Source organism: Equus quagga, chromosome 22 (assembly GCF_021613505.1).
Source record: "Equus quagga isolate Etosha38 chromosome 22, UCLA_HA_Equagga_1.0, whole genome shotgun sequence".
Taxonomy (NCBI): Eukaryota; Metazoa; Chordata; class Mammalia; order Perissodactyla; family Equidae; genus Equus; species Equus quagga.
The window spans coordinates 33,954,352-34,026,440 of NC_060288.1; positions in this window are offsets into that span (position 1 = coordinate 33,954,352).

Here is a 72,089-nt window from a genome sequence, read left to right on the forward strand (position 1 = left end):
ACACTGCTTCATTTTGTTTATGAATTCTACTGAGAATATAATTTTTAAAAGAGTGAAAGATCTCTCATTGAGTATAAGGGCTATTTGGATGGCTTTTGTAGCATACATAGACTAAAAGAATCTAAGTAGTGTGTACTAGAAAAAAGAGTTCAGGTTTGATCTTATATTTCTGGGCTTGAATTTCAGCTATGATCCATTCTAGCTTTGAAGACATCATTTAGAGTCTATTTTTTCCCAATTTAAACATAAACCAAGTGTAATGTTATGATTTATAAGATACATATATATATATATATATTTGGTCATTCAGAGACCAAAATAGATTTATCATACATATTTGGCTTTCATCCACAGTTGTTGGTCACAGTTCTCAAAACCCTTGCAATTTCCTGATCAATAAGAACAATGGGAGCATCTTTTGTCACATATTTGGTCTCTTTTTCCTCAGTTCATGAGACTATTTCCGAGCCATAAAGATAAACGGGTGTCTCATTCTTCATAACAAGCCCCTTTCCATCACAACTGGGTTTATGTTAATGGGGTGACTTCTGGAAAGCACCTGAGGATGGGGGCTTGTTGCCAGGGGAACCAACTCTGATTTCTTTGGGAGGGAGAGGGGCTGGAGGGTGAATCAATTCCCAGTAGCCAATGAGTTAATCAACCATGCCTATGTGTGCTCTCCATGCAAACCCAAAGGAGGGGGTTTGGAGAGCTTGCAGGCTGGGGAATCAGAGCACTCCTATGTGCCACCATGCTGGGCCCCAAACTCCATGAGGACATGAGCTCCTTTGCTCAGGAACTTGCCCTAGTTATCTCTTCATCTAGCTGTTGATTCGTATCCTTTAATATCCTTTGTAATAAAACTGTAATCTAGTGAGTAAATGGGTGCCCTGTGTTATATGAGCTGTTCTAGCAAATCAGTCTAACCCAAGGAAGGGGTCATGGGAACCTCTGATTTATAGCAAGTTGGTCAGAAGCACAGGTGACAACTTAGGCTTGCAATTGGTGCCTGAAGTGGAGGGTTCTCTTGTGAGACTGAGCCTTTTTCACCTGTGAAATCCGATGCTATCTCAGGATGGATAGTGTCAGGATTGAGGTGAATTGAGGAGCATTCTTGGACACCTTGCTGGTGTCCGACCATTGCTTGTTGGTGTGGGGAAGTCTCCACACAGATTGCACTTGGGTCCAGGAATCCAAAAGACCAAGGGTTTCAGCTATCTACTTTCATGACACTGATCTTGACTCTTTCACCATACACCTGGACTTATTCAATTTGTGAAATATATATTTAGAACTGCCTCTGTGGTTAAAACCATTTATTCTTCCTTCATGATTCAAACTTTATCCCATTTTTTTCATATCTTAAACCCTTAGACACCATGCTTTGTTCCTATTAGTAGTCCCCTGCCTTCACTTGCCTCCACATTCAGCTGTCACGCTCTATGATGCCTGTGTTGGCATCCTCTCCTGCCAGCATCCTTCTCTTTCCTACTCATTGTCCTCTCATACCAGGGACATCACAGAGAAATTCCAGCCTCAGTTGAAGCTAACTTCCCACTTTTTCTCCACCTACACTCGAGCTTTTCAATAGACAATATTTTCTTGCCTACGCTACCACTAAAACCTTAAAGTCATCAATCTCCACTGAGCACTGAAAAGTTACCAGGTAATCCTATTATGCTTCCTTTGTCAACTCTCCCTTTATTCTCCACAACTGTACTTAAAACACTCTACTCTCCTGAAAACCCTGAACCCCATGCCTTCCCATCAATCTCAAGAGATATTGTAAATCAGAGAAAAATTAAAATCTGCATATTTTATGCTCTTTAAAATTCCTATCAAACCTGAAATCATTCAGGATTCTATGTTTAAATTTCCCTTTTTCATTCTGAGAGTTCTGCCTCCTGCGTTTTGAAACCATGTCCCAGAGTTTAGAGCATAAACCATTAATTCTGGTTTAAATCATTCTTGTACACATTGTGACGGTTACTCAAGAATTTTGGAACAGATTGCAGAGCATGATACATAATGGACAGCTATCCCTACTTCTTCCTGGAGGTTCAGTGAGGTGTGTAACACCTGAAGGAATGTTCACGGTAGAGGTGGAACAAGAATTCAGATGACGCTTCCACATGATTGATATTCTCATTAGATCATGTGGCCTCACAAAACCCCCAAGTCTTTGCATTGAAGAAAAAAATCTTTAAAAAGAGAAATTTAGACTCAATAGCAGTTAATGGAGAGCTGTTGGGTTACTAAAATAAAGTGAAGGATTCTAGTTTCATCCGAGGCATGTCATGTAGATAATATCAGATAATAAGGTTCTTGAAAATGAATGAGGTCATACTTGCTTTTGAATAAACAAATAGCAACAGTCAAATTTATGCCTATAAATATAGCCATGCTGCCCATAGCAGTCCTCTTTTCTTTTTCTTTTTAATCTTTATCATGTCTCCCTTAAACGTGGAAACTAGACGTATATCTAGAATTAATATTATTGATTATCTGGGCAAGGAGTAATGCATAGGCCACCAAGGGAGATGTGGAGGCTTCAAATGGGTCTCTAGATCTCCAAATACTTGCTTTATAAAAGCTTTTATTTTCTTTATATATTGGATTTCTATAAATGGGCTATATGGATATTTTTAAGTGCTTTATCTAAACAACTTCATTTTGTGCATCATGGAAATGATGTGTAAAGAGGCAACTTAACCTAGGTCACACAATTGATTTATTACATCTCTACTTCTTCAAAGAGGAGGATTCCAGGGGGATCACAGAAATACCTCTGAGATATAATGAAATGTAAAATAGGGAAGGTGATTGAGGGAAACAAAAAATAGGGACAGGGAACACAAAAGTGTATTTAATAGATATTTTAGAGGCTAGGAATCCACTCCTTGTTTCCCAGTGTCTCCTTTCCCATGTTTCCTTTCCAGAACATGATCCTACAGTTCTCACCAAGTGTTTGGAGATCTGAGACCACAGAGAAATGAACCAGATGCAGTCTATAGTTTCCTTCTTGAGAACTGAAACTCAGATTCCATTTAATTTCAGGAGTGGGATTATAAGATTATGTTTACGTTGGAGTTATGGTTATCTTTGGGGGAGAATCTTTGGGTTATCTGTTATTTATTTTATATATTGGACTTTTCAGTAAGAGCATTTTTTAAAAGAGCTACGTGGTTAAATTTTTTTAAAACTACTTATCAAAAACTAATATTTAGGGCATTATGAAACTAAAGATGAGAAGTAACCTAACCTAAGTCAAGTAGTTGATTTATGAAGTTCTATCTTACTTAAAAATGGGAACAAGCAAGAAAATCTAGATAATGTACTAAATACATGCACAGAAATGAGAAATCTTTTGGTCTTAGAGATAAATGGCAGGAACGATTGGCTTGGCTCCTAATGGCTCTCAATGACAAATTCCAACCAAATATTTCTGCCCTTAATTTTCTTAAGGTGCCTAGATTCTCTATAATAAATTCTTCTTAAGCTGAACTGAAGATTCTAATTGGTTATGTGGCAAAAATTATAACAAAACCTCTATGCAATCTTTGTGTTGTGAAGCCTAAATTGTTGTTAGGGGTTGGATAGAAGGGAATCTTATAAGGCCAAAGATAAAAAGGAAATGGAATCAATTACGTTGTCCTTATGAAAAAAATGTTCAGAATAAACACAACTGTCATTTATCATTATAGTAGAGAAGGATATCCCCTGGGTCTTCATTGAATAGGCCTTGTGTAATATGGTGAACATTATCCTCAGGAACATCCTTATAACGATAAACACAACCGTGAGTTTCGTAGTGTTATGTTTATTAAATTTCCTAATATAAACCAATCACAAACTCCCAAAGGGAAAGTTAATAAAGGCAATTCAGTGTGGGTGGTCCAGGCCTACATCCTTGATACAACTAATAATGATGTTGTGAAAAACAGGGTCATCTAATTCTTAGTTTATTGCTTTTTTTCTCCTTACATCTTCAGTGAGGGGAAGCTATAGGCATATATCCTCAGCTTCATATATATGTGTATGAGAGAGAGACAAAGACAGAGACAGATTGACTTCCCTGTGATAGTCACATGGTAATGATATGTTCTGTATTGGTAAATCAAATCACCCACACATTGATGACTCCACCTGATATATGGGAAGAAAAGTCAGTCTTTCTGCATGATCTAAAGTGCATTGACAATCATAAGGTAGTTCTATTTTTAACTTTTTGAGGAATCTCCATACTCTTTTCCATAATGGCTGTACCAATTTACATTCCCACCCACTGTGCACAAAGGTCCCCTTTCCCTCCGCATCCTCACCAACACTTGTTATTCTTGTCTTTGTGATAATGACCATCATAACAAGCAAGAGGTGATATCTCATTGTGATTTTGACTTGCATTTCCCTGATGATTAGTAACTTGATGAGTAGTGATTAATGATTGGTGATGTTGAGCAGCTTTTCATATACTCGTTGGCCATCTGTATGTCTTCTTTGAAGAAAAGTCTACGCAAATCCTTTGCTCAAGTTTTAATAGGGTTATTTGATTTTTTTACTCTTGAGTTGCAGTTTCTTCTACATTTTGTAAATTAACCCCTTATCAGATATATATTTTGCAAATATTTTCTCCTGTTCTGAAGTTTGTCTTTTCACTCTGTTGATTGTTTTCCTTGCTGGGCAGAAGCTTTTAGGTTTGATATAATCCTCTTGTCTGTTTGGTTTTATTTTTGCTTGTGCTTTTGGTGGCATATCCAGGAAACAATTGCCTAGACCAATGTCATGAAAATCCTCCTCTACATTTTCTTTCAGGAGTTTTACAGTTCAGGTCTAACATTTAGATCTCTAATCCATTTTGATTCGATGTTTGTGCATGATGTAAGATAAGGGTCCACTTTTATTATTTTGAATATGAATATCCAGTTTTATAGTAACGCCACTTCTGGGTATATATATCCAATATAATTGAAGTCAGGATCTCAAAGAGGTATCTGGGCTCCCATGTTCATTGAAAGATTATTGATAATAGTCAAGACATGAAAAAAATTAAATGTCCATCAATGGAAGAGTGGATAAGGAAAATATAGTATAGATACATGGAGATCTAGAGACAGATAGATAGATATGAATATTATTCAGTCTTAGAAGGCAATCCTGCCATATGCGACAACATGGATGAGCCTGGAAGACGTTATGCTAAGTGAAATATGTCAGTAGCAGAAGAACAAACACTGCATGATTCCACTTACATGAAGTATCTAAAATAGTCACACTCAAAGAAACAGAGACTAGAATGGTGATTGCCCAGGGTTGGGAGAAGAGAAAAAGAGAAGTTGCTGTTCAATGCGTATAAATTCTCAGTTATAGAAGATGAATAAGTTCTAGAGATCTGTTGTACAACATGGCTCCTATAGTTAACAATATTGTATTGTGCACTTAAAAATTTGTTGAGATAGTAGATCATGTTAAGTGTTCTTACCTCAATTTAAAAAATAAATACATTGCCAAATGGAGATGAATCTATTAATTAGGGATATGGAAATTTTCAGAACTCTGAAAGCCATCGTGATGTATATTTCTCTGATTTCTTGATTACTTCCTACTTCTTTACATTCCTTGATGAACAGTGAATGCACCTAAGCTACAGGTTCCAATCTGAGGATGCATTTGTTCTGAAAAATCATACTTTGGCTTATTAGTTTTACTTAAAAATTTTAAATTAAATAATAAGTCTCGATGAACTTTGAGGAAGTGCTACCACAGCACACGTTTTGTACATTAAAGCTGCTAATAAAGCCAACCATTTTCTGGGACAACTATGATATCTGGGATTACAAGAAGCACTTATCTCTCTTCACCAGCTTCCTCTTCACTCCACAACTCTCCCCCCATAGTTTTCTCTATAACTAGTACAGCTCTGGTTGCATAGGGGTAAATGACATCTGTGGTGTTGATTCCATTATATTTCATAAGATATAAAATCACAAAGAGAAAGATCATCTCAATTTATTCCTTAATTTTAAAGGTAAGGAAATATGGACCCAGCAAGGTAAAATCACTTACCTAAAGCCACGTAACAAGTAGATGACAGAGCGAAGAACAGACCCAGAGATGCCCATCTGTAGACTCATTCTCAGATGTTCCCAATGTAGATGGCATCAGTCCCCAGGTGTTCACTCCATTCTCTGAGAATGAAATGAAAATCTGATCCCCTCATAAGCTACACTGACCTTCAGTCACCATTTTCAATTCTCTATTTTTCTTTGTTTCTATTTCTCTTCACTAGTTTTTCTCAGGCTTCCATGTCTGTAGTGATTTGATAAACTATAATCAAGTAGTGTTAACTTATTTACACTGGCTTGCCTAGATTCAGCCTACCTCTCTCCTGTTTCCCATGAGACAGCCTCTCTTTAATCATGTTCTGTGATGAGGTCCAAGATGTTTGGTTTCATCTAACTTTAGTTAGAAAGTTCTTCATAATGAATTTAAATAGTTCTCATGTTCACATGTTCATCATAATTCTATGGCTTTCTATGCTATAGAGCTCATATGAAGACTCTTACATCCAAGGGACTTTCTCCTGTTTGCTGTCAGGGCTCGATTTCCTTTTGCGTTTGCTCTTGATGCTTGCAGCGTCTGCCCATATTCTGATAGATTCCTGAGACAGACATGCATCCAGCACCTACTCTGTGTCCCACATATGTAGGTAAAACAAACACAATAGTGGAAAAACATGAGGCCCATTCCTTTGTTAATCTTTTAATATAGGAAAAGGGGCAAATATTAAACAGAAAACTCTGCAAAACATTAATTAAAATTGTTATTAATTATAAAGGAATACAAGAACTGTAGAAGGTAAACCAGGGAGGCCTAGTCTAGAGAACATTCCAGACTTTTCTCCATCCTGCCCTTCTCCCGGTTTCATTCAATTAAGAGCCAAGGAGATACTTCTAACCTTGTTCACCTCTCAATGATACCCGTATCTAGTCATTGATCTAATTTTTCTGTATCTATGTTACCACGAGTTTCCTAGAATATAACACATTGTTTCACACTATGATACTCTGAACAGCAGGGAGTAAGGCTTGTTTATCATATTAACCCTCGTACATGGTATAGTCCCCCTTACGTCTCTTATTTTAGAATCATTTTTTGTGTTTAACATTGGATTTAGCATTAAAAAATTAGTGTTATTATAAAATAAATCAAACACACTAATTATGTTTAAAGCTACTGTATCATGTGAAAATATGAAAGTAAACGTAGTAATCAAAATCTTAGAGGAAGAAAAAAAGTCAAATTGGATATATATCCATAGCTTTCACTATTACATGTATTTCTCTCTCTCCTTGTGTATTTATATACACATAAATATATATATGTAGTCTTAAACTATAAGTTTAAGACGTATGGATTTATGTATATAGGAGAGTCATGAATATATGTCATACAATATACAATTCATAAATCTGGTGTTTTGGCATCCAGCAGATTATCCTATTATCTCATGGTAGTCTCTCTGTTAAGAATCAGAAACACTTCTAATCAAGTGCAACACCTATAGTCTCTTTTCCAAGCCCACTTTCCCAGTCCTGTCTATCAGCGGTTGATCTGAAAGCAACTATAACATCTCACGGTGTCACAGCTCACTGCTGTAGGCTGGGAAGAGCTCTTAGTTCCCTGATTCCATTTTTGTTACTGTTCAAAGCCTTTCCCAGACAACGGGGAGTCCTAGAAGTCTAATGCACCTGAACACAGAAGTTCAGAAGGATCAGCTGTCTTTTTTCTTTGGGGGCCAATGGAAACTGATATCCAGGGACAACAGTGGGTTTCAAAGTAGGGAAAGCAGTGTGAATGAAACATTGAAAGCACAGAATCTAGACTCCCCCATTCTCCTGCATGTGAGGGAGGAGGGAGCCAATCCAGAGCCCACCTTTCCCTCAAACCATGGAAAGTGTACCTAAAGCGTAGTTCAGGCGGGCAGACGAGAGAGTGTGGAGGAAGCTTGAGGTGCTTAACTCGGACAACCCAGCCTGCTCCCTTAGTGACTGTTATTCAGAGCACAGAGCCCAGTTGGGATGGCTCTCCCAATGTTATGTCATCTGCAACTTCAGTTCAAAGTAATATTTTTAAAGTGCTTGGACTGATGGTGTAACCCATCTGAGAAACCTTACTTTAGGTTGTCTTTTTTCCATTTTCAAATAGTATTGTATATGGCCCACATTATCCAGAAAACCTGATTTTAAATACCAGAAGTCAATTTGAAATTAAAAAAACACTACAAGGAAAAAAGTTGACAGAGAGGAAGTTATCAAAAAGACAGCAGGAAAACTCATAGATAGAGCCGGCCTGGTGGGGCAGCAGTTAAGGGCTCATGTTCTGTTTGGCGGCCCAAGATTCGCCGGTTGGGATCCCAGATGCAGACATGGCACTGCCTTTTAAGCCATGCTGCGGCAGTCGTCCCGCATATAAAGTGGAGGAAGATGGGCATGAACGGACGTTAGCTCAGGGCCAGCCTTCCTCAGCAAAAAGAGGAGGATTGGTGGCAGATGTTAGCTCAGTGCTAATCTCCCTCAAAAAAAAAAACAAAAAACCTCATAGAAATGAAGATCTGTAAAAGACATCTTTAGAAAGACAGCAACCAGAACAACTTCATGTCTGCAGGAAATGGGCCTGGGGCCTCTCAGAAGATCAGGCTCCTCTTCCCTTCTCTTCATGTGTGTCTCTGCTTCATTCTTTCAACCGAAGGTAGTTTATCGAGGATGCTACCTGAAAGGTCCAGGTTCATAAGCTTCAAGTCTAAATGACATTCCCAGTTCCAGGCAAAGAAGCTGATAAACCAGAGTTGGATCCTATGCCCATTCTGAGGCAAATCATTGTAGCAGAGGAGCGAAATATTCTGAAGGGCAGGACTCAAGGGAAGCGGTCTGTGAAAAAGTCATCTCCCTCCTGGAGAGTACTGCTCTGAGAAGAGGTGTCTCTGAGGCCCCATTATAACTTGGTATTCTCCATCTCACTGTTTGCCTGTAGTTCAGTATGTCCCATTTTTTTCCCCACAGAGATCAAATACGTTACCTTTGTAGAGGACTTGAGTATTTATTCACACAATAGATGTCTTATTTTAAGACAGATAAGCTGAACAATCAAACAGCACAAAAGGGTTAACTGAAAAGTCTCTTGAGGTCTCTACAAAGCCACAATTTGTAATCATGTTTTATTATTCTAATCACATTAATAGTATCTCAGGAAGAGTGGAGAATAATTAAGGTAATTGTGTACATCCTTATCTTACCCATGACTTTCATCGGATGTGCTTCTAATGTTTACCTGTCAAGAGTTTTAGCTTCAGGGTGGAACACAGACACATGTACATATACACGCTATCATGTCATAACAACAATCAAATATTCATTTTAAGGAGTTTCATCAGATGATGAATTTTAACAAACGCGTTTTGTCTCCTGGGGAGATTATTTTTATTCTTTTATATCTTCTTGTAAATTATTTTAACAGATTTCAAATCTTATATTGATTTTATTCTACTGCATATTTTCCTGTCTCATTTAAACTATTTGCCTTATTAATCACAAGTAACACTGGTGTAGAAATTCAGTATACGTGTGGTCTCTGATTTTGTATCAAAGTTACGGCACTGAATACAAAAAATGTATTGCCTGCTTCTCTAATCTATGTTCTGAAAGAGATTAAAAAGCACTGGCATTGTCTCTTCTTTAAAAGTCTGCTCAAATCACCTGAGAAACCGTCAGGAACTAATTCTTCGATTGTTTTTGTGTATGAGAGGGAATGTAGATTTTTTTTAAATTGTCTCAATTTGTTACAGTAATATTACTTCAGACTTTAATAGCTCCTCAGGAACATAAAATATTAATTTATGTGTTTTGAAAAATCATCAGTTTCATCCACATTTTCAACTTCATGAGCATAAACTGGAAAAAAATCATAAACTTTTATTTTTTTAATACTTTTATTTGTTAACTTATTTCCTTCTAATTTTATATGTGTATATATTCCTCCCTCTTTTTTTGACTAGGTTAACTCATGAGTCTAGCTCATATTTTATTAGATTTTGAAGGATTTGTATGACTTAAGTAATGCTTTTATTTGTAAACTGGTGTGTTAAAACTCACATCATAAACTAACTAGATGGAGAAATGCCAATTTGTCAAGATAAAAATCTTTAGAAGATTAGTGCTCAATCCACAATTGGTCTATTAAAGCCTCACACAACTGCCTTATGGGAAGCACATTCACACGTATACACATACTCATACTCACTCATTCCATAATACTACCTTTTCCTTGCTTGTCTTTGTAAACTGACGTGAAATTTTACTTGAACATCTGTTACAGGGAGCAAGTGCTTCTGGAACACCGTTGGCTTTGCAAACCATCTAATAAAGTGGTGTTTAGTTCTGTTTTGTTTTTACTCATGTGTATAACCTTAGTTACGACTACAGGAAAGAGGACATTTTTTATAAGCAACTCCTACATCTTATTTGGAGCTTATTGTAATAGTATCAATACAAAACCGGCACACCCCCTTGCAAAAAAGGATGAGGCAGACAGATGTGACAAATGTGAAGTAAAAGAAATCACTGAGGAAAGGGAGCGTGTGCTTTGCAGGGAGGGAGGTCATTTGAGTTAGTGAGATGAAGACATTGCATGAGTAATAAGAGTTGGAGGATTTAGAAATGACTAGAAAACATCTACACTGGCCAGCATCTGTCCTGACTTCAACAACTATGTTTACTCGCAACAATTAGATAGCTTATGTTTGGTCAACTAGACATAACGTACTACCGACACCACAGTGAGCAAATAAGATGATTGAAACCATGTCCATAAAAATTATCCGAAAATCATACAAAAATATATAAGCAAGGGTTTGTATAGAACCTGTAACTAAGCTAACCTAAGACTATAGTTAGCCCTCTTTTCTTTGTTTCCCTTTTCTTCCTTTGCTTTCTTCTTTGAGATCATTTGCATAGCTTTATTTTTTAATTTTATCTCCTTTGTTGGCTTATGAGGAGTAAGCTCTTGTTTTGCTATTTTAGTGGATGTTTGGGAATTTATAGACTACATCTTTAAAACATCACAGCTGCCTTCAAGTTATATCATGCTGTGTCGGTCATAGAATCAGAAGTTCACAACAGTAAAATCCCACTTCTCTCCTGATATCTGTGCCCCTGTTGTCATACAATTTATGTTTATACATATTACAAACCCCACACTTCATTGTCACTCTTTTTCTTTAAACATTTAATTCTCTTTTAAAGAGCTTTAAATAATACCAAAGCATCTCATATATTTAATCACAAGGCCGTCCTTTCAGAGATATGTATTTCTTCGTGTAGATCCACATTTCCATTTGGCATCCCTTTTCTTCTGCTTGTACGATATTCTTTAATGTGTCTATTTGTGGAGATCTGCTCCTGGCCAATGCTTACAGCTTTTCTTTGTCTAAAACATCTTTATTTGACCTTCATTTGAAAATCATTTTTGTTGGAATAGTGTTCTAGACTGGAAGATAATGTGAATTTTAACTTATGCAATATGGGATGCTTTTATATTCTTTAACTATTCTTGTGCTTTGTTGTGAAAATGATGTCATGCTGCTTGGAAACAGTTTCATTCTGTTAGAACCTGCTTTTAAGATGTGCTGGGCAAAGATGAGTCTAGGACTAATTATATCTTGTTACTGAGGCAAAACCTTTTGAGTGCTGGTCTCAAAGTAGAATTCTGAAGTTTCCAATTTGGCTGGTAGGAGTGGTCACTATTCCTGGCCCTGTCTGAGTCCCGGGCAGTGTCACCTGGGATCCTTCTGGGTGGTTCTTTCCTTTGCCTCGAGCAGCTTCTTCACTCACATGCACTGATGGGTACACAGCTAAATACTCAAGAGAACCCTCTGCAAGTCTGTGCAGCTCCCTCCCCACTGGTCCTGAGTGCTGAGACCTGGGGCTGCCTCGATGATCTCAGCTCAGGGAGTTGGACAGGCACCACCTGGGTATCCCGCCCCTTCGCTGTGGACTACAGACTTTCTCAGGGCAGTAAACTAGAGCAAGCCTGGGACTCACCTTGTTTGTTTCCTGTCCTCTCAGGGATTATGGTCCTTTGTTACCTCAGTTACAGTGTTGTGAAAGTTATTTCATATATCTTGTCTGCATTTTTGGTTATTTCAGGTGGAAGGTCATAAAAATACGTCTCAGTGCAGATCAAAATTAACCAAACTCATAGTTATTAACAGTAAAATAATGCTAATTCATGATCAGAGCTTCTATTGGCCATGGACCAATACATTCAAATCTCTTGTTATATTTAAGCAGTGTTGTAAGGTGAAATCAGAAGCTCATTTGCTGATCATAGATTGAGAAGAAATACAACCAGATTTGAAAAATACAGGCTAGTGGCATGACACCGAGATAGCTGGATGTACCCGTCTCCCACGACAATTCTCCACTGCCCATCAACAGGCATTGAGTCAACAGTAGGCACTGACACCTGCCTCTGGGCAGTGTTTGGGTGGAGACTGATGGCTTGTCATTATGAAACTCTGCTTTATCTATGCCTCCAGGACTAACAAAGACCCCTCCTGATAAACCCTTGTTATAAAGTTTTCTTACTTCGATGTTTGTATATTCTTTTTCAAATTGCCTTCATGTCCTATTGGCCGGGATCTCATTAAGTAATTTACATATTCTTTAATTTTCTATATTAACCTTATTTTAACATACAGGAACAATTTAATTTACTTAATTTTCAAATTCTTGTTACACTTCTCAGTGAGGTCCCAAGTGTTGGCAAGCGTTCTTAAACTTGCCCACCCATCTGTGATTTCCCACCAAAGTTATTGACTACACAAACATTATATTTCTCCCTCCTGTTTTCCATGTGCATCTATTCACCATTGTATACAGAACACCAAGCTAGTACTGAAAAACTGTAAAATAAAGGTATAAATGCCTTTCCTTCTTTCACATACTAATCTGAGGCATGCATTTCAGAATCTCGCTTATCTCCAAAACTGTGATCCTTTTTTTTCTTTTAAGTTGAGAACATTCTTTATAATTGTAGAATGGTCATTTTACCTCAGAATCATTACTAGTTGTCTCCAAAATGCTTCATACTAACAGTGTGCAAGTACGCCATCTGGGTCCTCTGCTTTATCCTTCCACATTTTTTTATATAGAAATTCTCTTTCTTCCCCTGACACTCTAAAATGCTTTTAACTGGTACTTTGTATAAAACCTTCTCCATGACATTTACCTGATCCCAGTTATTTCCTGCCAAAATCATTTAAATCTTCTTATCAATGCAATTTCATCATACCTTTATAAGCCTTCTTTGAATAATATGTGATTTGGTTTTTTTTATTTAGAATCTTGTTATTTGTTTGCTGCCTTCTGTCTGTTTTGAATGTATTATCTCCTCAAAAGTTCATTTTTTTGGCTAAACTCAGGAAGATATAATTTGAAGCTTCCTGATCCATTGCATTCATCCCCTGTTCTCTAATATAAAGCAAAATAGCACACTGAAAATGACTTTATTGACCATATCTGATCTATATCACTGAGTGGTCTTAAAAGAGCCCATTTCAGGAAGTCAAAACTCTCTTGGGAGGATTCGAGAAAATTGTCAGCAGAACATACGTGACCAGCCCTATAATATCCAAACTTTGCCCACTAAGCATTTGGTTAATTTTCCTGTGAGTTCCCCGAATTTTGGTACTGTCTTCCTTCACAAAAGTATGTCAAAACCTTTTGCTGCCTTGTTCTTCCATCAGATGTCTTCAACACAGTCTACTTGAACTCTGTGGCAGAGCCCTCTGGCGGCTACACAAGTCATTTGTCTGTTCTTCCTCAGTAGCAGAACACTGGCTTTATTCCTGGTGGCATTTGTCCCATGAAAGGCCACATTTTTAATCTCCCTGGCTACTAGGCATGGTCAATGAGGCGTAAATGAAATAGAAGAATGGAGTGTCTGGGAAATTTCTTTGATTCAGCAAACTAACTGACATGGACCTTCCTCCAGCTTCCTAGCTAGAAAATAAACATGATGGCTGCTTAAGGATAGAAATTAGACAGTAAAAATGACAGAACAAAGTTGAAAGTCTGTATCTCTAAGGACTTCAAAGAACATCGTATCAGTCCCAGACTGTCCAGGATTTACCAGTAAAAAAGTTGATAAATAAAACTTATGTGTTTAGGCCACTGTGGCTAGTATCTGATAATCATAGTCAAACAGTATCCCATGGGTATGGCTTTCTAGTATGCCTGCTGATACTTCTACTTGTCAGGAAATTATGATTATAACCAACAACCCCACACACTTACACGCCATTCTCAACCCTATTCTCCAACATACATTGGCAATAAAAGACAGCTTTATTCCCAAGACTGACATAAAAGCTTTGTGTTGAGTAGTCCATATTTTTGTCAGAACTCCTCTGAGTAGTTCTGACAAACTACTTCCTGCTAAGCGGGGTGGTTAATTGAGTTTCTTGAGGTTTCTGAGATGGTAAAATCATAACTCATACTTAGGTCTGACTCAGAAACCCAAACTTCAAGTTCTACTCAAATATTTCACATACTCATTCCATTTTGTTATGTTCTATTCTAATCCATTTCATGTGATTTAACCATGTGGCTTAGAATAGCAGAGCAGTCTCACCTTCACCCTTGCCTCACTTAAACTGAATGTGCTTATGTTCACGAGTGACCCCAGAGATGCTTCCATAAACGGGAACATCTCTCTGGTGTGTTGGTGTTCCTACCCTCCCACCTGACCCTGCACAACTCTGATAGCTGGTTTTTCTTCCCTCACTTGGTCACAATAATGTGTCATAACCTCATGAGTGTATCAATGTATTTCTCCCACCATTCATCTGGGTTGACTTTTAAAATAATAATCATGATTTGTCTGATGAGCTTATTTTTTCTTATTTTAAAAAGATATCATTCCTAATCCCTTCAGTTTGTTCTGAAACATCTGTTCAGTTCGGGCTACCATTTTCTAGCACCATCTGGTATAATGTTATATGTTACAACTGAAACTCCCTCATTTATATCTAGTAATACACAGACATACATACAAACACACATATTTTACCAGACTTTACTTATAGCAAATTCCTAACAGCATTAGCTAAAACAGCACCCCTCATGACTTATTCCATTACTTTTGTTTTTTCTTAACAGCACTGACTGCAACTTCTATGTTAAACATTTGTCGCTGGGCTTCCCCTACCAGATTTTAAATTTAGGAAAGCACTGATATGTCATATCCATTTCTACATGTTCAGCATGTAGGACAATGACAGGCACATAGCAAGTATCACAGATATGCTCATGAAATGAATCATTGCAAACACCTCAAAGACTATATTTATCAGAATCTTTTGGTGTAGACACAGTGATCTCCATTCTACCTGTAAAAAAACATAAGGTGGAGAAAAGTGAAGGCCCTTGCCCAGTTTCAAGCAACAGATAATCAAAAGTTTAGAGCTTGAACCTGAACCTTTCTGTCTGAAAAATCTATGCTCTGACTTGTATTGGGAGCAGAACTGTCCCCAAAGCCTCAGTGTTAATGTTCAAAGAGCTCTTTCCTCCCTCCGCTATTTATCATGCTATTCACACTCCTTTAGCTGTGACATCTGGCATTAAACAATTTTCTTTATCTTTCGCTTGGCATTTCATCATTACTGCCTATTTTCACCCTCTTTCTCTCTTACTCCTGAAAGAGTTATCAAAGATGGTGTCCGTACAGCTCCTCAGCGCCCCCCACAACCACCGCTGTCCTCATCAGCTTCCTTTTCTGTCAAATGAACTGGAGTCTCCAGGTCCAGGCTGAGACCTTTCTTTTACTTGTCATTCTCTCCTTCCTTTGCCTATCATAACTTTTCTCTAGTTTTTCATTTTTCACTCCTTATTCACTTTCATCTATTTTCTGGCCTTCATTATTTGATTCTGTAGATGGTAACAGATATTTTGCTCTTTGAAATCTCTGTATGAGATTTACTCCATACCTTCAGAGTGCTTTCCCGTGGACGTTTAAAAAGTACTTCACACAATCAGAGAATTTGTAACGAAGAGAAAGTCTCTGTTACCCATTCTGTGCCCTAGGATAACCACCACTAGCTGCCTTATTTTTTTTGTCAGTTAATTTAAATTTCTTAATGCCCATATGGTTCCTTTGGCATCTTGCATATAGGGCTGCCTCTTCCTGTTTCAGATTTTGTCTTTAAACTATGGTTGATTCTCCAGATATTTTAAAATTAAGTTTCCCATCTTAAGAGAGTATCCTTAGCTGCGAACTGCTTTCTGATCACATAGAGGCACAGCTTGTCCTTCTTCCATGTTTCATAAGTCTGTCTCGGTCCATACGCTTTTAAATTAAATAACATCCCCTAAAACTATGACTTTGTGAGTAATTCCCAAGAATAATCTTCACAGTCATCATCTCATTAGCTTAAACCAAACTTCTTTCCTCCTGAGGAAAAGCAAAAATTCCTCTATGTAACGCATATTCTATCAGAAAGGCGCTGTGGATGTGGATTTATATTTTTTTCTTAGATGATAAATATATATCACCTACTTCTAACCCTTGATCTAAAAATTATTCCATGAGCATATATCTACTTTCTCATCAAATAATAAGACTTACAAATACCTACTCCTACCTAAAATAAAACTGCTATCTGGAGTGAGTTACATTGCCTAATATTGCCTAACATCAGTAAGCTCTCTGTGTCCTCACGTGTGTCTGTGTTTTCCAGGCTGGATCTCATAGTTTCCCCTCATCCTTTCTTCATTAAAAGTTCTCTCCTCTCTGGAAATCTGCTCTTTCCCTCCGCTCCACACACAGCAATTATTTCCTTCATGAATCTCTTGCTCTTCAACCGTTCCCACCTCCTGACCATCAGATGGTTACAAAAGCCACCACTTCAACATGGTCCTGTGGCTGTCCTCCCACAATCTTAGAAACTATGCACTTGCCCTTTTCTGGTGAAGCCTTTCTCTTTCTCTAGCTTGATTGAAGAGCAGGATTAATCATCCATGTCTTTTCTTTTATTTTTGCTCTCTTCTCTCCACTCCTATTTTTCTTTTCTTTATCTCTTTTTAACTTGCCTTATTTCTTCCTGTTCTTTAAGGCCCCAATTTTCTGACAAAAACCAAAGCTTGGGGGAAAAACTTCTTGACTTTTTACAATCAAACTCTTTTATAATTTTCTCTGCTGTCCTCACTCATGCAGATCTCCTTTCTGTCCAGATCACACTCCAACTTCCTATTTTCAATTTGCCTCTCAATCCTTAGTTCCAAAAATCCCCATTCTTCTGACCATAGCCCTCCATAATTCACTTCCTAGGATGTGCTGCTCAGCTTTACAAGTCCTCACCCTCATCCTCTGGGCTGGATGGAGCTGGGAGTATTGTGCCACCTTAAAGGAGCAGGCACTGGACAACATTGCTTTATATTTTATTATTTAGGCTGCAGGACTACAATTTAAAAACTAAACAAATATTCCAACTATGTTGGACGTAAGAAACTATTTTATTTGCAATTTTTTTGAATACAAATCTTGGAATGATACAGATGTCTTCACTTCTTTAAACTAGGATAATGGAACTGGCAAATGAGAAGACTTAGTAGTAAATTCTCCAGCCCTTGACAAACTTCTGTTTAATCCCTACAGCTATGGCATCAATTAGGTCAAGCAGTAATATTTCCAAATTAGCGTTTCATTTAAAAGAGAAAACACATGCCAGAATTTTATCTCGCATCTGCTTTCCCAGCATGATCAATTCAGCAGACTGGGATTATGGTGAGGGACAGTCATATGAGCAAAGCTCAGGGAAGCTGTTCACTCTTACTGAGCTGTAACTTCTAGAAATTAGTTCCTAGATGCAAGATACAAGGGATAAGGAAAATAAAGAATTCCACTTTAAATATCATGCCACATTTGTTTTCTAGTAGCCATGTTATTTTCAATCCTTTGTGGGTACTTCGGCATTTAAAGATAAACTTAGGCAAAATTTCTAAAATCTCCTTATAATTACTTCATTCTGCCTCTTTTACACTGTTTCTTCTGCCCCTTTGATGTGATTATTTTTCAGACTCCTCTTTCTTCCAATTGTGGTTGCCAGTTCTAGGTTCACTTGTCACCATGGGATGACAGCTACATTAAATCCGGTGTCCCAAGTAAAGGGGTAATTCAGGATAACTCCACTGTTTAAGGAAATACTTAATGGGAAGGGAATTTTTCTATCGTATCTTTTAAGATGTTTGTAATTTAAAAGTTGAGAGGCCCGTATATGATTATCACTCCAAAATAGTTCCTGTGAGGCAGAAGGTGACAAATTCTCCTGACACTGTGTTCTGTCATTGGAAATGTAGTTTTGGGTACAGTCTAACCGTTCTCCTCCTTTCTTGTAGGAAGTATGCATTAACCTCTGCATTTTTTAAAAATCACATATAATACTACATTACAGGACACGTGGATATTCCCCATAATTTATTAAAAAGTTTAGAAGTCACCTTTGTATTTGCACTCAAGACTTGTCAGGGATATCTTGAATAAAGTGGTAGTTAATTTCTGAGCTACATATGGGATCTTACTTTAGTCCAAGAAATGAGCGATTATTCACATTTTCATCTACTATATCATGCTTTCTGATAGTCCTGAGGATATTAATTTATTTTCAGATGCAAAATTAGGCTCTACAAATAAATGTGTGTTAGGTTTTGTGTATTTTAAGACTGAATTTGGGAAACCTCATACCGGGTTAGAGCGTTTTCTCTATTTTCCATCCACGTAAACTGTGAGTCATCTTTAGCTCTCTCTGTCCTCTATGTCCACAGGCTCAAAGAGAAGCTCATTTTCCCAAAAGTGTGCTTTAGACTGTAGTCATTAGAAAGACGGGAGGACTCATCCAGCTCTGCCAGCTTTGAGGCTTAGTTTAATCTCTGTTAATGAAGATAATGATTTAGTGGGCGGGAAAAATGAGTATTAGAAAGAATGATTAGACTCTACATGAGTCTCATAACCAATCTCCACAGGAGCCCATTCTGTGTCTCAGCTGATCCATTTAATTCCATGTTGGGAAATTATCCCTGAGAATAAAGGCAGATTGAAAAATTCTCAAATCCAAGACATATTCAGGCTTTCTGTCATTTTTTTTAAGAGCTATAAAATTTTAGCATTGTTTTTCCCAAATTCCCCCAATGTTAATCTGACATTATGTTAAATATAACTGATATTTAATGCCTGAAGTAGAGGCTTCTGGATAATGATAAACTGTGAGGTTTTAGCGACCCCTTAAGACTTTTGTAAGAGAAGCAAAACTTACAAGTAGGATGCACTCACTACAGATATCGAGAAGAATATACTGCAGACCAAATAAATAACAGCTGGCTCTATAACAGGATGGAAGACAAAAATCCTCGTCTTCTGCTTCCAGGGCCTCCCGCAAACCTCACTGGCTCATTCCTTGCAAGTGGACCATCAGAGTTGAGGGATGATGATAAACACACAGAGGTCTGATTTTAACGCCAAATAACTCAGCAAACAAAAGGCTTTGGAATAGCCACAAAGGGCCAGTGTTTGCCTGATGGTCTCTTGCTGTTAGTATTGCCTTCATTTTATCTTTTCGTGGGGAAAGAAGAGGCATTACTCCAAGCCTGGGAGGTTGGAACATCTCTAACATTGAGAAAATTGGAAAAGTGAAGTGACTGTGAGCTTATGTTTCTGTTATATGAAAGAGGAACTGGTGACCAAGTGCTTGCCAGAAAGCTGACTGTCTACCTTGGAATGGATATGGTTTGAGTAAAAGAAAGAATAGATTTCTGTAGGCCTTCTTTTTTTTTTTTTTTTTTTTTTGCTGGGAAAGATTCGCCCTGAGCTAACATCTGTTTCCAATCTTTCTCTTTTTCTTTTTCTTCCCCAAAGCTCCCCAGTGCATGGTTGTGTATCCTAGTTGTAAGCCCTTCTAGTTCTTCCATGTGAGCCACCACCACAGCATGGCTGCTGACAGACAACTGGTGTGGTTCCACAACCAGGAAACAAACCCAGGCCACTGAAGCAGTAAGACACCGAACTTGACCCACTAAACCATCCGGGCTGTCTCTCTATAGGCTTTCTAACTGTCTAAATTTGTTCAGGGAATTCTTTATTAAGGAAATACATTGCTCATTTGGGGAAAAAAAAAAAAACTTTGCACTTCTGTCATTACTTTAATATGTGCATATTTGAATACACAACTGCAAGAAGTACGTGTTTGAATATGAGAAACAATGCTAGGCTTGTGCTTTCAAATATCAGGGATAATGTATGAAGTTTTAGTTAATGTTGGACATACTGATATTTTGAATGAGATGTTTGTTGGAATAATTAAGTAACTTGCAATTGTAAACTATTTCAAAATTTTTAAAAATTATTTGGGGCAAGTGAGACATAATTGTTTTGAACGGTGTGAGATTGAACACAGAAAAGCCATTTGCAGGACTTTATTTAAAGAAAATTGTTTTAAATACCTTTCAGGTCTAGAGCTGCTTGAAATCTAGATCAGGTCTAGATTTTGTCTGAAATTAGGAAGAAGTTTTCACTCTCCAGTTTCAGAAAGATTAGACTACGCTGGTACGAGGAAGGCAGATGATGGAGACAGGTGTTCTGGGGAGCAGAGATGTTGCTCACAAGTGTAGCACGTAATCACTTTCAAGAAGAGTCCTTAAAGCAGATTATTTTCTGGGCATTTCTGGAGCCTACAGTAAGGGTGAAAAGTGTGAACACTATTTCTGTCAGGATTTATTTCCTTCTAGAAATTGGATTTTATTGGGAAAAAATTGTTAACTAAAGACTGTTGCTTTTATAGATGTGCTCAATAGATAAAGGACCTACTGAAGTTTCAGCCACAGTGGCAGAGAGATACTATATTGGGTTACAGCTGCTGAGGTCAGACTAATAAGGCTTACTATTTTATTTTGGAAGACTGCTAGTTGAATTTCTGAATTGGCATTTTGTGTGTCAACCATAAATAAAAGTGCAGCAGTTCATACAGTTTTAATGGGTCATATAAACTGAACTCCAGTGGAAAAGTCACAGATGATTATGTTTCTACATGCAGGAACTTGTCATCTCGTGGTTCTAGTTGAAATGGGAGAAAATTTTCTTCCTACATTATGTCTTTCTTTCTGGGTTTCTAAGTTGTGAAAAGATACACTCTTATTTCATTCTCTTGATAGTTACACAGTAGCCTAGAATACAAAACTGAGAATGCAGACGTGGCAATTTAATATATGCAAAATAAAACTATATATATACTATGCACACATGCACATGAATATACACACACACATATATATATGGCACTTCTTTTTATATAAAAATCTCAGGGCTGGCCCAGTGGTGTAGCGGCTAAGTTCGTGTGCTCCACTTCAGCAGCCTGGGTTTTGCAGGTTTGGATCCCAGGTGTGGACCTACACACCACTTGTCAAGCTATGCTGTGGCGGCGTCCCACATACAAAAGAGAGAAAGATTGGCACGGATGTTAGCTCAGGGACAATCTCCCTCACCAAAAAAAAATAAAACCCCAAATCTCTAGAGCAATAACATGATTTAGGAATTACTTTTAATGGTATTTCAACATGAGGAAGCAGACACAAATGTGAACAGGAAATTTTTATCAAATATAACCCATAGGATAAGACATACCACTTTGGAGATTGTCTTTATTTTTTTATGATTTGATCCTTGAAATTTTGAGTATTCTTGTAAGTTTTTCATAGAGCAATATAATTTATCCAAGTTGCACATTCTTACATGAAAACATTCTATGACATATTTACTTCCTGATAATATTTTTTGAGTGATTTTGATAGGTTTAAATTGAAATATAAATATCAATATAAACTCAAGTGTCTCTGAGAAATTAGTCAAAATTCAGAGATTTGTAAAGGTACATGCAATTTCCAAAATGATTTCTGATCCTGGATTTTTGGTCATATCTAAAAGCAAGTTGTTGGAGCAAAGTTTGCTGTGTAATGCTTGTATGATTTATATGTAAGCGTCTCAAAATCTCAGGTGTGTATGTGTGTGTTCTGGTCCAAAACAGGACTTTGTACTATCAATCAAAGATGTCTCAGAGTCCCAAAGGAATGGAACAGTTGCATAATTGTGGCCCAGCAAAAAGACGTAGCCTGTGGGTGTGAACTGCCATTTAGCTGAAGGATTTTATTACCGAGAGGGTGGAAGTTTCTAGGAGAGAGACAAGATCGGAAGATAAATTGCACATAGTAAAAGAATGAGCCATGGCACTACTGAATTAAAATGTGCAGGGGGAGGAATTAGGCTCAGATAATGGGCTCAAATAGGAGAGAGCTGAGTAGTCTATTTGACTAAGCTCTTCCTGTCCGCAGGCCTTTATATCTGATATTCTCAGCCTGAATCTTTGGTGTTTACTTTTTTCCCATACATCTTTGTTCTTTTCCAATGGCTAACTGTTTTATGTCTTCAACTCCCCACAAGAAGATCTTCTGTGAAGGCTCAGTCTAACGTGATCCACTTCTCAACCTCCTTCCCAGAGGCATGTCCAGTTATTCTTCATCATTTTGACCACCTATCCCTTCTTATCACTCGCACTCCTCTTTTTTTTTATTTATTCTCACTCCTAGCTCATCCAACCCAGTTTCTTGGCTTTAAATGACTCCTGAATTCATTCCTCCAGCCCAAACATCTCTGATGAACTCCACAATCACATATCCAAACTGTCTACTTGACACTTCTGCTTGGATGTCTGATAAATCTCACAATTAACATGCCCTAAAATGAGCAATTCCTGTCACTCTGCCTTCTGACCTACTCCTCACTCAGTCTTTCCAATCTCAGTTAATGGCAACTCCATCCTTCACTTTGCTCAGAATAAAATTTTGAAAACATCCCTTGCTTCCCTCCTTCTCTCTCATCCTATATCCTATCCGTGAGGTAATCCTTTTGTTTTCATTTTTACTTTCTTGAAACAAGGATGGCAGGTCTTAGCACCCATCTAGATTCTAAGAATATGGTACATTTCTTTTCTCTTCTAATGGAAATTTGACAAGTCATGTCATATACAACTGAATTCTCCAAAACTGTTTAATGTGGATAAATTGAGTGGGCTAGTCTGCTAATAGTTAGCACATGAATCAGACATTATATTTAACATTTAAAATTTTCTAAATTTCAGGTTTATGTTAAATTAGATTTTAAACATTCTTGATCAAAGGGAATTACACATCTAAGTCCTTAAATATTTTGACAATATGTCTAATCTAAAAATGTCATAGCCAGCAGAAATTATGGGGGCAATAACTTTTACTATATGGATGAAATTACACAGGATGCACAAAGTAAGACGGGTGTGCAGTGCAGCTAGGTAAAAGATACAATAACCTCTTACACTGCAGTGAAATCTTGATTTGACATTATTTCCTTTAGATCCAAATTAGACATTAGATGATTCTATCGTGCATCTTTAAAAGAATTTTTGGATTAAAAGATCACTAAAATATCCCATGATCATATTTTTCCTCTCTAAAACAGTAATGCGATGTTGGTGATTTTAAGAAGGTGTTTGTCTAAAAAGATGTAACTAACTGAACTATAGAATTCGTCTGAACAACTACATTCACTTGTTTAGGGAAAAAAGTGCAATCTCTTGCACTGGCAATATAAGACCGAATTTCTTATATAAATCTCTGTGAGAAACACTAAAAAAATTATGATACAATATATGTATATTAAAAGAATAATACTCAGTTGCAGTTCCATGAGTGTTTTTACTGTGTATTTTAAGTAATTGTTGGAAGAGGCTCATAAAACAACCCAAATGGGCTAAGGCCTTGGTCTCTGCCATAAAGTAAGAGTTCCTTTCATGTGAAACAGATGGATTAAGAATGTATGGCCATAGTTCTTGAGCACAGGATTTCTCAGTATCCTCATCTTTTCCATGGCTCTTTTGAAGGAAAATAAATAATAAGCCATCTCAAGATTAAAATGCCTTCATTAAGATTCCTATCTGTTTGCCCTTTTTGACTTACAGAAAAGCCAAACACTGACTCTTTATTTCAAGAGAAGACTAAATAATTATACTAAAAACAAAAATAATAACAAATATGCACAGAATAATCCCTACATGCCATTGCCCATTCTAAGGGCTTTACGTATGCAAATTAATTTAATCTCTAGATCAACACTTTGAGGGAGGCACTATCCTTTTACCCATGCTGCAGATGAAGAACCTGAATTCAAAGAAGTTAATTATTCTTCCCAGATTCACCCATTTACCAAGTGGCAGAACTGGAATTCAAATGCAGGCTGGCCGGTTTTTTACCACAGCTTTACACTGATACAAGAGTTGCAGTGAGATTCCACCATGAGCCCACATTCCTCTCTCCTGCTCCTTCTCCTTGCCTCCAAATCTCTAAAGAAAAGGATCATCAAGCAGGAGCCTGAGATCAGATAGAACAGGAATTTTCAAACACTGAAGATTTACATTTAAGGCAGAGAATGGGAGTAAATACAAGTGGCTAAAATGACCAAAGAAAAGTTTGGCCACAATATGTTAATAGGAAATTGGATTTGAAGTACAATTAAAAAGGAGTTAAGAAAGAATCTCATCAGTGAGGGGAGGTTATTATTGCTGAGAAAGAATGAGCCCAGCTGAGGATTTTAGCACTGAGGGGAATAATTCCCATAAGCAGAAAATGAAATGAATTTGCTAGAAGTAAGGTTTTTAGAAATGTTTACAAAATGTACGTTTAATATTACAAGCTGTGTTGATTTTATTTTGTTCACTAATATAGAAGAAAAGCCTTAATGGTATGTTTGCTAAAATGGAAGGGTGGAAATGTTAAAGGACAACATCAAAACTGTCATCTTTTTAAATGCGATCAAACTTGCTCTCTTCAAAGAGCGTATTCTCAAATCCTTGGCAGATCTCAAACCATCAGCAAAAAGATTAATTAAGTATTCGTTGTTTTTGGCAAAGTGTGAGAAAAACAGGTTTCAGAGAATAATCATCTGACTAAACATAATTTGGTCACTTTTAAACAAGCAAATCTTTATGTAATTTGTAATATAAAATCAAGTGCCATTCTAGACGTTACAGCAATTTCGTTTTCAATGACCATGTCTCATTTCATTAAAAAAATATATATCTTCAACATTCCTAGAATTGTTGTTGCTAGCACAAGTGGCTTAGTAAGAGTTTAGTGAAAACATTACTAAATGTTAAATATTGGAGAGCCCACATAACATTAGTCGATTACAAAGTGGACTGCGTTCTGTCCTCTCTCTCACTTTGTGTATAATTCTGTCCATTTAGAACATGAGCTAGGCAACAGACAGACTGCTTGTTGTGTTTTGAGTATTGTCCTCATTGCTTCAGAGCCACAGTGAATGACTTAGATAAGATCCTGTCCGGTGAAGCTTTCCCAGCAGGGAAAAGAGAACTCAAATGTCATAAAATGAATCCAAGAACCTGAAAAATATGAGTCAAAGTATTCAATGTTGTAAATCAAAGATTAGAATAATGTTGAGGAAATTTGTTCAATTCTCATTTTATGGCTGTCTAATAATGTAAGCTGTGTTCTTCAGAACCGGCCACCCCCCAAAAAAGGTAACATATCGAGGTGTTCATAGTGTTTAATGACCCCCTGAACACAGGTTCTCTTAAAATTTATGATAATCACATCACATTTATACTTGGGTCAAACCATGAAGAATTGAAAGGAGTTTCATGTTTCTGTAATATACATTCATGTGTTAAAGAATCAATCCTTAAGACAGTAAAAACAAAAACAAAAAAAAACCTCTTTCCTAGCATTCTGCTCAAGTCCTAAAATAAAACTTAAAATGGTATTAGCATAATTCATATTGCCATAAATAGAACACTCGCTACAACTAAATAAGCAGTACCAATTAGTAAAAACGCCGAAGGCATTAGGTTAACTTTTTCACAAAAGCAAATGCAGGATCTGAAAGAATAGTAATGCAATTGGTGAGTAACAATTGAGTAAAGTATTTTTATTGAAAAAACATTTTGTAAGAAAAATGAAAGACAAAGGTGCATTTTTTTCTTAAATCACAAGAGAAATGTAGGCTCCATCCATCTAGAGAGGTCTTCCATGGTTACTATTTAAAATTAATTTTTCCTAATAGTAAGATTCCAAACACTGAGGGAATTATGAAGATTTAAAATCCAAGTGTATGGACTAGAAACTCAAGGACCAATTTCCTTTCTAGCCCGTAATTCTTTAGTTCAACATGAACATCTATCTCCACTATTGTTAATAGGAAATATAAGTTCCACTCCCTTTGATGGCTTTTTTCCCCAACTTTTATAGCAAGCCTGAAAGGTTGGATATAAAGCTTTATGCGTCTTAAATTCTGCAATACTTGATGGGTTTTGAGACACTGTGCTCCATCTCAGTTTTTAGTTAGAATTGCATCTAGGCCAGACATAGTTGTCTTTCTTATTTTTCAGGATGGCCAAACAGAAAGCTCTAAACAATGCATGTTGGTCTTCCTTTTCAGCACTTTAAAAACCTATATATTGGGAAATGTCTGTCATGTATAATTTCAATTTTCTTGAAAAATGCAACATAACATTTATTAGAGAAGAGCAGTGTCTTACCATCTCCTGTTAAACTGCTACTAAGTCCCCAGCTTCTCTCTCTTTGTACTACACAATGGCAAACCGCAGCTTCACCTGACAACACAATTTTACAGCCCGGAAGTGCCTGTTAAGACCTCTTGCCTAGCTCCTTCATTTACAGTCGTGTAGAATAAAAGCTGGAGAAGATAAATGTCTGTCTTTGTTAGTCTTTTATTATTACCTGCCTTGTGAACCCTGTTAAGATCCTTCAGATGTTCACCATCTCCAAGGTCTTTCCTCTGTCTTTTCAGAGCAGAGCTGTTTGACAAGGGCCTCCTCATGGTTAGTGGAGGGTGGGGAGGAATGAAGATGTTCATATTTTCAGTTTTATAATGCATATTTGGAAAGTAAAAAATGAAATCGTTTCTACACAAAATAACAATATTCCAATCTTCTCGGCGGGTAAATATACTGGAAAAATAGACTTTAACTTGTGGAAATTGAAGATTTTCAACAGGGAGGGGAAGAGTAGTTGATTTTTATGTTAATCAAAGATGGTTTGGGTTTCAAAGAGTAGAGAAACACTAAGTGAATGATCTGTGCTTTCAGACCAGGAAAAGCTTCTTCAATATTGTGTTCAGTCTGAAGAAAAACTATTTACCCTGAAAACTTTTCCTTCCTCTCTACTAGTGATATTATATATGTATATGTATATTTTTTCTTTTCCTTCCTTAGTGAATTTTCCTGAATATATTTTGGTCTATTTTGAAGATGTGAATGTCATCCTTTTATTTGCTTCTTTTTTTTTCTTGGGGGTGGGCGTGAAGTAATGAATTATTCTCTAATTTACCAATGTATTTAAAGTTTTAAATGGCATATCTGTTTTTTATTCTGACAGTGCGCTGTATTCTGAGATAAAATATAAGGCACAATTCTACACTGTTTCTGCCCTATAGGACTTTGATAATTCAATAGGGGTGAGGGACAGATGGTCACAGCAATGGGCGTGTAATTTCAAGCTGAGGTAAGTGTCCTGAGAGGAAGAGCTATGGTTCTCTGATATAGGGACCATATAGGGACCTGTATAGGACAAACTTGAACTTGCAAGTGCTTGGTGGGGGAGCACTGGCTGGGGCATCCCACCCCAGAAGTTTTCCTGTGTTTATGACATTTGACCTGAGAGCTGAAATGATTAAACCTCTTACCACAAAATCTTTGCCTGTAAATAGCTATGTAACTCAGGTATGCAATTTTTGTTCTCTAATTTTCAAAGCAGAAATTGTCACCAACTTACCCATAAACACTCAAGTTATGAAGTTTCAATTTAATTAAATAGCCTGGAAATAATAGTTTAATTTCAGAGAATTGATGACTGTAAACATTCCCAAATATCTAAACCACGATAGGAAAACAACTATGATGCTGGGTAACACACACAAAGTTACTGCTAATACTGCTGTAGTTTGCTGTCTACATAACTGAAAGAGATGCTACATTTTGGTTAAAGGTTAGTGAAAATAAATATATAGTTATTCCCCCGCTTTGAGTTCACCGACCTCTTGAATTCACTCCACAAGTGACTTCAGTTAGGTAATCCAGATGGAGAAAATTTAACAATCTCTCTTAGCTTCACTTCCCTAAATAAAGAACTTCTACAATCTTGATTCAGTCTCCAGATAGTTATTTCATATGTAGCACTGGAATATTCTGAGTAGTTTTATTCATGTTTATCTTTACACTTGGAAGATAAATATCAAATGCAGAGGCACAATACCCCATGCCATTGAAAATCCTACATAAAACACTTTTTTTCCCAAACAAATTCTAGAAATTTAGTTTCTAAGATTATCAAATTATAGGAGAGACTTCCAAATTATACTTTATTTCAAAGTAGGTATCATAAAGTGAGAAATAATCTTAACTTTCAAAAACATTGCAAGATATAAGATCCTCTTAAAGAAATCACATCTTATTCCTTATATTATTTTAACCATACAACATGCAAACTAGAAAACTTAAAGATATTCCTTATTAGAATAGCATTTATTGAGATCCTATGAAGTACTGAGTATTATGCTAAATATTTTGAAGCTCAGAGAATTCTGCAAGGTAAGATTTATTATAGCCCTGTTTTACAGATGTGGAAACTGAGGCTCAAGGTTCTCTGGCTCCAGTGGTGATTCTGACTCTTAGTGTCAAGGTATTTGATAGGAGAAGTCATGCTTTGAGGCCTGCAATAATTCTGTTGTAGGAAAGAACATAGGCTGGACAATACCACATGGCAAGGTATGAAACTCCTCCCCTTGGAGTATACTTTGGGTTGAAAGGCCTCCTGGAGGAGGAAATCTTTACTATGGTGGACTCTTTGTGGAAATGGCTGGAGGATGCTCTATTTCCATTTCAAGGCCCTATAGTGAACATCAACTCTTCAACAGTACTTGGAAGCTTTGTTAATGATGCGTTTACATTTATTTTAACTTAGTGGAAGGACTTTGTGGCTGAGACCATCTGCATTGTCACTCTCTGTTGTTGAACTAGATGTGGTGAACTGCTGCAGGAGGCCTGGAGTGTTGGGGGTGGGGCTGGAGTTTTTCCTCCTGGCTGTTCCTTCTCAGTCTCTGTGTCTCGGTTCAACTACACCCAAGCTTTCAGTATGGAGAGCTCTCTCTTCTGTTTCTCTTTACTCACTCTCACTATTAGGAGATTCTATCAATCCTTTGGATGAACATACTATTTTTAGGTATCAAACTCTCAAGTTTATAGTGTCAATCAAAACCTTCCTTTTGTGCCCCAAATTGGCATTTATTTCCTCATAATTATCTTTTGCACTTGGATGCCACTTTTTTTTAGTCCAACATATTAACCCCTATCCCAAACTATTCTCCCTTTCAGTAAATGTCCCTATCAACCTAGTCACAAAAATCCTATGTTGAGGATTTTCTTTCATTCCTTTTTATTTCTCTTTCTCCTCCAAATATCCATCAACAATCCTGGAAGTTTTGCCACCAAAAGATATCTCTACAAGGTTGAATTCTCTTCATCTCAACTACTAGCAACTTATTCATTTACTCCCAAATTCATTCATTTCAAGAAATGTTGATATAATACCTAGTCAATAGGTACCAGATACTGTTCTAGCCACAAAGGATTCAACACTGCACCAAAGCCAACTCCAGTTCCCATGGAACTTATGATAAACAGTTATTGATCACCTTCTATCCATATAATGCATAGCAATAGCTGTATTGGAGGCAAGAATGTAGTGTAGCGATAACTTGTTCTCTGTGTAATGGTCTACAACTGATTATTCTCATTTCTTTGAACATAGGTATAGTCAAATTTCCTTCTAGTCATATAACTAGGTTGCAGAGATTTTGTAATGAACTATTAGCAAGTGAAAAATAACCGCAAATACAGGCATTCACAGCATTGACACTCTTCTTTAAGGAGTTGCAAATCTTGACGTGGATACCATCAGCCCTCACTCTACTCTGATCACTTAAATTATATGTCATTTACAACAACTGTCTTGGTATAAGACTCCTTTCACTGTCGGTTACATGATTGTTTCAAAACAGCTTGTATTGTTGCATATTCTCAAAATGTGTTGTTAACAAAAAGGTTTCAGAATTTCAAATGTCAGTCAACCTAGAAAATATGCCAGGTTTCACAGTCTGAGATTAGAAAAACAACAAAAATGTTAGACCAACTTTTGAAAAAATCTAAGACACTTAGACAAATATCTTAACAGAATTGTATCTTTTTTGTTCTGGCAACCATGTGATTTAACAACCATTAGAATTTTGATGAATGTGACTTCTTTGTTTTCATAAGAGGTACAGAAGCTAGTTAATTTGATAAGGTAAAAATAATATTCTCATTTACAACCATATTCTCTAAATATGATTTCCACTAACTTTCAAAATACTTTAGTTAGTTCTGGAAATGATAGAGAAAACAATAAATAATTCTTCACAGGTGATAAATGACTGTTGAAAACATTAAAGTAATGGATATTTTTGCAATGAAGAAAACACCAGAAATTTAATTTTATCTATACATGACTACATGAAGTATAATTTCAATTAATTACGTTATGTTTGCACAGTCCTGACGAAGATTATATTCCCCCAAATACATAGGACATTGACATGCATATGACCATTAAATGTACTTCACATAATAAGCATTTTTCATTTTTATTTGAATATTTAATAATTTCTTCATGTGTTAATACTTTCATTGATCAACTTATTAATTTTATAAGGTATCTTCTTTCAGGGTAATTTGCTACTTTTACAGAAAGTGTATACATTCTAACCACATCTATTTACATGAAAATACAACTCTTCCACTTTTATAGAAGAGAAAATTTTGGCAGAAGTTCAGCAGCCCATGGCCTAGCATATCAGTCTCAAAAATTAAAACAGGAGTCCTCTCAGTAGTTCAAATACTTAAGCATTATTTATATTGGAAAAGTAATCTTATTTATTTTTCAGTTTCCTTAGAATGCCTCACCCAGTGCCTGGCAAGTATTCAGAGCTTCGTAATTATCCTTTGAATCAATGAAAACACCTAGAGTTAACTTAATTGTTGCTATGTGTTATTTACACTTCCAAATGCCTTTCTTTTGCTTTGTTAAATATACAGGGCACAACTGTGAGTGATAAAAGGGGGATGCATATTACTTCACGACTTTTAAACATAATTGCTAAAGCGCAATGTGGTGGATGATACGTCATTTGATTGGACATTATACTTTCAACTTTGTTTTAGTTTCCTTTCCACAGTCTTTGCATAATGCTCAACATATTTAGTAAGCCCAAATATGAGCAATTTTCTTGCTGATGGGTATTCATTTCTGCGTATTTTCTATGTTTTTATTCTCATTTGGTTGATTCTTTTTTATTTTAACCAACAGGAATTATGGTATTAAGTTCTTTAGAGCTTCAACCCCAACAGGTATTTTATCTCCCTCCCAAATTGAGTGACTAGCACCCTGGTAGAAATGGTGTAAAGAAAGCTCTTTGGTGCTTACTCCCCCTCCTGGCTTAGTTCCATATTACAGTCTGGCTTCTTTCTATTGTAAATCCCTATAATTTGCAGGAAGCTTCTAGCCCATATGGGTATTTTCAGTTTTCCATTAATATCTTGTTTGTGTTCAAATTCTTCTTTTAAAAAAATGGTTTAGTATTGTGCTAGACATTTTTGCGTCTGGATTCAAATAAAGCAATGTTAAAGAAGTATAACATTAGAAATCTCAAAAAGTATGATTATGGGATGAGCAACAAGGAATTATTCTTAAATTTTATTAAATTAATCATTGCGTCCTAATTTTTAAGAAAACGTTAAATTTTTAGAGATGCATGTTGATGTAGCATTGGAAGAATGTGATAACTGTACTTAAATATAATTAAATCTGTATTTACATATTAAAATAAATGTATTTTGTATTTGTATTGTATTTGTACACAATATTTGTATACAATTTGTATACATTTGTATTTGTATACAAAAAGTGTATTTAAAATACATTATCAAAAATGTAATGTGTTTAGAGCTGGACCGTTGGCGTAGTGGTTGAGTGTGCATGCTCCACTTCAGCCTGGGGTTCACAGGTTCGGATCACAGGCTTGCACCTACCACCACTCATCAGGCCACGGTATGGCAGCATCCTGCATAAAATAGAGGAAGATTGGCACGGATGTTAGCCGAGCAACGATCTTCCTTAAGCAAAAAGAGGAAGATTGGCAATAGATGTTATTAGCTCAGGGCCAATCTTCCTCACACATACACACAAAAAATGTAATGTATTTAAAATACATTATCAAAAAATAAATAAAAGAAAAATTAGACACTTGAATAAAATGAAACCAAAATTTTGGAAAAAAAATTGATTCAGAGTAATAGGCATATGGGATTTATATTGGTATTCACTCTAATTTTTTGCCTATCTGATTTTATTTTTCAAATTAAAGTTTAAAACGTAGTTTGACGTGATCATTAGAAAACTTCAACAACTATTGCCAAGTAGGTATAAAATTCATGCACATTTGAGACTAGAGAAAGTGATTTGACTATTATCAGAGGTGGGAATATAAAAAATACAAACAACAGAAATATGGTCTCAGATTTGTGGGACATTTGGATAATTCAGTGGATTTAAAACGCCCCGGGCACCAATCATTCCTTCAGTATCAGTTCACAGCTATATTGTAAAACACAATCAGAGTGAAACGAGCCTTGCTCATGAGCGAAAGGATGGATGGAGGAGAAGAACGAGAAGAGGAGAATGGTGAAGCCCGGGACAAAATGACTCTACCGAAACACATGGAAGTCAGGTCATGGCCAGGCTTTCAACCACTGTGCCATGCTTCCTGTTCATCTCACTCAGGTATAAATTTATAATTAGTTTTTGCATGAGACATTATGGAATTTAAACATACATATTGTTTCATCACTTTCATTTAAACAAGCCAACAGCAACCAAAATCCTCTCAGAGTCACTTTCAAGGGCCCCTTGGGACCAAAGTCCAGATTAGAAGTAGCATCGCTTTAAAGAATGTTGAGGCTGATGATAACAACAGTTACATTTATTAGGGGCTTATTGTATATCAGAAATTATACTATATACTTCTTTCACTATGCCACTTTATGCTCACAACATACCTCTGCATCAGTTCTTTTTTAAAAAATCATTTTATTTTGCTATGGTTGACATATAAAAACCTCTGCATATTTACTGTATGCAGCTTGATGAGTTTGGAGATAAGTGTGTACCCATGAAACTAAGCTCTAATATCAGGTTCCATTCTCCAGATGAGAACAATAAAACAGAGAGGGGTTAAATGATTTTCCCAAATTCTCACAGCTAGTAAACAGAGAAGGTAAGGCCAGGCCAGATCTGCTAGAGCTCAGAGCCAGCAAGCCAGGACTCTTTTGGAGCAAGAAAAACATCACTGGAACAGCATTAGAATCTGCCTTGCCAGTCTCAGTAGCCAACACTAGTTATGTTTTGTTTCTTTTGTTTCTTTTTAAACAAATCTCTGAATTTAACTGCATTGCTGAATCACATTTTCCATGGTAACAGCTAGTTATTTTTTTGATTGCAACTGTGCATAATTACTGTCCATCGTTTTTTCTCTACATTATTTTTTCTGTCTTAAGCATTGCCCTCAACTATTCCATAGTGAATACAATCAACCTCACAAAAGACCTTTCTAAAGCCACAGAGGTCTCTATGTTACGTTTACTTAACCCAAACCAGGTATAAACAGTTTCTCTTTTTCAGTAATAAGTAAGTGCATTGATGTAGCAATTACTTTGTCAGAATAATAGCTACATATTTTAAAGTGTCTTGTGTGTCTAAAAGCCTGATGTCTGTAACTCGCATAAGCTTAATTAGGGTTATGTTTGGAAGAACCGGAGGACATATTTTAATTAGATAACTTTAAAAATATTTCTTATTACAATGTTGTATTCACACGTAAGTCCTCAGGTACTGTATTTATAACTTGCATCAAAGTCAGGAAACAGGAGCAAATTTCTAGAACACTAAAGTGATGGATAATACGAAATGTTAAATTCTGCTCCTTTTGGAAGTTACCATGGGCAGAAGCTGAGCGAAGAGAATACTGGTCTCTTTGTACTATATTTTGCACCTTCCTGTGAGTTTATAATGATTTCAATATAAAAAGTTTTAAAATCTGCTTCTTTTAAAAAAAATCATAAATTTAAATGTAAAGAGATTCAGGTCACGAATATTGAGTTAACAGTTCAGTTTTACATACCTGAAAAATAGCTGGAAAGATAAATAAAACTGAAAAAATACAAAGTGGCATCACCAGACGAGCTTAAGTTAGAAGTCAGCATTATTTTTTTTTAATTAGCAGAAGAAATGACCGGAAGAAGTTTCTGAGCTGAGAAATACACTCATGAAAAATTTGTGGTAAATTACTTTTATATGAAAACTGTATAAGTCTTCCATGGTGAAAACTAGCAATATTACTTCCAGGTAATTAGAAATACAGTTTTCAACAAAAGTTCTGTGCATGTGGCGGGTGTGTGTGTGCTTGGGTCAGAGAAGTAACTGATAAAACAACTAGTGCTGAATGCCAGAACAAATATTCAGATAAAAGATTTTGAATGCGATGCAATTTGTCCAGAAAGGAGACAAAATCAGAACTCCCTGGTGACAGCAACTTTATCTACATTTCTAAGGCACAGACTAGTTTAATCCTATACTGTGTTTTTAAAATATGTGAAAAAACTAACAAAGAAAACACATTGTTTATTCCAAGAGGTATTTTTTTCTTTTTAAAAAAGTAGAACAGGCTTGCTAACTAAAGTCAGTCCGGTGTTAAGAGAATGGCAGTCTTCAGAAACTTTCTCTTTTGATGCTCTCCAATTAAACGCTTAATACCTGCTTAATCTTTTAAAGTCGGGAAGATCAAGATTTGTCTGATCAACACAGGAAGGCGACTTTGAGGACAGAGAAGCTTTTAATGTTATATCACAACTTCACAATTCTTTGAGGATGGAAATGTCTCATAGACACGTAATTGGAATATTTTTGTGATAACTAGAACACTAAAGGAGTAGCTGATGAATTTACTTAACGGTCTCCTTTGTCAATGGAAGAACTAAGATGAGCGACTTTTCAGTTATCAGAAAGTCATGGAAAATGCATAGGAAAAAAAAAAGCCTCTGATTATGTGGTAGCGGTTATGAGTTGGGCTCCCGAGGGGGCTTCATGGTTAAAATTCCATCTCAACACCTCCGTAGCTGTTTGTCTTGGGAAGTCATTCTGCTTCTCCATGCCTTAATTCCCTGCCCTTCAATATGAAGATAAGAGAAGTGCTGTACTCCTGGAGTTTTGTGAGTCTTAAACGAGTTAACATATGTAAAGTGCTTAGCAGAGGATCTGACAGATGATAAGTACTCAATAGTTGTTAAATCCACTTTTGAATGATGTATCCTGTAGCAAGTACTAAATTATCTGTTGTGATATGGCTATATTGAGAAGTTAGTCCCTTTATATTTGGGATACAATTCTTCAGTTGCTTGTTGCCCAGACTGTCTCTTTAGGGAAAGACTCTTCTCCCCTTTCAGCATGAGGCTTACGTGGAGAGTTAGGAGAATGCCAGATCCGCCCGCGTCTGCTGATGAAACCCTACTGCTCCTTGTCTTGCCTTCTGCTGTTCTTCATACTATTCACCTGGTAGCCAATACATTTTATTTGAATGTAAGGTACTTAACATCAGAAGTTTTTGTTCATTTTGTTTATGCATCTCCAGGAACACAGCAGGCACTCAACAAACACTTGTTGAATGGACACTGTATAGGAAAGAGTGATCCTTCAGGCTGGCTCGTTCTTGAACAACTCGTGTTATGAATCTAAAGAAGGAGGACTTTAAAGCATTGTCTGAGAGGAATCGTACCTGTTTTCTCTAGCTTCTCCTTTCTTACATCGAGGCAATGATCTACCAAATGCTCCGGCCAACCACCTTCTAACCAATGAATGTCGCAAAGGTCAGTTCTGAATCGCATGGGTTGTTTTGAAAGGACGCTCAGCAATGAAAGAAGATCTAAGTCATCAAAAGTTTCAAAAAAGTCAGGAAGTCTCAAGAACAGAAGACTGTGCTGTCATTTTCTTCCATTAATTCAATTTCTAGTAAATGTTTACTGGCACGTATTTGTATGCTGGTCACTGGAGGAGGGGGTTGCAGATAACATTTTATTTGATTAACATTTATTGACTACATATAATGTGATGGAATCTATTACTAGTTTAAAGTTTACTCTTTTTGAACTGAATTTTTATTAATTGATTTTTATGAAAGTTTTCTTCCCTTTTAATATGTCCTGCACATTGTTGGTTATAGCTGTACAAAGCCAAAATTATATCTCTTTGCCTGCTCAACTGGAGCAGGAAGCTAGGGGATCAGATAACAGAAGAAGGACTCCACATCTGGCAAGGAGAATGGCTTGACTCAATGGGAGCTAGAGTATACCGCGTCAAGTAGCGTGGAATAAGCACAGGGTTTAGAATGCCGGTGACTGTGTTTGCATCCTGAATCTAGAGAGAAACCAATTGCTTCATCTGTCTGTTACTCTATTTCCTCAGCTGTAACATGATGCTAATGGAAATTTTGTGAGGAAGAAAACAGTAAATTTCATAAAAATCTATGTACTAAGGACCATGAAAAGGTGGTTATTATCTTTATAAATGTGTCCTCATTCTTCTCAGTTTCTGCTGAATCTCATTTAAAATATGACTTTAGATGATAAAGCTTGGTCTGCTATTAAATTTGGCAAGCTGACCAAATATACACCTGTGTCTACATCTGGGATCAACTGAATAAAAACGTGGGAGAGTCAGCCGCATTGCATTTCAGGAGAAATAGGAAATTTTCCCTGGCAGTGAGATGGTTCCACTACCTGCTTGTACGTCTGCTGTCTATTAACATGAGAGCAAGGTTTCCTTTTGTTTGCTGTTTTTCTTTCCATAATGAAAGTACAGTTAAAACTGCAGATATTTCTGGGGAAAGATGCCACAGTATCTTAAGTTCTCAAAAAAATATATAAAGGTCTTGGATCCTTTGAAGAAAGTAGATTGTGAGAACAACATTAAGTCGATCATGAAGATATCTAAAGGAACAGGGAAGGACTAAAAAGGAGAGGAAATAGGCTGTAAAAGTGAAGAGTCTATAGTCGTGGCTTTGATGCGGGGTCGGTGAGCTGAGGTGTCGAAAGAAAGATTTCTTGGACTCTCAAGATCTGGTGGTAGTGCTCTTTTATTTAGAGACTAGTGTGGAATAGCATGGGGACAGGACCCATGGGCAGTCAGAGCTGCTGCTGCTGCCATGGGGGGCAGGACCCACGGGCAGTCAGAGATGCTGCTGGCATAGGGAGCTGCTGCTGCTGCCGACATGGGTGGAGAGTAAGGCTAAATTTAAGGCATAGGTATGTGAGTTATCTCTTTACAAGACAAAGGAAAGAATATGTAAAAAAGTTAAAATGGTATCAGGGCAGGTGGGGTTCTGGTTATTGGGTGATCCTATAACTTTTAGATAAGAATCAAACTGGATTGAGTAAATGGCAGAAGCCACTGCTTAAATATTATCTTCAGCTAAAGACAAAGGAGGCTGTTGGGAGGGCTCAGTTACGTGAGGTTGCCAAACAGTAAACAGCTTAAGTCCTTGCCGTCCCCATTACGAGTTTCAAGAGATAAGGCCATCCCGCCTTCCTCCTGGTGCAGAGAGGGAGGCATCTTTTCAGATGGAGGTTTCCCTTACAAATGTAAATGTTTCCCAACAAAGGGCAAGCAAACTCTGCTCCTCAGAGTTGCTTTTATTAAAGTTAACCAGCCCCCTTCTCATTTGCAGTTTTAAAAGTAACCAGCCTAAAACAATCCTCATCAGCTTTATCAAGGAAGGTGCTGTGTGAGACACTTCTTGAGGTGGCCACCATCACGGTCTCTAACTTCCTTCAGGTCCTGGGGAACTCCCACACCTTACCAATGTCGTGCTACTTTCCTGCCCCTCATGTTCTGGTCTTCTCACTCCCTTAGCAGGAGGAAACCAGTGTAGTAAAAAGCCTGACGTTCATGCATACATTCCTTCCAATGGTTTTGAATGTCTGCTAAGTCTCAGAGGCTGGGCTAGGTGCTAGAGACTCAGACAAATTGAACAGAAAAGACCTGCTCTCTTGGAGCTTAAAGTCTAGCAGGAGAAACAAATATTAATATTTTCAGCTAATACTTATTGAACAGTTAATGTGTACTGGACACTGTTCCAAGCATTTAATCTGCATTAACCCATTTTATTATCACAATAGCCTTAGGAAGCATGTTACTTTGCTATTACCATCCTACCTGTTTTACAGATTAGGAAAAGGAGCCCCAAAGGGGTTGTGCAACTTGCCCAAATTTATATTGCTAGTAAGTGGAAGAACCTTGGCAGTCTCTGCTCTTCATCTGTTCTATATTGCCCCCATTTTAAAGAAATATTCATCACATAATCTCGCAAATGTATATGTAAGTATATCATGGCAAGTTTTCTGTTGTAGGAAAAGGTATAAAGACTTCACTTTAGCTGAATAGTTGTGCTTTGACTTGAATATCATTTTAATATGAAAAGTGCTTTTACATGTTGTATATCACTGGATCTTTACAATCACCTTACAGGTAGAAGGGGCAGATGAGTGACTCACAATACAGCTGGTCAAAGTAGGAATGCTGTCTTCTGAGTTTCAATCTACTGTGCTTTCTCTATGAGTTTCATCTAGTCTTGCCTTTAATTTCCAAATAGTACTTGTGTTACGCCAGTACCAAAAGAAGTACAAAACAAGTACAAACTAAGTACAAAAGAAGACTCAGGTGTACCTAAGGATTAATATTTATGAGAAAAGCAACTGCACGGCAGAGAGAGATATGCAGTCACTGGAGAAAGACTCCCTCCCTTCATATGTGAGCATTATCATATTTGCAAATCTCGTCACGAGCTTCTACTCTTAATATAAAATGACAAACTATAAAATATCTTTAGTAACTACTTTATGAAAGTAGACCATTGATAATCAAGAAAAGAGAAGAAGAAAAAATGAAACGAAGAGAAAAAAGGAAATTGTTGTGCCTAGACTTCAGTTGTTGATCTCACAGCCAAAGCATACTAAACAAGTCACTTCAAAAGCTTGCAAATCAGGTACAGCGACGAGAAACCCCATAAAAATACCTGCTTTGCATAAACACTCAAGAACCACTCCATAGCTGTCCTGCTCTGTCAAGTAGAGAAAGCCCTTTTATTTCCTTCATTTTCCCCACTTATTTATTAAAGTAGACATTAAATTTTGTTCTTTTGACTCTACAGAATTATTCTTTTAGATATAGGTTGATAGCCTTCAGGAATTGCATTTTTTTCATTGATTAAATGGATGCCAAAAACTACTCTCATATAATATAGTTCAACAAAAACAATGAGCAAATTCTATGTGCCTGACCCTAAGAGTAAAAAGAAAAATATCACCTTTACCTACCAGGAGTTCACAGTTAGGAAAAGAAATAAATATACAAACGTAATTTCAGGCCACTATGATGAGTACTAGGGGCACAAAGGAGAAGTATTTTAGGGGCATCTTGCTTGTCAAAGTGGAATTGGCAAAGGAGATGAGAGTGGGAGGAGAAGATGGCATTGAAAAACCTTCTACAGGGAAAGTAAGGCTGAGACATGAAGGATGAGCTGATACAATTGGCTCAGTGAGGAAGAGGCTGGATTGTGGGTGGAGTGGGGGATATTAGAGATGGTCCAGAATTGTAGGTCAAATAGCCAAGTTTTCGTGGGGGGAGATCAATAGGTATACCTGTCGGGAAGGAACAGTTACATGTCATGCTAAAATTTTTTGGCCTTTTTCCCATAGGAAATTGGGTAATGGATAATTTTAAATTTGAAAGTAAAATAGTAAGATGTTTATTTTAAAGGATCTCTCTGAAAATATGAAAAATAAAGGATGAGAGGTAGGGGGCTATGATTTAGGTAAGAAAAATCAGTAAAGAGTCTTCCAGCTGCACATAACCAGAAACCTTGCCTCACATCAGAGTGAACAAATAGAAAATAATTTTGTTAACTGGAAGTACAATGGGCACCTGATCAGTGTGCCAGTGACTTCTCTTCGCTTTGCCTCCTCAGGGCATCAGTTTTTCTTCAGACTGGCTTCCCTTCCTGTTGCAAGCAGCCTGAGACAACACATATCCACCTTCATGATGAGAGGGAGAGAGACAACCTCGCCCACAAACCTAGACTAGAGCCCTGGTCTCCTGAGCTAATTATGTCACATGCCTGCCTGGAGACTAAGGAGGGAACTTCAGACGAGTGTTCTGTGCTGACCATCGCATGCTCGGATTCTGGGGCCAGCTCTGGTAAAGGGCATGGAATTACCATCCCTGGCTCTGACCAACTGGGATTTACTCCTGCTCCCAGAGATGAGGTCACTTCTGTAGGCACACGGCTTCCACAGGCTATAGAACAAAATCAGGTTTCAGTCCAAACATGGGAAAACAGATGCCGAGTAGGAAACAAATATTACCCAGTGAAGTCTGTAACTAACTAACTTAGCTTGTGTATATGTACATATACGTGTATATAAACATAGATCTGTATATATGTGCACTGCAATTGTTACTTAACTAAGATAGGTATATATGCACAGACATGTCCACACACATATATATGCACACATGCATGAATACATGCAGTCCACAATTATTAGTTAGTAAAATGTATATAATCATATACATATATACATACTATATATAGTCACATATATACTACATATAGTCATATATTATATATGTATACTGTTTATATACTTAGTTATGGTTTATATATGGTAATCAATCATTATGGTGGGGGGGCCTAGAATTGGCAACCCCAAGATATGTCTCTTTGGCATGAGGATTATTTGGGGCTGGTTACTTCTAGTAAACTGCAGACAGGAAAGCAACTGAAAACTAGAATTTACTTACCCTTTGTAAGAGACATTTACATTGTAAAGGAAATCTCCATCTGTAAAGGTGTCTCCCTCTCTGTACCAGGAAGAAGGGGGGATGACCTTATCTCCAGAAACTCTTATCAATGCAGAAAGCAAGGACTTAAATCTGCATAACAATCTTATTCCTGTTTATTGTGCTTGTCTGGTAACCTCCTGTAACTGACTCCCCCCACCACCAACATCCTCCTTTGTCTTTAGCTGTGGAGGATATTTAAGGTGGGGGCTTCAGCCATTTTGGTGAGTTGCTCAGCTTGCCTGAACCTCTTCCATGTATACATGTTATAAGGGTTTGTTTAATCTTCTCCTGTTATTCTGTCTCATGTGAATTTAATTCGGTCTCTGGCCAGAAGTACACACATTGGGTAGAGGAAATGTCTTCCTCCCCTACAATGGTGATATAGAGTAAGAACAATGTCTTTCAAATAATTTTCAAAATTTTTCTGGCAGCAGAAGTCTTCTGGAAGGAAAGGAAGTTCACTCTCTCCATCGTATCTGTCATTTTCCCTTCTCCACCTCAGCTCCCCTTTCTTCTGTGGTTCCACTCTGGGTTACAGCAGCATTAATTCAAGCAAATTTCCTTGTCACCACTGACTGTCATGAGCTCTACATAAAAATAATAATACTAAAACAGTCTTGCAGTGAGAGAAGGACAATATGTGAAATCTCCTTAAACAACTTTACCAGCTGGTCTCCCTAACTCTGATTGCAGGATTTCAGCCATGCCATGAGCACTTCCAAGATAGTTTTCATTTTCATTATTGAAATTTAGAGGCCTGATAACATTTTATTGGCTTTCTCCCTGGGATCCTGAAAGAGTGGTCAGTACAGAGCTAACATCAGGAAAAGTTATGTTATTACAACTGAGCTTGGAAAGCCGTGGGAGGGGGTGGAAAGTAGGACAGGAGAACACCAGTGGGATTTGGGGAAATGGCAGGAATCAGAGGCTTGCTGGACCCAGAGAGCACATAAGAGGCCAGCAAGGCAGAGAAGAAGACAACCCCAGCCTCAGCAGCCAAGGACGCAACCAAAGGTGTTGGGACCCAAGAGAGAAACCCACCAGGAGGTGATAGAAGCAGGTTCCAAGTGTCAGCCCAACTGTAGTTTAGACCCAGGATGAAAATCTAGACAATGGACCTCATATCTGAGTATCAAGTAAGAATTTATTTTAACACAGCTACTTTTCCAAGGCAGAGGTTCCTGCTGCCTGGACCATGGGCAGGCCTCACTGGAATACTGGTCAAAGTATGATTGTATCAGACCCTGGTAATTTCTGATCTGTAGATAACTGGAATGCGTGCTGCACCTTTTTCTCTTCCTGCAAGTGATGTGTTTCAAGGTCACGGGGCTAAAATCTACTGTACTCTTTTCCAGTGTATCCACAAAAAGCCATGGAGGATCATTTGTACAGATTTCGATATTTACATAACGAGATGCGCCCAAAGAGATTAGGCTGTATTTTACCAGAAATTGCAATATGAACCACTAGGGTCAAGGAGTGAGATTAACCAGTACAAAGGAGGAGCTATGTCAAGCCAACATTGTTCCCCTGGGGCCAGATTTGGCTTGTAAGTGTTACGTTTGTCCCCTATAAACAAAATAAACGTATTTCTAGATTTATTTTGGTTGAGGATGGGTTCATAGGGAGAAAAGAGAAAAAAAGAAAAGCCAAAAACATTCCTTGTGACACCCCACGGAAGACCCAGTGAATACATTCTTCGAGTTTGATAAGGAAGATAGCATTTTAATTAACCTCAAGATAAGTCTGTTATATCTAAAAGTGACCCAAAAGCTGTAGATTTGAAAGTGTCATGATTTGGGGATTTGTAATCATTTTATAAATTCTTTAAGAAATGTAAAATTTATTTGGGCTGTGAATATATATTCCAAAACCTTGAAGTAGCACGTCTTAGAAAATTCATTCAGACATAAGGATTTCTCATATTGAGCAAATGCACCCCCATTGAGAATGATAGAGTGGATCCACCTACACATTTGTTTGAATCTCATTGAAGAGAGAAAGAATTTACTGAGGGCTGTGTCTTGTAAAGTAGCAGTTAACCATACATACAGATTAAAATTCAAAAGCAATAGAATTTAAGACTGTGGAAACTTTGAGATCGTTTAATCCATGCCTCTGCCTTAGGCTAGGAGCAGATATTGTTTGTCCAAAACAAAGATCTCCAAGGAGATTCCTTGAGGATAATCAGTTACAATCTGAAGCAATTTACCCCCATGCTAAGGCTAAGACACAACATGCCTCATATACGAAACCAAACTCCCTCATGCAAATATGTTTCTTTTTATGTCACAATATCACACTCTTTGATCTGATACAGTTCTAAGTGAGGGCTTTAACCATTTCTGTGTCACACATCTCTTTGGAAATCTGGTGAAGCACCTTCTTAGAACATAAATTTTAAATATAAAATAAAAAATACAGTTTTCAATATATTGCTTTAAAATTATATGCTATTAAATATCCTTTTTTAATATACTAAATAAATAAGATCTAGCAGCTAGTTCAATAACTACAATAATTCCTAAATAGTTATGTAAAATGATGTTTCCAGATATCTTCAATGATTCTGACACGATCTGAAAAATCTCTGATTTTTCTTGGTGACACAACCAGAATTATTGCTAATTTCAATCTGGTTTGTTAACTACATTTATATTTAAAGGATGTTGAATTTCAACTAGAGTTTATGGAAATAAAGATGTGATTTCTCCCGTCCAAGTTTACAGATCCCAGATTAAAGGTCTCTGATTTCAGTAAAGAAGAGCTGGCTCCTGTCGGTTGTGTATGCCTTTGATTTACTTGAAAAAATGTAGGAATAGGATCTTGGTTAAGGCTATTTTGTGGCAGACCTCAAGACTATTTCAAATCAACTGTAAGTTAATTGAAAGTTTTATTGAGATGATGCTGGGGAATCTTGTAGAAACCTATCGAAGAGGTGCTCTCTAGAAAGGACTCAGGAAAGACAGGATCAACACAGCTCTTAAAGTGTTAGAGGCCAGAGGAGGTCATGGACCTTCACTCTTGAGCTGGCCTTTAGTACTCAACTCCCCTTCTCCATTTCTCTAGCTCCCATCTTCCATCTCCATTTTGTGGGCAAACATCTTCCATCTCCATTTCCTTTACATATAAATTTCCATCTCCAGTTCTCTATTTCCTAAATTTCTATCTCTATCTCTCACACCAGTTCTCGACAAGAGCGAATATGATTGCCTAAGTGAAGCATCTATCCATCCTCCACGGATCAATCCATAGGAAAGTAAGGATTCACACTGGAAGACTGCATTATTTTGGAATCTCATCACTGTCTTCTGAAATATATATTTCTCAGGAAAAGGAAATCATCACAGCAATCCTCAAACTTGTGAAGAACAAATAATACATAAATAAATAATGCACAGAAAGTTCTCCCTGATGTAACCTGGTCCAGTGCACAATAAGTTAGATTGAAGTTTGGTCAAACAATTGAGGGTTGTGATAAAGCAAAAGTACTTAACATGTAATTCAGACTCCAAAGTGGTTTGCACAATGCCTGGGAGAGGGGAATGTTAATAAAATATGTAGATATAAGTAGAAAAGATTTGTTTGGAGTACTACCTTAAATTTGAGAACATAGTCTTGATCTTTCCCAACCCAACCTTAGATTACATGGTATGGGACATTAAAAATTTAATAATTTAGGTGAGGGATTAAGATTCAACACAGTATGGCAACTCTTATGGTCTTATGAACACTAACATTCTGATAAAAAACATGACTTCTCTTGAATATTGCAAAGATAACAGCATTGGTTAATTTATGCTAGATTCATATTGAATTAATTGAGAGGATGTGTGAGTGTAAGTGTATCTATAAAGCAGTGTCATATTATGATTTATGTGTAACCCGACTGTGTTATTTGAAAGTAATAAAATAATCTGCTTAGAGTTGTTTTGTAGATGGTACCAGAACTGGTTTGATGCTTGGTATGTCCATGTAATATTAGTCATTGTGAATACAATAACGAAAACAAATAACCATGGACTTTTCCAACTGGCAGTTTTCTCTTAATGTTACAGAAGCACAGAAAACCAGAGGACAGCCTGACCTCGTCTTAAAAGAATAATATTCTCAGCTTATCAGTGGAGACCCAGGGACCTAGACATAATTTGATGAAAAGATAATGTCTCTCCAGAAAAATAAAGCTCAACAGGGCACAATACATAACTAATGGAGTGATTAAGACAAGAAACAGACAGTGAGGAAAATATTTACAACCAAAATAAACTACATAATTTCCAAAGCTCAGTGCAAAATGAAAATACAGGACACTTGGTCAAAAATTATGATGAATTTCAACACTGGACAGCAGAGCATTAAATCAAGCATATAAGCCTTCTAAATATGAGGTCCTGTTTGACTGCATACCCATGAAGATAGCACTGTTTACAGCACTCATAACTGCCAAATGATGGATATCCAAAACATACAAAGGAATTCCTATCAGTCAATAAGAAAACACAGACAACTCATAAGACAAATATCAAAAGTTGTGAACAAACTCATTCAATTGGATATAAAACTGTTAAAAGATATTCAACCTTATCAGAGATCGGGAAATTAAATTTAAACAACAGAAATAATCTTTCACACAGATTAGAAATGGAAAAAAAGAAACACAACTACTATAATTCCCAGTGTTAACAAGCATATGGAGAATTGAAAACTCCTGTAAATTACAGCATAAAAGCAGCAGGTATAAACTGGTACCCTGACTTTGTAGAGACAAAATTGGCAATGACAAAAATGTTAAAGATATGCAGAACTTCTGTCTAAGAATTTTCACTTCTAAGAATCTACTAAAGATAACCTCTTGGTCATTCATTAAAAAAAAATCCAAAATGTTGGGGCTGGCCCCATGGCCGAGAGATTAACTTTGCGTGCTCTGCTGCTGGCAGCTCAGTGTTTCCTTGGTTCGAATCCTGGGCGCGGACAAGGCACTGCTCATCAAACCATGCTGAGGCAGCGTCCCACATGCCACAACTAGAAGGACCCAAAACGAAGAATATACAACTATGTACATGGGAGGCTTTGGGAGAAAAAGGAAAGAAAAAAAACATCCAAAATGTTTATTGCAGCATTGTTTATAATAGGAAAAAAAAAGAAAAAAACACTTAAATGTTCATTAATAATTAATAAATAAAATTTCATATATTAATATAGATATGTTATATAGCAGATCAAATCAACTATATATAGCATAACTAAATCAACAATTGTAAATCTTGAAAATAATGTTGAATAAAGGCAAGTTACAAAAGCCTTTCACATTATGGCAAAATCTATGTACATTTTAAAACATCAAATACAGCACTATGTTTTAGTGTAAATATATATATATATGTATATAATAAAGTATGCCCTGTGGTTGAAGTCAGTTAAAATGGTGAAATAAAAACTGTAGATTCACAAAAGCCTTCTTCAAAGCAGTGGAAACTCTGGCAAAAATTGTCAGTCAACTGTTTCAGAACTGTGGAAATTAACCACAGACTTGCAGCAACCCATGGAGTGTTTAGACAAGAAAAATAGCTGAATAAGAACAGTGGCTTGTGGTGTCTTAACTTACCCTGTTACCACCCATACACCTCAGTTTAGAGGTAGCCTTGAAAAATAATAATCTGCACCGTGGTCCGAGAAGAAACAGAAGACAGCCTGGGCTCTTTCAAAGTCTCATTCTCAAAGAAGCACCATTATTTGACCTGTCTGGTGATTCCCTGGAAAACTCACTCAAAAGGTTTGTCTTTATTTGACCTCACTGGAACTTTCTCTGTGCTAAAATAATTTCCATGAGGGGGTGACAGGTGACAACTGTCCAATGTTTTAATATTGCAGCTACTTGAGGCAATGGGTAACAGGTGGAACAAATAATAAATAAATCATAAAACTTAAAAGCACTCAACAGTAGATTTGAGCAGGCAGAAGAAAGAATCAGCAGACTTGAAGAAAAGTCAATTGAGATCATTCAGTTTGAAGAACAGAAATAAAAATCAATAAAGAAAATCAAAAGAGACTCAGAGACCTGCGGGACATCATCAAAAATACAAACAGACCATCTAATGGGATTCCCAGAAGTAAATGAGAAAGAGAAGAGATCAGAAAGAATATTTTAAGAAATATGGCAGATAACTTCCCTAATTTGATGAAAAACTCAAATCTAAAACTCCAGGTGATAGATGACCCTAGTGGTCTGGTGGTTAAGATCTGGAGCTCCTACCACCACAGCCCAGGTTCTCAGTGAGGGAACCAGACCACTCCTCTGTCTGTTGTCATACTGTGGTAGCTGCATGTTGCTGTGATGCTGAAAGCTATGCCACTGGGATTTCAAATACCAGCAGGGTCACCCATGGTGGACAGGTGTCAGTGGAGCTTCTGGACTAAGACAGACTAGGAAGAAGGACCTGGACACCCACTTCCAACAAAATTGGCCCTGAAAACCCTGTGGATAGCAGCAGAACAGTGTCTGATATAGCACAGAAAGGTGAGAGGATCTGCTGTCCAAAGGATCCTTAGGAGTCACAGGGACACTAGGAGTTGGAATCCACTTGATGGCACTAACAACAAGTTTTGCATCAATGAGAGTAAGAGAATTTATTAAAAAAATGCTATTGTGATTGTTGACTCACAGTAATAAGCTGAACATATTAATCCAAGTGGAAGTGAAGCAAACATTAATATAAAAATAAAACCATATAAGATTTAGAAGAAATGACAAATATATATATTCTTGGGATGAAAGTTCTTCTTATTAATGTTAATATTAATAATACCTAAACTACTTTTAGTACCTACTGTCAGTCATGAATTATTCTAACTATTCTAAGGACTTTAATGTTAAAAAAATACTCAATATTTTCCAGATTGATAAGATGGCTAAAACACTGCTGGGGCAAAAAAATTCATAAAATATGAATTCCATGATATACATGACAGTTAATACCCTTTAATGACAAAAAAGAATTATACAAATCTGTGAAAAAGAGAAAGAGCCAAACAGGAAAATGAGCAATAAGTTTGTAGAGAAGACAGCAAATGCCCAATAAACATGTGGAAGGGAGCTAAACTCTGGAAGAAAACGCATCTGTAGACAACAAGATCACACTATCCTCTTATCAAGTGGCAGACATTCCTTGTGAATTGTAGGGAAAAACCACGCCCTTCAGGCAGAATGTAAATTGGCACAAACATTTCAGAGGACAATTGCCAACAGACGCCTCTATTAAAAATGCACATTAAACTTTGATGAGCAGTTCCAGTATTAGGAATTTAAATTATGGATATACTTGTAAAAAGTCTCAAGACATGGTAAACAAGGGTATCAGTAGAGTACTATTTGTAATTCTAAAAAGATAAAAGCAAGACAAATGTCCGTCAAGAACGAAATGGATTAAAAGACATGATTTCCCACAAGATAGCATAATATGGAATGTCGTGCATATTTTAAAAAGACTGAGACAGAATTTTATGGAAAGAGTTTGAAACTATATCAGTGGGAATAAAGTTGGCCATGGCCAACAAATGGTGTACTTGTCACGAGATATACTGAGTGTGATGATGGTCACGTAGTTGGGGGGGGGGGGGCGTGTGGGAGTGTGTGCGTTGGGAATGTTGGGGGTATATTGTGATTAAGAAAATGTTATTGCTTCAAGTTCTTCACCTGTGCCTGTACTAGTTTTACTTACCAACTCCCAGAAGGGGTTATAATCTGGACCACAAATTATTGAACATATTTTTCTATTAAAATTAAGAATAAATATTATTTTTAAAAAGTAGGAGGAAAAAAATACACAGAGTAAACCCATTAGTAGCAGGGAAGCACAACTGAAAGAGATTCGGCAGCAAGTCAGGGCTCCAGGCCAGCAAATTGGAATGTAAACAAAGATTGTGATCTGTTCAGTCCACGCAGTTGCTTTGTGTGCCTCATATCGTGGATATTTTTTAAAAAATATTTGCAGAAAAAAATTAGATTAACATAGAAATTTGTGTTTTCAGATATTCTGGAATGATCAACCATTCCTCTCCATGGGTTTGGAGAACTTCAGAGCTGTTGCCAAACGATGACTTGCCTTTGTTAGACTGTGCATGTGCCTTCGTTCTCCTCTGCTCATATTCCACTAACCATGCTAGGCTTTGAGTTTGCAGGATCTAGGATCCAAGACCTAGAAATTAGAATGTGATTACATGTGTGCACGTGTTTATCTATGCTTGCCCAAGCTCCAGTGAAGGTGCTGAATAACTGGATTGCGCATTCTTTGTGTCTCTATTTGTTAGTGGTGAAAAGCAAATCCAGTACCTTAAAGACAGGAAACTCAAGAAAAGAAAAAGACGTGAAACCCTATTGTCAGGAAAATTCCAGAATCTTGATAAATAAGAGATAATATTGAGTCCTCCTGTTCATCATGTATAATGTTTAAATTATATTTCAATTTTCATCCATTTATTTCCATCTCTATCTAACTTGTCTTTCAAATTTGTGCCTGAGGAATCAGTCATAATTCAAATTCACAAATAATCTGAAGGCCCATTTTAACCACAACTTACAGCTATTTTCAAAGTCGCTAAGAGGTAGCAAAATGACTTGTTTCTCTCCATGCCTGCTTGCTCTCTCGTGGAGCTGCTGTAAGCAATTGGTCACATGAAAGATGAGCTTCAAAGGAGAAAAGAATGGAAAAAGACTAGATAACCCACCAACTGGACAATCAGTGAATCTTGCAAACAAATCCAGCTGTTGATGCGTCAGTGACAATCTGCAAACATCTGGAGAGAAATAGGGTCATATTGTTTGAAAATCTAATATCAAAATTGTGCCAAGCCCATGACAGCTTTGCCAATTTACAGCATTACTGAGAAAAAGGAACGCAGCTGATGTCGATACTTTAGGAAATCATTCCCACCTGAAAAATGAACATCTTTAATGTTTTTCTACATTAATTCAGGTTACTTCATACATTAGCTTACCAGCTTGTGGGATGAAAGCTCAATGAGAGACTGATCTAAAAAGTGATGATAAATGATACTAAATTGAAACAAGACTTAGAAATTTAGGAATAGTTGGCTCTGAAGCTGATTTTGTCTGATGATATACACGAACATGATAATTTGTTTTGATCTTGCTGAATCTAAGAACATTTTCTTCAATATTCACATAAAACGCATAAAGTGAAAGAAACGCAATTCACGTTTTTTTTTTTTAGTTCACTAAATTTTGACAGCTAGGAATGCATTACAATGACTTAAAAGATCTTTAACGAGTTTAGAAAAGCCTATTGAACAGGACTGCAGAATACTGTGGTTACTTTACAAGCCTTTAAGTAGGACTGACTTTATGAAAGGTTAACATAATGATTATCTTGAGCACTTTTCAACTCACAATCCAGTTTCATTTCTGTTATGTTGTCTCAGCTGATCCCCATACAACCCAGTTATTGTGATGTTGTGTCCTCGTTTTACCTGAGAAAGACAGGCTTGGCTAAATTAAGGACCCAGCCCAAAGGGAAAAGCAGAAATTCAACTGGAATTCAAAGTCCTCTTTCTAATTTCAAATGCCCACTCTCTTCACTACCCACTCTCTCCCACCAGGCAGAGTCAACAAAGATCCTTTGGTGGGATTTGAGGATCAACTGTAAAAAGCCCTAGATACAGAAGCTCCTATGTGCCCTTGTTTGGTGTCTTGTTCTTGAAACAGGCCTGGAGGCCCATTTTAATTAGATTTACCTCTCCTGTAGGTAATGCCAAACGCAAGCTGTGTGCAAACCATTAACATACAGTAATAAAAAAAAAAAGAAATAGTTTACCAAGTACATTCACATACGTGACTGCCTTTTATATTCACACCAAGGCTGGATGAGGACGCAAGGCAGATGTTATTATCCTGTCTAGAAGATTTTATAGCCTAGTGGAGGAGATAACACCATCACTGGGCCCAGATATAATCTACTCTGAATTTCGTTTTACCCTAAGTGGCACTCCTGCTTTCTTTTTATCCATTTCTTTCCTCTTGATTGACCAGGCCCCAATTATTTTATGCTGAGTTGGAGTCAACCTGTATCATTCTTTTGAGACATGTGCAAGGAGAGGAGAACGGGCGTTCTGGACATGGCATGCTTCATTGGGCATTTACCTGACACCTTGCAAGCCCATTGTAAACTATACATAATTTCTGTATTTCACAGAATTTCCATATTTCACTTATCTTCAACAATTTGTCAAGGTGGAGTGTCTAGTTGAATGAATCCATTGCCCGACATCTATGGTGTACTCAGTAATGTCCCTGCACTGAAGGTGTTATTAAAAAGAATGCCTCTCCTCCATCTTTTCCCATTGTCATTTTATGTGAATAAAATTTGCTTAACTAACAGGATCAAATTTTCTAAATTATGGATTTTTTTCTTTTTGAGTGAGGGAGATGGGCCCTGAGATAACATCTGTTGCTAATCTTCTCTTTGCTTGAGGGAGATCGTCCCTGATCTAACATCTGTGTCAGTCTTCCTCTATTTTTTATGTGGGACACTGCCATGGCATGGCTTGATGAGTAGTGTGCAGGTCCACACCTGGGATCTGAAACCACAAACACCGGGCCACCAAAGCAGAGTGTGCAAACGTAACCACTTCACCACTGGGCCAGCCCCTAAATTATGGATATTTTAGAAAAGACAAGGTGAGAGTAAAGTTGTTTCTAATTTTACTTATGTAAAGTTTTAAGTAACAAAAAAGTACCCCAAAATATAAAGATTATGCTAATGAGAATAATTTTTGATACTTATTTTGCTACTAACCCAATTGTTTATTGAGTTCATTGATACTATTTTGCAATATGAGATGTTCTTGTTAAAATAAATTCCACTTGACTAAATTGCTATTTCATTTTTGAGTATAATCTCAAAATATTTTCTTAGATGTTGGAGGTTTTGCAGGAGAGCATTGCATTTTTATGCATTTACAATGAGAAATAGTTTAGGTTAAATTTACATTAACTGTGCCTTTTTCAGTGTTGCATCAATGCACAAAATGCATTTGAGTATGTAAAATGTGGGAGTTTGGAACCTTATTTTTAAATGTAAATGTCTTAGCTCATTTTAGTCCCAATTGTTCTGTTAGCTTGATTTTTTTCCTTCCCAATGCAGGTCCCTGAAGCGAGGTTTACAGTTCTCTGGTTCACTTGATTTCCAGACGTTTGAACAGAGAAAGCTATCTGACTAAACACGGAAAGTGTGTTTTTCCCTCCGCTCACATATCTTGAAAAATGAAAATGATTTGCCTCTAGTTCTAACCCCTTTCACTTCACATTTCCCATCTCGTCTCATTCCCTCACACATCAAAAATAATTTGGGGAGATTAGAAAGTTGGAATTCAAAACAGGATATTTCAGGAGCTATACACACTTGCAAGTGTAGTCTGAAAATCGCTTGGCCTGAATATCTTAGCACATGCACTATTTGTCTGCCCTTAGCCATTGGCATGTTGACATAGCAGGGGTAATACTGCAAATTTGCATAAATGGTTGGTGGATCTGGCAGAAATAATAAATGTATCGGCCACCCCCTTTCCACCTCTGAGCTATAAACCAAAATTACTAGTAGCTTTCCAGGCTCCCTCTGTCTGGTCTTGCCCTGATCAGGATCCACTGCTAATCCCACTCCTTTCCACTTTCACTTGATCCCTCTCCTTCCCTCCCCTTTCCTGCCCCCCTATCTTCTCTTCTGTCCTTTGACCTCCCTCCTTTTCACCCTTTCCCTGACTCTCCCTCTGTTACCACTGTCCTGGTTTGTGGCCTCACCGTCTCTCCCTGGAGATAATGCAATAGTCCAGTTTCACATCTTGCTCCACCCCAACCATCGCCCCTGGCACTCATTCTCCCACATTGATACTCAGATGGGGTCTTGCCACTCCCTCCACCAGCCCAGGTGTCTTCCAGGGTTCACCAGAGGGTGAGAACAAAATCCAAGCTTTTGTGATGACGGATGCACCGTAGGTCATGGGCACCTCCCAGGGGTCCAACTTCATTCTCTACCTCACTCATGCTCCTTTCACACTTTGCTCTAAAATCCATTTCCCACAAGCACACCACTAACCCTTTGCCCTCCTGAGTGGGGTCTCCCACACCCCATACACTGCTGATCTTGGAGATGGGAGGGGTTTTCTCCTTAATCCTCACTCCCACGTCCAGACAGTGACTTCACACTCCTCCCTATAAACACTCTTCCTTTGAAGCACAGACAATAAGACCATACGATGGATATCCAAGCTTTTCATGGTCACTTACCACCCACCTCACCTCCTCCCACAATCACTGAACAATTTAAGGATCTAGTTTACTGTCTTTTGTTTATCACCATGGCTGTTAGCACTCTTGATGAAGTCGGTGGCAGTGCAGACAATCTGTCCCACCCCAGGTTTTTACCTCCCTGACCTCCTCACTCCTATTGAATTTGTCTTCCATTACCCTCTAGCCACCCATTCCCATGGGTACACCTTAGAGACTGTGTCACTACTCTACAATCTTCACAATCCCAACTGAAAGCATGAACTTCTCTGACCACAACCCCCTATCTCTCATATCCTTTCTTCATATACCATGATTTGAAGAAATATTTAATGCTACTAAGACTTCCCACCCATTGAACAATCATACTTTCTTTATTCACTACCCCAGTCAATACTCAGTTCCCTTTATACCTACTTTGATCCATGACCTGTCATTTGTATGACCCTTTCCCTTTTTACATACATTGAACTCCCTTAATCTTCCTTCCACAATCCCTAAATTAAATCTAATTTTGCCAATTCTGGTTGCATCAAAACATATGAGAATTGTTGGGAAAAAATTCTTGTGTGTAAAAATACACACAAAATACTGTGCTGACTGGTCTCATTTCATATTTACGACCACGCAGTTCCCATGTACCCTTATTATCTGTCAATCCTGCTATGTTTTTCTAGTCAAATTCTGTTTGAAATAACTATTTCACACATTGTCACTCTTCTACCAACACCCCCCTTTTCTCTCCTATCTGATGGCCTTGCTTCTTAATTAACTGAGAAAATAGAAAAAACATCACAGGAGTACCTGTCACACATCTCCAACTACTCAGCCTTCCTCTCTTTAACAGTCACTGTTCCACTTACGCATTGCATCCTATCTCCCGTGTCTTCTTCAAGTCATCGGCTCTTCTTTGTGTTCCTCTTCCATCATTAATTTTCCTTTTCTTCTAGTTTATCCCCATTACCCGGTTCTAATAGCTCCCATATTTTAAAAATTCAAGTCCTCATATACCTCTGCAGTTAGCACCCTATTTTCTTCTCCCCTTTACAGCAGAAGTTCTCAACACAGATGTCTATATTCATTGTCTCCACTTCCTCACTTCCCGTTTTCTTTGAACCCATGCCAATCCCAAACAGGTTTTGACCTTGAAAGTCCACAGGAAGAATCCCCTTTTCTACATTGCCAAGTCCAATGATCAATTGTGTTTTCATTTTCCTCGGCCTTTTATCATTGACACAGGTAAGCAGGTATTTTTTTTCTTGAAACACATATTTAACTGGCTCCTTGAACACTACACGCTCTTGATTTTCCTTTTGTTTCAGAGACCACACCTTCTTAAAATACTTTCTTAGATCTTTCATCTCTTCTTGTTCACTAAATATTGAAGGACTCTAGGGCTCTTTCCTTCATTCTCTTTTCTCTTCTCTATCAGTATTCCCATTCTTTGTAAGCCCATAGCAGTTCTTAGTCTTTAAATACCATATTTAAGTTGATAACTCATAAATTTTACATTTCAAATCTCCATCTGTCTCCTAAATTCCATACTAGTAATTCCAATTGCCCACCAAACATCTCCACTTGGAATTCTAATAGGTATCTTAGTGATAACTGGTAAAAAACCAAGGCATGTGGGGTAGATATGGTGAACCATCACATCACCAGTGATATTGGTGGGATTTGAGGTCTACCTGGGGGGCTCCTTCAACCTGGGCTTCAGCCCATGAAGCAAACAAATGCTGGGCTTTGGCAACTCTCTAGCTTATTACTCCAGAAGTCCACCACTCTCTGTCCAGTCTTGCCCCCTAAATTCCCCACTTTAGGTAACACTTTCCTTCAGTATTGCCTTATTTCACCATCCCACCAACCATCCGAGGTAGTGAGATTATTCCCATTCTGCAGATGAGACAACTGAGACCCGAAGGATTTCATTCACTTGCCTGATGTCATGCTGCTCATTAGTGAAAGGGCAGAAGGAGGATGTAGCCCAGGTCTGATTGCCTCCAGGCCCAGCATTTTTCCCACTCCATTTCCCAATGATATTTTCTGGAGAAAGAACAAGTGTCTGTGATGTAGACCCTGTGTTAGCAACTTCATAGTGCTAGATCAAAAGGTGGCTATCCCCTCCGTGACCCTTTCACACAATAGCCAGATTCTCTAATCCTCATCCTTCATGTGGGGAGACTTGCTGCCCTAGGCAGAGGAAACTCTCAGACAGAACTGTGGACCCTGCAGAATGGCTAATGACCTTTGGAAAGAGATTGTCCTCTTTGGGCTTCAGTTTACCCAGCAGTAGAAGGAGGAGGGATCCATGTATGTGGGGTATCTCTGTACTTTAAAGCCTTTTGCTAAGTTCAGGGACTTGAGGTTGCTCCGAGTCCCTTGTGGGTGTGCTGATGAATGTATACACTATCTAGCCTTCCTGAGACCTATAAGGTCCTACATAAGCCTGCCCGACTGTCTCTCTGATCTCATCTCCTGTCCTCTTGCCTTTGTCCCACTATTGCGGCTGCGTGGGCATCCTCACTATGGCTCACACATTTCAAGGCTGCTCCCACCTAGGCCTACTGAACTTTCTCTGCCCCCTGCCTAGAATGCTCTTCCCTAGAAAATAATAATATTCTTTAATTCTTTAATACGTTTTTGGTCCTGTTCAAATAACGTCTTTCTAGATAAATCTTTGAAAATCCTATCTAAAAAAGCACTGTTGTCTTAAAAAAAAATTCTTCATAGCATCTATTGCTACCGTAACTTATATATCTATTTATTTACTTTTTATTGTCTGTCTCTATTTTTATATTGTTCCATAAACATAGAGAGTTTTTCTTTTTATTGTCAGCTATTTCCTGAAGTAATTTCAATAGCTTCTCAATAAATATTTGTTGAATGGATGAATAAACATTATAGCCCCTACTGACCTTTACATCATGCTATACTCATAAAAATTAAGATGACAGTGTGCATGGTACAGATCAGAAGGGAGTTGAGAATATAAGGAGGGGTCCAGCTAGGGAAAGATTGCAGTGACTCACAAATAGGTTGATTGCAACCAAAATTATGGTGGTAGATGTAATAATGTCAAAGAAGAGACAGGATTTTTAAAAAGCAGAAAACAAACATTTTTTATTTGTGTTGTTTTATTTTTTCTTCATTCTCCTGTTTCCAAACTGAGAAAAACAAAATAGAAAAAGGGAAAATAAAACCTCCACCTTCAATGAAAAAATAGAATTAGCCTCAACTCCCAACGACTATGATGCACATTTCCTAATATCATGAAATATGAGCCAAACAAAAGAAGATATTGAGACTTAGTAGATAAATCCTGAGCCCTCGGGCAGAATAAAACACACTTATTTAAAAATAAGAACCAAAGTCCTAAAGGTGTTCTTTGGTTAAAAATTATCTTTAATTTTGGATGGGCCATGAAAGAAATTTGTATTGATTCTCTAGAGTCAATGTGACACTACAGAGTGGCTTGGGAAGTAGAGTGAGAAGGGAAGTTACTGACATACCATTTCTAAGTTTTTCATCATTGCCTTCAAGCCCAGGGAAATTTCTATGGGCCCAGGAAAGGAAAGGGAGAAGATGAGGAAAAAATTGAAGATATCATTTCTTTACTCAAAGGGTTTTTGTATAAGCCTTACCAATTTCTTGAATACCAAATACTCTGGGAGATACTCTTCCACGTCAATAACTATTAGATATTCCACAAAGAATTATTAGTAAAAAGCCCAAATCAAAGTTATGGACTGTGTACCAATTGCTTTTCATGCATCCTCATCAACTAATAGTTCTGCTCATGCAAAAATAAGAAATGATCACAAAGGAAACCTTGTGAGACCTATCTATAGATATGGAAAAATAACAAAGAACATCAGTACTTAAATAAATAAATATGCAAAGCAATTAGACTAAATTTAGGACTAAAGAATGTGTCCCCTCCTCCCACACATGAGCAACATATCAACAGGGCTCCTGAATAAAGCAGGGATCACAGTTGAAAAGAACTGAAAGGCTCAGACCATATTTAAGAAGGAGTCTCTAGGGAACCCCAAAGACAACACAGGAGACAAGAACAAGGACACAAGAGGAAATCATAGCCTCTGACATCTACAGCTATAATAGTAAACACAGCCTATCCCTACCAGATAAACATAAAACCTCATGCCAAAGGCCTATTTACCTCAGTTCCTTTCATTCGATATGTCATGTTTGGATTTCATCAAAGAATTACAAAACATACTAAAAGACAAAAAAAAATACATCTGACGAGACAAAGCAAGTGTCAGTACCAGACAAAGATATAACAGAGATTTTGGAATTATCAGACCAGGAATTTAAAGCAACTATGACTAATATGCTAAGGACTCTGTTGCCAAAAGTAGACAATGTGCAAGAACAGATGGGTGACGTAAGTCAAGAGAGGGAAATGCAAGGAAGCATTCTATAACCCTGTATTTAGGCCTCAGACTTTTACTAGGCCTCTGACCCTGGACTTGATCTTCGCAAGTGCTTCTCAGCTTTCCCCCTTTTGTGGAAGACAAGAGGACTAGAGAGGCCTGGAGTTGACTGTTTCCCTTCCCCGAGGCTGGCGAGGTGCTGGTAAAACCCAGGTGTGTTAAATAGTTTCCCTTGAGGGCAGGCTTTGATTGATAAGAGAACGCTCTGGGCATATTTCAAAATGCTTACTTTTCCTTCCCCCTGCTGGAAGCCTGAGAGGATTTTTCTCTGATCTTCACCCTGAGAACATTCTGGGGCTCCTGGTGGTAAAAGTCATGCAAGAATGGGGGCCCATAAAATCAAAAACCAAAAAAAAATAAATAAATGAGTGGAGGTCCAGAGCTCTCATCCCTCAATATAGTCCATGTTAGACTCCAGCAACTAGTTAATTCCCTTTCAGGGTTCCTAACCAGCTCCAGCTCTGGCTTCTCCTCCAGGGGAGCTGTGGTTGCCTCTATCTCGTTGTCTGTGTCTCCAGTTTTCTTAGAGCTGATTTGTTCTGTGACCCTGTTTCTTTGATGGATCTAGGAAGAGCTGTTGATTTTCAGTTTGTTCAGCTTTTTCCTTATTATGAGGATGGGAGTGACGACTTGCAAGCTTCTTACATTTCGGATGAGAAATCGTAAGTCTAAAACACTGCTTTTTAAGTTAAGTCTAATATTTAATTTTGGACTTCCTGATGCCTCCAAAATGGAAAAGATAGGTGATAGTCTGAAAAGAAAAGCTAAAGGGCTGATTCCTAGTGTGAGGCTGTCTAAGGCATTAGGGAAAATCAATGGCACAGGGGTTCGTCTCCTCGAGGGTAGGCCACAGAGAAGGAAAACAGGCTTTTCCCTCATTACCAGCAGCTGAACACAGAAATCTGAGGCACTAAGGATTCCCGTGCTCCAACTGTGATGGGAGAAAACACTTGGAAAAGGGGCTAGACCTCTGAGAAGCCCCCAGATCTGTGAGGTTCTGATGCAGGGGTTCTCAACTTTGACTGCAGCTTAGAATTACCTGGAGATGTTATTAAAATCGTGATGCCCGTATGACATGAAATTAAATTAAATCCACAGTTAAATCAGATTCTCTGAGGGATGAGGCCAAGGTATTAGGATATTTCAAAGCTCCTCAGATACATTTAATAGTCAGTCAAGAATGACAAGTACTGTTCTAAAATATCCCAGGAATAAATTGAAATCATGGTGAGGGTTAATCAAGTTTTAGACTTGATTTCTCACATAAGTGGCAGAGCTTGTATCTGCCCCATCCCTAGTGACAGACATGTGCTCTTGCTTGGAAATACAACGCTTCTCTTTGGTACCAACTTCTTGTTTTTTGGTTTTTGCTCTTTGTGATGCACATGGAGAGGCTGCATCCCTCCACTTCAGGAGAGAACACGAATCCCGGGACCAGCCTACTGACCGTAACCCAAAATGGGCGAGTCCAATCAGCAGAATTCTTAAATGGAATGACCCACAACATAGTGGGATCTATTAGGAATAGACAATTCTTCCCAACACATTGATAAATGTAACTAAAGTACACCAGAGACTCCCATATTTGAAAATAAAATTAGGGAGTATATGATTTTATTAAGAGGAACACAGATTCTTCTCACACACCCACAAAAGGTTGAACGGATATGTAAAGAACAGGAACATGAAAGGGCAGTACGTTATTAGTTGTCCAGGGAAATCTCTGCCAACCTTGGCATGGGCAGCACTTGCTAGAGTGAAGTGACGCCTGGTGGATTCAGGGATGACCAGAGGAGGCGAGCATGAGGAAAAGAAAAGAAATGGCAGCTGCCATCGGTTACTATTCTGATGACGGGATTTATTTAAACTTCTTGGAGTTTGTGGGAACTGCTTTGGCAGTATGGAAACCCTGCATGAGCAGGTTATAGAAAGAGCCAGGGACAGTGGATTACCTTCACGTAAATCCTGTTGGATGTCTCAATCCGACAGCACCTGGGATGGTGGAAATACTTGGAATCGATTGTATCTGGTTGGGAAGTGAGTGACCATAGTTGCTTCTGAGAGCATGGGCTAGAGCAAAAGTGAATGAGCTGAGGATACGAATGCCATCTAGCAATTGTGCCTTCCTGCAAACATGCCTCCACCTGTGAACAAAATCACAACTGTGGACTCTAGTTATCATTTTTCTTTTTAATATCTTGTCAACAAGCATTTCAATATTCTAGCTCTTCTGACTTCTGAGTCATAATCACAGTAGAAATTAGGATTCCAAGACTTCGCATGACGCCAGGTCAGAACTAAATATTCTCAGGGTTCTGCCCATATTATTTTAAAGATAACTGAAAATAAAAGAAGAGATTTCCAAAATGCTTTCTCTAACATGTTTCAGTTTTTATCAATTTTACACTCAGGATGTACTTTGTCAAAATGAATCATCTGTCCTTTTGCAATTAATGTTATTTTTGTCTTAGACTCTGCTCAATAAACAAAATAAAAAAATACGCCTCCACCCTTTCTGTGATATTAGACAAAACATATTAATAAGTATTAATCCAGAAAAGGGATGGCTGGTTAATGAATTTGGCAAATCCTGGGTTAAATGAACTTAAGGTCTCTTTACTGATGGACGTCCTGAAACGTTCAATACACTAACATGCATTGCAAACCACGGAGAGAATTGCATAGTACTGACTATCCCTCAAGGTTATTTTACCCTGGAATCAGAAGACTGATTTATAAATTTGACAAACGTGAACACATTTAAGATGCCCGACCTTCACGTTATTTGGAGGCATGGATATTTCCTTTACGATAAAGTCAAAGCTGAACTAGCCATCATGCATTTACACTGGGAGGGTGTTTAAACACATGTGACATACTTGTTCTTGTCTTTGAAGATTAGTGGCCACTAAGTTGCCACAGATTCTGATCATCACCACTCGTATTCCACATCACTTACTCTGCCAGTCTCTCTAGACACATAATCTCATGCTCAGGTTTTTAAACTGTCAACACTTAATTCTCAGTGGAAGCAACTGAAAATCATTACGCTTTAAAATGGAGTTAGTGAAACCATGAAAGTTAGGCTAAAAGAATTGTAAAGTGAAAGTGCTTGAAGTTGTTGAGACCATCGTGATTAAGCAGAAACACTACAGTAAGAGGAAGTTTTTAGAAAACGGTTAAATATAACTCTATTTCCTGCTCCTTATTCCCAACCACAATTATACAGTAGATTGAAACAGCACAGAATCAAAATCAAGGTCAAATGAGAAGGTTAGACATTCAATGTACTCTCTATAAATATTGAAGATGCATAGAGATGGAAGAGCCGAGAGGCAGTTACACAAGGATCAAGGAGGATGGGACAATGTACCCAAGAGCAAGGTACATTCCTTCAGGATTCCCCCGAGCCTGCTTAGACACCCACCACCTCACAAAGCCGGCAGTTCATCAACTCACCCTTCCGGAAGGAGCCATTTGCTTTCAGCAGCCAGATTATTCAGGCAAATTTATCAAATGGGTTGTAAAAGTCTTTTGCAATCATGTGTGACTGAGTTATATTCAGAAAGGAGTTAATATACTCCCATAGCAATGTGAAGTCCATCATTAATAAAATCACTGTTGATCACTAATTACCTATTTGTTGACAGTTGGAAATTGATCTATTTTGATGCATAATCTTACTAAAACCTTAGTGCAACCGAATGTGTGTGTTGGTGTGTATGTGTGTGTGTATTAAACAAATTTCTTAGGTTTTATGGACTACATTCAAATTAGATTCCTCAATAGGCATTTAGGAAGTTCAATAACATACCTAAGAAGATAAGGCAGTAATAAATCCATGTAAAATTACTATAGATCATCTGTGTAAATATCTGTAACAAAATGCTATGTTAATACATCTTATTTATACATAAAATATAAATCATAAACAGTGCATCTTATAATCAATGAATTAAAGTTAGAACATTATTAGACGTGGTAAGATTCTTAATAATTTAGAAATAAAAATGAGCTAAAAGCACGTATAATTTCTGGTAGTAGTATTTATAATGTGCAGAAATTATTGTTGATTTTATGGGAAAGGAACTTTTCCTTTTCAATTTTCATGTATGGGTGCAAATTTAACGAGACAGAGAATTATGTCTGGCATGTGCGGTTGGCTAAGTAATGTCCTTCTCCAGTTGCACAGATTTTCTGTTATTCCACAGCATTATGGACTTTACTCCATTCTACCTTCTGTCTCTATGAATTTGCCTATTCTAGATATTTCGCATACATGGAATCATACAATATTTGTCTTTTTGTGCCTGGCTTATTTCGCTTAGCATAATTATTTTTTAGGTTCATCCAGGTGGTAGCATATATCAGAACTTCATTCTTTTTTTATGGCTGAATAATAATAATAATGATATGTATATATCACATTTTGCTCATCTATGCATCCATCAATGGACACTTAGCTTACCTCCACCTTTTGGCTATTGTGAATAATGCTGCAACGCACATGACTATACAGGTATCTGTTCAAGTCCCTGCTTTCAATTCTTTTAAGAGTATATCTAGTAGTGAAATCTGAGTTATATGGTAATTCCATGTTTAGCTTTTTGAGGAAGAACTAAAGTGTTCCCACAACTGCCCACATTTTACATTCCCACCAGCAATGTATGAGGGTTCCAATTTCTCCTGATCCACAAAAAGACTTGTATTTTTAATTTTTTTGATTATGAACATCTTAATAGGTATGAAGAGGTATCTCATTGTGGCTTTGATTTACAAAATCATTTTCCTATTGATTAATGATCCTGAGCATTTTTCGTGTGCTATTAACTATTTATATGTCTGACACTGCTTTCAGTGAATTGCAAAGTTGCGTTTTTTCTTTTCATTCATCTCAAGGTATTTGCTGGTTTCTTGTTTGACCCGTTGGTTGTTTGTGTGTTAATTTTGACATATTTATGGATTTGCCAGGATATTTTTTCTTTTTCTTTATTTTTCTGAGGAAGATTGGCCCTGAGCTAACATCTCTTTCTAATCTTCCCCTTTTGCCTTGAGGAAGATTGTCCCTGAGCTAACATCCATGCAAATCTACCTCTATTTTGTATGTGGGACGCCACCACAGCATGGCTTGATGAGTGATGTATAAGTCCGCATCTGGGATCCAAAACTGTTAACCCCTGGCCACCAAAGTAGAACATGTGGACTTAACCACTATACCACCAGGCAAGCCCCTAGAGGCTTTTTTCTGTTGCTGTTTTCTAATTTTATCCCACAGTGGTTGGAAAAGATACTTGTATGATTCCAATTTTTTTTAATATTCATTCAGACTTGTTTTGTGGTCTAACATATGGTCCATTCTGGGAATGTTCCAGGAGCATTTAGAAAGATCTGTGTTCTGCTGTTGATAGTCAGATTCTTTTGAATATCTGTTGACTCTAATTGGTTTATGGTGGTGTTCAAATCCTGTTTCCTCATTGATCTTCTGACTGGTGGTTCTATCCATATTGAAAGTGGGATACTGATGTCTTCAACTATTGTTGTCTTCAACTATTATTGTAGAACTATTTCTCTCTTCAATCCTCAGACTTTTTGCTTCATGTATTTTGGGACTCTGTTGTTAGGCACAAATACATTTATAATTGTTATATCTTCATGATGGATTGAAAATTTTAACAATATGTAATGCATTTTTTTTTAACTTAAAATCTATTTTGTCTGATAAGGTGATCATCACAGCTCTCTTTTGGTTGCTGTTTGCACAGAATATCTCTTACTATCCTTTCATTTTCAACCTCATTGTCTTTGTATCTAAAGTCAGTCTCTCTTAGACAGCATGTAGACAAATGATATTTTTATCCATTCTGTCAATCTCTGCCTTAGTTGGAGAGTTTAATATACTTACATTTGAAGTAATAACTTATAAGGAAAGATTAATTTCTTCCATTTAGCTATTTGTTTTCTGTAGGTCTTATATTTTTCATTCTTCAATCTTCCTTTATTGGATTGCTTGTATATTATTGATTTTTTTTTCCAGTGTAACGTTTTGATTTCCTTATTTTTTCCTTTTTCTCTATATTTTTAAATTATTTTATTGGGGGTTACCTTGGTAATTGCAATTAATATGCTCACCTTATAGCAACCTGGCTTGAATAATACCAATTTAGTGTCAATAGCATACAGACACTCTGCTTCTGTACATCTGTATCCCTCCCCCTTGATATTGGTGTTACTGCATTGTGTGCCCGTTAACAAAGACATATAAATATTGCTTTATGTGTTTGCCTTTTAAATCATATAAGGAATGAAAGAGGAGTTATAAGCCAAAAGTGCAAAACTACTGGCTTTTATATTTACTTATGTAGTTACCTTCACCAGTGTTTTTTATTTCTTCATACTGCTTTGATTTACTATCTAGGGTTCTTTCATTTCAACTTGAAGGACCCCTGGTGGCATTTCTCGTGGGGTAGGTGTAAAGGATGTAAACTCTTTCAACTTTTGGTTATTTGGGAATCATAATTTGTCCCTCATCTTTGTAAAATATTAATTAATTAATTAATTAAATTTATTTATTTATTGAGGAAGATTTGCCCTGAGCTAACATCTGTGCCCACCTTCCTTTACTTTATATATGAATGACTGCCTCAGCATGGCTTCATAAGCAGTGCATAGATCTGTGCCTGGGATCTGAACAGGTGAACCCTGGGCTGCCAAGTGGAACATGAGAACTTAACTGCTGCACCACCAGGCTGGCCCCTCTTCTTCCACTTTTTGCCACGGTTAGAGAAGGATTGGCATGAATTTTTCTTGGAATGTAAGGTAGAATTCATACATGACCAGGCTGGCCCCAATTTCTCCCTCATTTTTGAAGGACAGTTTTTGATATAGGATTCTTGATGGACAATATCTCAGTACATTAAATATGTCATCCCACTGCCTTCTTGCCTCATGGTTGGCTATTGATATCATCAAAGATCGTCGTGACGAGTCGCTTCTCTTTAGCTATATACAAGATCCCCTCTTTGTCTTTGTCGTTTCAACAGATTGACGATGATGCATCTTGGGGTAGATCTCTTTTGATTTATCCTACTTGGAGTTTGTTGAGCTCCTTGGATGTGTAATTCATTTCCTTCAAGTTTGGAAAGTTTCATTCATTATTTTTTCAAATGATTTCTCTGCCTCTTTCTTTGTCTCTTCTCGTTTGGGACTCCCATATGTTGGTCTGCTTGAGGGGGATCCACAGGTCCTTTAGGCTTCATTCATATTCCTTCGTTCTTTTTTTATTCTGCTCTTCAGACAATAGTATCAATTGCTCTATTTTCAAGTTCACTGATTCTTTTTTCTGCCTAATCAAGTCTGCTGTTGGACGTTTCTAATGAATTTTTCGTTTCAGTTATTGTACTTTGTAACTCCAAAATTTCTATTTGGTTACTCTTTATAATTTCTACCTCCTTATTGATATTCTCATTTGGTTCATCCATCATTTGTCTAGTTTCCTTTACTTCTCACCTATGGTTTTCTTCACGTTTTTGAAAATATTTCAGAGTTGATTTAAAGTTTTTGTCTAGTAATGCCAAAGTCTGGGCTTCCTCAAGGATGCCAATTTATTTTTCTCCTTTGAATGGATCATATTTGCTTGCTTCATTGTATGCTTTGTGATTTTTGTTGTTGTTGAAATCTGGATATTATTCTGTTGTAACTCTGTACATCAAATTCTCTCCCTTCCCTATGTTTTTATCTTCTTGATGTTGAAAGCTGACCTTTTGTTGAACTAGTATAGTGTTAAGACAAAGGTTTCCTTCAATGCCAAGAGCAAAAACAAAACAAAACAAAACAAAACAAACAAAAAAACTCTCCCACTCTTTGTGGACTGACTCTGTCCTGCACATTCCTAGCTCAGCCATTTACAGATCTCTCCCATATTTCCCTTTCTGCTTGTGCTGAGCCTAGAGATCAGCTTATGGTCTTCTCAGGTTTTTCTGTACGTGCATCTTGTACTCGGCGTGTGAGTGGCTTTCTAAATCCCCAAAGTAGATAAAGGTACTTTTGAATGCCCTAATTTCCCAAAGAAACTCTCTCCTGCCTCTTCTTCCTAGGTGTTTGCAATCTATTTTATGTCTCAACTATTATCTCTTGCCCCACGCAGCTGTGAGTTTTCCTTTGCTATACAATGCTTTCAAACAGTCTCTCACTTTTCTGCTTTGAGTAGGTTCTGAGTTGGGTGAATAGAGGCTTGCATCAGTCCTTCAACGTAGCCCGCAGACAGGTTACAACAGACAAGCACAATAATTTGTGAAGAGGCTCTGCTTCCCCCTAAGCCAGAGGCCAGAGTATTGCCCCAGGAATGCAGGCTGCATCTCAAAACCTTCTGCGAGCCAGGGAAGGTGATGGGGCAAGGGCAGGTAAGAATGGCACAAAGCTTTCCTACTGTTTTCAAGTTGCCTTTTTCTTAATTCAGCATTTTCCTGGTTGCTGTAAACCTTTGACTATTTTCCAGAGTCCTGACACAGTTGGTTCTGACCCTTCCAACTTGCTTTTCGATTTTTCCATGGAGGCGGGGTGTTGGGAGCTGTCCACTTCAACATTTGGCTGAGGTCACTCCCTTTGCTTTCATTTTCAAACCCCAAATATCACAGGATTTCTACTGAACTAGCTGGATTTCTTCTCCTTTCCCCTGATTGTGTATATATATGGTCAGATTGATCTAATAGTCTTATTAAAAAAAATTAACATGGTGAACATTGTTTCACAATGACAGCATATTTATTAAATTGTTATTACTGAGCAACATTGATCTTCAAATTTACTGGAAGTTTTCGGGTATTTTTGAAATAGACAGTAGGTATGTAGCAGTAATATATTTGGGCTTTTCTTTACAAATCTAACATGAATTCTAGGGTAGAAATAGTCAGAATCATTTTTGTTTATTTTTATTTGTTTGCTTTTTTTAATGAGACATAATTGCCATACAACATTATAGGAGTTTCAGGTGTACGACATAATGATTCGATACTTGTATATATTGTGAAACGATCACCACAATAAATCTAGTTACCATCTATGTTAAGATGCTTTATTTTAACATGCAGATAAAAAACCATGGTCTCACTGTTTCTTTCTGTTTCTTCCGGCCCTAGGTTTCTGCAAGTTGAGTGCATAGATATGTCCATGAATAGATATACACACACACAGGCACTTGCTCACGTAAGTGTATATCCAAATATTAAATTGAACTATTTTTGTAATCTATGGGTGTGACTTTTGTGTCATGGAGAATGTTTGTCTTTATAACTGTTCTTATATGCAGTGTTTTAATTTTGCTTTCACCCCATACAGTACAGTTTAAAGGTAATATGAAGGGTGAGAAAGAATATGTTCTGACACACAACTAATCTGCAACATAATCTGATATCTGAGCTTCTATCTGTCAGATGCAATCATAAGCAAAAGAAGGCAAGAGGCAAGGGATTTGTTTTTAAGGAAATTAAATTATCTTGAGAATATTCAAAAATGTGACTTGAAAGGGCATACACATGACATAAGTGTTCTTCAGATTTCTGTTGATTCCCGACTGATCCTGGGTGAGATAAATCATGGTGTTGTACCTGTCTTGTGTCTAAACTCTGTTCCTTCTTGTGTCAGGAAATAAACTCCTTTTGAGCAAAGGGTCTTGCTCCAAGCCCCAGAATAGCTGAGAAAGGCTGTGACTCAAAGCTTTTTAAGGTGATTCAATCCTTCGCTGTACCAACCAGGGCTCTCAAGAGCAAGATGTAATGTTCCCTTTTGTGTTTTAAGGTTTTTCCATGTGATAATTAAGACAGTGACTAGTACAGCATTTTTAGGCATCTGCCCATACAAACAGCTCCCGATGTGATGACTGCGAATGTCTTGAGGTTTTGTACATTTTCTCAGTGGGCCAAATGTCAAGATGCAGAATATCAAAGTTCTGAATTTATTGGAACGAAAGGAGGAAAAATTTGCCACATCTGCGACTGAGAAATGGAGATCTGATAGACAGGGAGTGTGCTAACAGATAGAAAATGTAGATGTGCTGTATTTGTTTAGTTGGTTTTCAAGACATTTTGCCATAACTAAATAGTTAATAAATTTGCGTATACTTCTTCCAAAGTCTCTGACTTTAAGTAACTAGATATTAAGATTCTTATCAAGTGGCATTTTGCAGTTTGTTCTGTTCCATGCTGTTTATGCAAAAGCCAATGGATATTTAACCTTTGAGAAACCCGCATTAAATCAGTACTGCATTAGTGTTTTAATGCCATTAGTTCAATAGCCATATGCCCAGATATTTTTCTCCATTCAGAAAGTCAGAAATCAGTTAATAAAAATGAGATAATTACTAATGAATACCTGCTAGTCACATTTTTATGTACACAACATTATCTCTTCCAGTTCAAAACTTGACACTATTACCTATCATTCAAGAAATGTAAGCCCACATCCCGTATATTGCATAGCAAAGGAGCTCTTGTGGTGACCTCACATATGTTTCCATGGCAGCATGTTCATCTGGAAATAGTACAGCACTTTGATTTATAGGTGGTCAAAGAGGGACTCCTGAATTATACACATTAAAAGGCTAATTTCAAAAGAAATTCTTAGGTTGGAAATTTTGCATGATTATAAACTAACATGTTATTAATAGTTTTAATGATTATGCCTTTCTACTTTTGAATTTGAAGTAGCACTTTTATCATTCAAATGCCTTGCAATTAGAATATTTACAAGGAAGGTAGACATTAGCACCAGAGAAAAGGAATATAGTTTTGGCATCTCCATACTATCACTGGCTACGTTGCTTCCTGACCCCGCAAGTCTTAGTCTGCTAGGGCGGCCATAACCAAGTATCACAGTCTAGGCGGCTTAAACCACAGAAATTTATTTTCTCACAGTTCTGGTGGACGGAAGTCCCAGATCAAGGTCCAGTTTCAGTCTGGTGAGGGCTGGCTTCTTAGCTTGCAGACGTGGCCATTGCTCTGAGCACGTGCAGAGACAGAGAAAGACAGAGCGAGCTTTCTGGTCCCTTCTTATAAGGACACTAATCCTATGAGATCAGGGCCTCACCCTGAGGACCTCATTTCACCTTACTTACTTCCTTAGTGGCCCTATCTCCAAATACAGCCACATTGGGGTTCAGGTTTCAACGTATGAATGGGAGGGACACAAACATTCATTCCACAACACCAAGCCGCGTTCTCTCCATCTCCCCCTGGCACTGGCATCTTCATTGTCCAACTCGAGCAGGGGAATGGATTTGTGTCTTGTGAGAATGAGTGACATGTCTGGATCCCTGGGCATTTGGTCTCATGACAGACCATTTAGTTGCATCAAAGACACTTTTAACTTCAGCAAAGTAGTAATTAACTAGAGATGAATATTAATTAAAAAAACAAGCTGTAATTTTTAAAAATTTAACTTCTTTTCTTAACATCTGGAGCAAAGGAAGAGAATGGACTTTTTATATGTTCTACGTGAAAGCTTTTACATGTCTAAAGCCTGTTGATGAAATGGGCTAGAAACTCCAAAACCTCAGGCGTTCACTCTGACCCCCTTCCTGGCTCCTTCTCACTCGCTTTGCTCAGTGAATTTGGGAGATCATGTGAATAGACCCCGGGCCTGACTGTTTCTATAGGCAAGAAAGTGAGAAAAGGAACACCCATAACATAACCTCATAAAATCCCAGAGAGGTCAACTATTTTCACTTAGAATATGGATTGTTAAAACTACTTAAACTTATCTTTGTAAATGGAGACACTTGTGTGATGGAATAATGTTTATCTGCAACAGAGTAAAATAATGTAAAGTACTTCTGCTGTAATACCACAAGGCATTCTGAAAAATGTCATGTTCTGCAAAATCGTGGAATAAAAACCACAGGGCTTATGAGGAAAATGAGGTCCGTGGCAAACTCTCCACAAGCCTACAGTAACTCCATAATCAGACCCCTAATTAACACAATAATGATCTAATGTGAATCCTAGCCCGCTCCACTCCATTGCCACTTAGAATGACCGCCTGCCCGTCTTCACAGCTCCTCAGAGATGCAGGGCTTTGAAGACATTTACTTCTAATATGGGCTGTTTCATCAGAATGAAAAATACAACCTAGGGCTGACCTTCTTCATCAATTAGTATTTTAACAAAAGGAGAAATTTCTTTGCAGCTTCTTTATCTACATTTGCAGTTCCCTAGATACCTTAACGTACTGGAAAATAATGACTAAATCACTGATTTCTTGCACTGAAGTGGACACTTCTGCAAGATTTTGTGTTTTTTTCTTTAGGTTTTCATATATGGCTAATGTTTTTATCTTTAATCCTGATATACCCTAACCATATCCCTTCAAATGAGTAAGATGCTGGAGGAAATTGTATATAAACCAACAGGATCTTTACAAACTAACATTATTTTCCTGGATATGTGAGCTAATTTGAATCAAAGAAACAACATATTGTGGCAGAATAGACCATTTTGGGGAGACAGTAAGAAATAGAAAAGAAACAAGACTAGAGACACCACCTAATGGAGAGAGCACCCATTCCCTGTGAAGGTTACCTGTGCTTCCTACAGCACGCCTTCCCAGACATTAGCACACACGCTCAGGCACACACACACCTGCAATCCATGTTTCTTTATTCAGTGACCGCCTCAGCTCCTCCAAATTTGAACACTCTTGCCCCCCCGCTCCCTTCTCTCTCCCTCCCTGTAGAGATCGTGTTCCTCCTCAGCCTCTGCTCACCTACATGCACAAGTTCTCTCCCCTTATCTCTACTTCCATCCATGCCCTGGAAGAGTGATGGTTACATTCCAGCTCTGCACCAGCTCCCCACTAGGAAATCCCACAAACCCTATGATTGAGCTTGCTTTCTTTGGTAGGAGATGAGGATCAGTTTGTGATTGGAGTGGGAATTTGATGAAAGTGAAGGATGGATGCGTGAGTTTGAAGGATGACACTGAATTCTGAATTAAGGAATTCTTGTACAATTCAAGCGACCTGACTTACTCAAAGCTTTTGAACTGCTTTGGAAGAATTTCCAGAAATTGGCACAATTCCTTTTAATTCCAGCACAAGCAAGTCTGTGAAAGAATCCAGGAGGGTCGTTGAGAATAGAGGGAAGGCAAAGAAAGAACTGAAGGGTGGAAGAGCCTCAGAGGGAGTAACTGTGAGGGCTGAGCCTGCTTGGTCATTTAGAATGCTACCTGGGCATCAAGTACAGAGCCTGACGGGACGGTGCTATGGACTGAATGTTGGTGTCCCCCCCACCCCAAAATTCGTATCTTAAAAACCTAGTGCCCAGTGTATTGGTGTTAGAAGGCAGGGCTTTTGGAGGTGATTATGTCATGAGGATGGAGCCCTCATGAAGGAGATTAGTGCTCTCCTACAAGAGGTCACAGAGAGCTCCCTGTCCCCTTCCTCTGTTTGAGGACATTTGGTCAACAGTCTGCAAACCAGAAGAGGGCTCTCATCAGAACCCAACCATGCTGGCACGCTGATGTTGGACTTCTTGGCTCCAGAACTATAAGAAATGTTTCTGTTGTTTATATCACCCAGTCTGTGGTATTTTGTTATAGCAGCACAAGTTGACTGAGACAGAAGGCAATAGCATCTACCTTCATTTTTCTCTAGTACTAGTCACAGAAGACAGGGTTGCTCTTACTCTCCCATTTCTTGGCGTCTCAAAACAGCTTTTCAAAACCTGTCTTGTAGTGTATTCCCCCAGATTCTCCTCCCTGTTCCTCTAACTTATTTTCTATCCCGCTTCCCAAAGAGACAGCATAGGTATCTTGATCTTTAATCCCTTTCATTTCCTTCTTCTATAACTTAAAGGATTTTACTGCTTTCCCTTGTAAATAAGAATCTTAGATTCCATAGGATCCTTATTTTAAATTACATGCCTACTTTCAAGGTTAGGATTCAAGACCTCTTATCATTTCTTGTAAGCTACATTGCTTGTTATTTTTCCAAAACAAATTCTGTTCAAAAAGAAGAGAGAAGGGCATTCTGTATGCCCCTACCTTAACACACCTTGCTCATCCTCCTCTGTTTTCCACTACACTGCAATCCATTTCAATCCAGTTACAGGTTGCCACCCATGGCAAGAGTATACTCATA